The 72,089-nt window shown below is 34.4% G+C and overlaps 5 protein-coding genes across 8 annotated transcripts; 3 read left to right on the top strand and 2 right to left on the bottom strand.

The window, feature by feature from the left end:
- The first annotated feature begins 20,423 nt into the window (after positions 1 to 20,423).
- Positions 20,424 to 30,435, top strand: LOC134256645 (uncharacterized). The gene is made up of 2 exons (XM_062739327.1): positions 20,424 to 20,506; positions 29,334 to 30,435. Exons 1-2 carry the CDS (start codon positions 20,443 to 20,445, stop codon positions 30,398 to 30,400), a joined length of 1,131 nt encoding a protein of 376 aa, XP_062595311.1. The 5' UTR covers positions 20,424 to 20,442; the 3' UTR covers positions 30,401 to 30,435.
- Positions 30,436 to 34,693: 4,258 nt separating this feature from the next.
- LOC134256649 (uncharacterized protein MAL13P1.304-like) lies at positions 34,694 to 42,448 on the top strand. Its single transcript, XM_062739335.1, has 2 exons — positions 34,694 to 39,920; positions 40,521 to 42,448. Exons 1-2 carry the CDS (start codon positions 34,694 to 34,696, stop codon positions 42,446 to 42,448), a joined length of 7,155 nt encoding a protein of 2,384 aa, XP_062595319.1.
- A 1,654-nt stretch (positions 42,449 to 44,102) lies between these two features.
- On the bottom strand, positions 44,103 to 45,585 carry LOC134256648 (leucine-rich repeat and fibronectin type-III domain-containing protein 5-like). The gene is made up of 2 exons (XM_062739334.1): positions 45,576 to 45,585; positions 44,103 to 45,370 (listed from the first exon to the last, which is right to left on the bottom strand). The coding sequence occupies exons 1-2, from the start codon at positions 45,583 to 45,585 to the stop codon at positions 44,103 to 44,105; spliced, it is 1,278 nt and encodes a 425-aa protein (XP_062595318.1).
- A 14,309-nt stretch (positions 45,586 to 59,894) lies between these two features.
- On the top strand, positions 59,895 to 63,811 carry LOC134256646 (cobalamin trafficking protein CblD-like). 4 transcript variants are annotated; one of them, XM_062739332.1, is made up of 8 exons: positions 59,895 to 59,949; positions 60,723 to 60,846; positions 61,054 to 61,259; positions 61,439 to 61,495; positions 62,204 to 62,237; positions 62,422 to 62,558; positions 63,019 to 63,105; positions 63,297 to 63,811. In XM_062739332.1, exons 1-8 carry the CDS (start codon positions 59,938 to 59,940, stop codon positions 63,561 to 63,563), a joined length of 924 nt encoding a protein of 307 aa, XP_062595316.1. In that variant the 5' UTR covers positions 59,895 to 59,937; the 3' UTR covers positions 63,564 to 63,811. The 4 variants fall into 4 exon arrangements, with proteins under 4 accessions (XP_062595316.1, XP_062595314.1, XP_062595315.1 ...); XM_062739330.1 differs by lacking the exon at positions 62,204 to 62,237 and adding an exon at positions 62,137 to 62,170; XM_062739331.1 differs by lacking the exon at positions 62,204 to 62,237 and adding an exon at positions 61,530 to 61,563.
- A 916-nt stretch (positions 63,812 to 64,727) lies between these two features.
- On the bottom strand, positions 64,728 to 69,535 carry LOC134256647 (mitochondrial protein C2orf69 homolog). The gene is made up of 2 exons (XM_062739333.1): positions 69,345 to 69,535; positions 64,728 to 65,891 (listed from the first exon to the last, which is right to left on the bottom strand). Exons 1-2 carry the CDS (start codon positions 69,504 to 69,506, stop codon positions 65,187 to 65,189), a joined length of 867 nt encoding a protein of 288 aa, XP_062595317.1. The 5' UTR covers positions 69,507 to 69,535; the 3' UTR covers positions 64,728 to 65,186.
- Between the last annotated feature and the right edge of the window lie 2,554 nt (positions 69,536 to 72,089).

Here is a 72,089-nt window from a genome sequence, read left to right as displayed (position 1 = left end):
ATTTATTAATGTCAAGTTTGCATAGCATTGAGAAGACCTCGTCTTGTCTTATAGGAAGAAAGCTAAATACATTTTCATCATTAAGTTTTGACTTTGTGAATTCTTTCAACTTTTCTGGTTTAAAGTTACGCTTTGGTAATTCATTTAATAAATTGCTAGAAATTTTTGTAAAGTGTTCATTAAAAACATTGACAATACCTTGTGTATCGTTAATTTCTGATCCGTTGTCCTTAATATGAGTAGGAAAAAAATATTTTGGCTTTGAGGATAAATGGTTCAGATAGCTCCAGAGTTCTTTAGGATTAGAGCTCTCCTCAATAGCTGATTTATAATAAGTACATTTAGCATTATTAATCAAAAGCGTAACTTTATTCCTCCAATGTCGAAAATTTTCAAAGTCTTTGTGTTGATGATAGTAATCTCGTAATTGTCTAGCATCATTAATTTCTTGTGTTAACCATTTTGGACGAGACTCAGTTTTCACACGTTTAGTCTTTACTTTAGCGTGACTATTTAGAATAGTATTAAACATATTGTAAAAGTTCGCTAAGATATCGTTAGGATTGTCCAAATTCGTAAGGGCATCAAAATTGACACTTTTTAAATCGGAAAGAAATTTTTCTTCATTAAAATTCTTAAAGTCGCGTTATTGAATTTCAGTGTGTTTTCCCTTACGCTGCATGCTGTTAGATCTGCGTGTTGCACAAACAGGGTAATGGTCAGACATAGCTATGGGTGGTACTTGGATTTCACAGATGAGGTCAGGTTGGGTAGTGTAGAAATGATCAATAAGGGTAGATGAGGTGTTAGTAATTCTAGTAGGTGTGGTAATTAATTGAGTTAATCCAAATTCTTCTAGTGCAGATGTCCAGGATAGAGGGGGGTCTTTTAGTAGATCAATATTAAAGTCACCTGTAAGTATGATTTCTTGGTCATCACAGCAGGAGGCACGATTTATCTCCCTAGCTAGGTCCTCCACCCAGCAGGTCGGTGCAGATGGTGGGCGATATGCAGAACAATAGAGGATAGGCTTTGTGTTTTTTAAATTGATTTCTAACCATATTGTTTCTATGTTACTAATTTCTAAATCTTGTCGACGCTTATAGGTAAATTATTTGAGACATAAATAACTATTCCACCACCTCCCTTATTTTGTCGATCTTTTCTTTCAAGTACATAACCATCTATATTCAAATCTGCGTCACCAATTTGTTCATTTAAAAAAGATTCACAAAGCCCCAACACATCCATAGATCGTTCATTTTGTAAAATTAATTTCATTTCGTCTAATTTTGGTAGAAGATGACACACGTTAAAATTTCCGAAACGCAAACCTTTTTTAACTAGACCAAAACCAGAATTTGTCGGGGCACATTTATTAGAGATGTTTATTGCTTTGGTAGAATTTAGACTTTCAGGGCTAGGGCTTTTGTTTATCTCCTGTTTAGAATTAGATTTTTGCTTAGTTTTGAGATAATGTATATTTTTGGCAGCTGAAAATTCTATTTGAGAGTTTTTTAAGATACATTTACATGAATTTTTGTTACATTCTGAACATAAAGTTTCGAGAGGTAAAAAGTTATTTTGCAGACTTAATGAAATACTCTCTGTATATTCGGCCAGACATTCGTTGCCCCTGTTCTAGTACGGACAGAACTTTTGTTTGTGGCCAGGTTCCCCACACTGCCAACAGTCTACTTTGCTCCCATGTCTACAATTCCGGGATGAATGGCCTTGTTCTCCACAGAAGTAGCAGCACGTATATTTTATCGATGCAGAGGGAGCCGGTACTTGATGTTGCTTCAGAACTGGGACATGCTTATTGTATAGTTTCAACAGAGAGGCGGTTCCTTGGTCAGATAAATGTATACCGTCCTTCCAGTATAAAGGGGAATTCCAGGCTTTGAAAATTTGACTTGATTTAATCACTGTCGCACCATACTCTTCGCACACAAAACGGATAGCTTCATTCACATCAATGATCAATGCATCTTTTCGAGGCATGACTTCACAAATGAAAACATTAATATTTGAATTCCTCTTCTTCAGATCCATTATTATCTCGGAAAAGTCATTTTCTACTGCTTCCATATTCCGTTTATTTGAGGCATCATTTCCTCCAGCCTGAATTATGACATTTTCTAGAGAAGACACATCGTATTGCTGCAATTTCTTACGAATATAAGAAATGCTGGCTCCTCTGTTGGTACTCACACTAACATTTGAACATAACCCACGGGTTTTAATACGTTGCAGAATTGAACTTCCGATCAGGAGTGTAGTTTTCTGCTGGTTGCTAGATGTGGAATTACGTTGTTTCTGGACGGAATTGTTTCCTAGTTTCCGGTGCACAGGTTGTTGTGGTTCTGTGTTTGTAGAGCTTTCTTTCATAGATACTTCTGGTATAACTTCATTACACTGTACATGTCTAGAAGTGACATTGTTAGAAGCCTTTGGCAGATCATTTGTACAATTGCCTTTATGTTTGAGGACTGTACAGGTTGTCTGAGTACTTGAACTGGTTACACGTTTATTTGCATTTTCACTCAGTTCCTTTTTTAACGACTCGATTTCCTGCGTTAAGCGTTGAACAATTGATGAAAGTTCCTCCACGCGTAAGGCAGAATTACAGCACCTGCTGCATTCTTTAGTTTCATTACACGGAGCATAATTCGATAGGTTCCTCCTTGGCGTAGATGCCATTTGTGGCGGCGGTTGGGAAATAATGATATTTGTTTCATTTATGTCACATGCGTAAACACTTATTTCCTCAATGAATTTCTCGCACCATGATGATGCTGTACTCCCCTGAATATGGAGTACCGATGAACTCCTATGTGACTGTTGAGTCATTTGATTTTTATTTGCACGCATATTAATGCTTCTTATCTCAATATTAAGAATTTATACCTACACTTATATTGCACTACAATGTTTTGTTTTATGTCAATCAAAGATTAATAAGTGCAATTTTGTTTTACATTTTTTTTAAATTAAAAATATGGTTAAAAAAAAAACTTTTTAAATTTCATTTATCTTTTTGATTTTTTTTAAAGTCTAGCGAAACGAACTATTAAAATGCTCTAACATAAAAAATGGTGCACGGCAATGCATCTCATTGTGATTGCTTAAGGTACCGTCTACTTAAATCATACATGGTCTATTTTTATTAAATTCAACATTAAAAGAAATTCGACTTTTCCTGTTTGATAGATGAGTTAACAGTTTGAAACTCAATCAAACAAAGCGCCCAATTACTCCGTAGAACAATCAAAGGCGCTGTTCTGTATGGGTACTGCTTTGCCAGTTAGCAGTACTTGTTTAGTGAGATAAACTCACAAAGCATTGTAAGACCAAACTTAACATGCGACATTGCTAATGAGTGAGTTACTCTCTAGTCTTTTATAGTATACAAGCCTGTTATTCGTTAATTTTGCCTGAACATTTGCATAATCGTTTTGTCCACGTTGTTCAAAGGGGCATAATTTGATTATCGAACTTTGTTAGAAACTTACATTATGCAAATTTTGCCACTTAGAATCAGCCGCAAGAGAAAATTGTATATAAAGGGTAACTTTGGAGGGTGGATGGTGGGGAATGTTTCTAAAGCATTGACTAGTGAAATATTTGTGCTTGTTGAAATACAAGTATACCTGCACCATAATGCACTCTGCTGCAATGCAGTGCAACACATTGTGGTGCCTAGCAAGTTATCCAATCAAAATCAACTTAGTCAATTTGTTGTAATCGAATGAATTGAAAATATGATTATAAACTGTTTATTTAGTGTATTGAAAGGAAATTAAGAACAGTTGAATGAAATATTTCATTCAAATTTAACTAATATATGACTATTTCTCTTTCATGCAAATCAAGGAATTGTGTCGAAGAACTCTTTCGACAAAGTTATACGCATTGATAATTTTATTTTCAAATGACTAGTTTGGGAATGCGCAAAAAAAATTCCTTTAATATTTTTATTCAATTAGTGCTTTGAATTATTTAATCTTTTATAAAAAAAAAAAAAAAAGAACCAAACAAACTAGATGAAATAGTTTATTACCATTTAATTGATATGTGACTGTTATCTTTCATACAAATCTCAATAAACACTCCAGCACTTACGTATATGTCGAAGGACTCTTTTGATAAAGTTACATATATTGATAATTTTTTATCGAACGACTAGTTTGGGTATGTGCAAAAAAATCCTTAAATTTTCTTCTCAATTAGTGCTTTGAATATCTTTTTGAAAAACAAAACAAAACAAACAAACTGGATGAAATATTTTATTTATATTTAATTAGTATGTGACTGTTCTCTTTCATACAAATCTCAATAAACACTCCAGCACTTACGCGTATGTGGGAGGACTCTTTCGATAAAGCTATGTAGTGATAATTTTTTATCGAGCGACTAGTTTGGGTAAGCGAAAAATATCTGGAAGGAATGAACTCCTATGTGACTGTTGAGTCATTTGATTTTTATTTGCACGCATATTAATGCTTCTTATCTCAATATTAAGAATTTATACCTACACTTATATTGCACTACAATGTTTTTTTTTTTTATGTCAATCAAAGATTAATAAGTGCAATTTTGTTTTACATTTTTTTTAAATTAAAAATATGGTTGAAAAAAAAAACTTTTTAAAGAACTATATGCACTACAATGTATTTTTTTTTTTTATGCCCCCACAAAAGTAAATTTTGAAAACAAAATGTTTTTTTATTTTTCCATGTCAATTTCAAAGATTAATAAGTGCAATTTTGTTTTACATTTTTTTAAAATTAAAAATACATTTTTCTGGTTGAAAAAAAAAAATTATTCTTTTTAAATTTCATTTATCTTTTTTTTGATTTTTTTTATTTATCTTTTTGATTTTTTTTAAAGTCTAGCGAAACGAACTATTAAAATGCTCTAACATAAAAAATGGTGCACGGCAATGCATCTCATTGTGATTGCTTAAGGTACCGTCTACTTAAATCATACATGGTCTATTTTTATTAAATTCAACATTAAAAGAAATTCGACTTTTCCTGTTTGATAGATGAGTTAACAGTTTGAAACTCAATCAAACAAAGCGCCCAATTACTCCGTAGAACAATCAAAGGCGCTGTTCTGTATGGGTACTGCTTTGCCAGTTAGCAGTACTTGTTTAGTGAGATAAACTCACAAAGCATTGTAAGACCAAACTTAACATGCGACATTGCTAATGAGTGAGTTACTCTCTAGTCTTTTATAGTATACAAGCCTGTTATTCGTTAATTTTGCCTGAACATTTGCATAATCGTTTTGTCCACGTTGTTCAAAGGGGCATAATTTGATTATCGAACTTTGTTAGAAACTTACATTATGCAAATTTTGCCACTTAGAATCAGCCGCAAGAGAAAATTGTATATAAAGGGTAACTTTGGAGGGTGGATGGTGGGGAATGTTTCTAAAGCATTGACTAGTGAAATATTTGTGCTTGTTGAAATACAAGTATACCTGCACCATAATGCACTCTGCTGCAATGCAGTGCAACACATTGTGGTGCCTAGCAAGTTATCCAATCAAAATCAACTTAGTCAATTTGTTGTAATCGAATGAATTGAAAATATGATTATAAACTGTTTATTTAGTGTATTGAAAGGAAATTAAGAACAGTTGAATGAAATATTTCATTCAAATTTAACTAATATATGACTATTTCTCTTTCATGCAAATCAAGGAATTGTGTCGAAGAACTCTTTCGACAAAGTTATACGCATTGATAATTTTATTTTCAAATGACTAGTTTGGGAATGCGCAAAAAAAATTCCTTTAATATTCTTATTCAATTAGTGCTTTGAATTATTTAATCTTTTATAAAAAAAAAAAAAAAAAAAGAACCAAACAAACTAGATGAAATAGTTTATTACCATTTAATTGATATGTGACTGTTATCTTTCATACAAATCTCAATAAACACTCCAGCACTTACGTATATGTCGAAGGACTCTTTTGATAAAGTTACATATATTGATAATTTTTTATCGAACGACTAGTTTGGGTATGTGCAAAAAAATCCTTAAATTTTCTTCTCAATTAGTGCTTTGAATATCTTTTTGAAAAACAAAACAAAACAAACAAACTGGATGAAATATTTTATTTATATTTAATTAGTATGTGACTGTTCTCTTTCATACAAATCTCAATAAACACTCCAGCACTTACGCGTATGTGGGAGGACTCTTTCGATAAAGCTATGTAGTGATAATTTTTTATCGAGCGACTAGTTTGGGTAAGCGAAAAATATCTGGAAGGAATGAACTCCTATGTGACTGTTGAGTCATTTGATTTTTATTTGCACGCATATTAATGCTTCTTATCTCAATATTAAGAATTTATACCTACACTTATATTGCACTACAATGTTTTTTTTTTTTATGTCAATCAAAGATTAATAAGTGCAATTTTGTTTTACATTTTTTTAAAATTAAAAATATGGTTGAAAAAAAAAACTTTTTAAATTTCATTTATCTTTTTGATTTTTTTTAAAGTCTAGCGAAACGAACTATTAAAATGCTCTAACATAAAAAATGGTGCACGGCAATGCATCTCATTGTGATTGCTTAAGGTACCGTCTACTTAAATCATACATGGTCTATTTTTATTAAATTCAACATTAAAAGAAATTCGACTTTTCCTGTTTGATAGATGAGTTAACAGTTTGAAACTCAATCAAACAAAGCGCCCAATTACTCCGTAGAACAATCAAAGGCGCTGTTCTGTATGGGTACTGCTTTGCCAGTTAGCAGTACTTGTTTAGTGAGATAAACTCACAAAGCATTGTAAGACCAAACTTAACATGCGACATTGCTAATGAGTGAGTTACTCTCTAGTCTTTTATAGTATACAAGCCTGTTATTCGTTAATTTTGCCTGAACATTTGCATAATCGTTTTGTCCACGTTGTTCAAAGGGGCATAATTTGATTATCGAACTTTGTTAGAAACTTACATTATGCAAATTTTGCCACTTAGAATCAGCCGCAAGAGAAAATTGTATATAAAGGGTAACTTTGGAGGGTGGATGGTGGGGAATGTTTCTAAAGCATTGACTAGTGAAATATTTGTGCTTGTTGAAATACAAGTATACCTGCACCATAATGCACTCTGCTGCAATGCAGTGCAACACATTGTGGTGCCTAGCAAGTTATCCAATCAAAATCAACTTAGTCAATTTGTTGTAATCGAATGAATTGAAAATATGATTATAAACTGTTTATTTAGTGTATTGAAAGGAAATTAAGAACAGTTGAATGAAATATTTCATTCAAATTTAACTAATATATGACTATTTCTCTTTCATGCAAATCAAGGAATTGTGTCGAAGAACTCTTTCGACAAAGTTATACGCATTGATAATTTTATTTTCAAATGACTAGTTTGGGAATGCGCAAAAAAAATTCCTTTAATATTCTTATTCAATTAGTGCTTTGAATTATTTAATCTTTTATAAAAAAAAAAAAGAACCAAACAAACTAGATGAAATAGTTTATTACCATTTAATTGATATGTGACTGTTATCTTTCATACAAATCTCAATAAACACTCCAGCACTTACGTATATGTCGAAGGACTCTTTTGATAAAGTTACATATATTGATAATTTTTTATCGAACGACTAGTTTGGGTATGTGCAAAAAAATCCTTAAATTTTCTTCTCAATTAGTGCTTTGAATATCTTTTTGAAAAACAAAACAAAACAAACAAACTGGATGAAATATTTTATTTATATTTAATTAGTATGTGACTGTTCTCTTTCATACAAATCTCAATAAACACTCCAGCACTTACGCGTATGTGTGAGGACTCTTTCGATAAAGCTATGTAGTGATAATTTTTTATCGAGCGACTAGTTTGGGTAAGCGAAAAATATCTGGAAGGAATGAACTCCTATGTGACTGTTGAGTCATTTGATTTTTATTTGCACGCATATTAATGCTTCTTATCTCAATATTAAGAATTTATACCTACACTTATATTGCACTACAATGTTTTTTTTTTTTTATGTCAATCAAAGATTAATAAGTGCAATTTTGTTTTACATTTTTTTAAAATTAAAAATATGGTTGAAAAAAAAAACTTTTTAAATTTCATTTATCTTTTTGATTTTTTTTAAAGTCTAGCGAAACGAACTATTAAAATGCTCTAACATAAAAAATGGTGCACGGCAATGCATCTCATTGTGATTGCTTAAGGTACCGTCTACTTAAATCATACATGGTCTATTTTTATTAAATTCAACATTAAAAGAAATTCGACTTTTCCTGTTTGATAGATGAGTTAACAGTTTGAAACTCAATCAAACAAAGCGCCCAATTACTCCGTAGAACAATCAAAGGCGCTGTTCTGTATGGGTACTGCTTTGCCAGTTAGCAGTACTTGTTTAGTGAGATAAACTCACAAAGCATTGTAAGACCAAACTTAACATGCGACATTGCTAATGAGTGAGTTACTCTCTAGTCTTTTATAGTATACAAGCCTGTTATTCGTTAATTTTGCCTGAACATTTGCATAATCGTTTTGTCCACGTTGTTCAAAGGGGCATAATTTGATTATCGAACTTTGTTAGAAACTTACATTATGCAAATTTTGCCACTTAGAATCAGCCGCAAGAGAAAATTGTATATAAAGGGTAACTTTGGAGGGTGGATGGTGGGGAATGTTTCTAAAGCATTGACTAGTGAAATATTTGTGCTTGTTGAAATACAAGTATACCTGCACCATAATGCACTCTGCTGCAATGCAGTGCAACACATTGTGGTGCCTAGCAAGTTATCCAATCAAAATCAACTTAGTCAATTTGTTGTAATCGAATGAATTGAAAATATGATTATAAACTGTTTATTTAGTGTATTGAAAGGAAATTAAGAACAGTTGAATGAAATATTTCATTCAAATTTAACTAATATATGACTATTTCTCTTTCATGCAAATCAAGGAATTGTGTCGAAGAACTCTTTCGACAAAGTTATACGCATTGATAATTTTATTTTCAAATGACTAGTTTGGGTATGCGCAAAAAAAATTCCTTTAATATTCTTATTCAATTAGTGCTTTGAATTATTTAATCTTTTATAAAAAAAAAAAAAAGAACCAAACAAACTAGATGAAATAGTTTATTACCATTTAATTGATATGTGACTGTTATCTTTCATACAAATCTCAATAAACACTCCAGCACTTACGTATATGTCGAAGGACTCTTTTGATAAAGTTACATATATTGATAATTTTTTATCGAACGACTAGTTTGGGTATGTGCAAAAAAATCCTTAAATTTTCTTCTCAATTAGTGCTTTGAATATCTTTTTGAAAAACAAAACAAAACAAACAAACTGGATGAAATATTTTATTTATATTTAATTAGTATGTGACTGTTCTCTTTCATACAAATCTCAATAAACACTCCAGCACTTACGCGTATGTGGGAGGACTCTTTCGATAAAGCTATGTAGTGATAATTTTTTATCGAGCGACTAGTTTGGGTAAGCGAAAAATATCTGGAAGGAATGAACTCCTATGTGACTGTTGAGTCATTTGATTTTTATTTGCACGCATATTAATGCTTCTTATCTCAATATTAAGAATTTATACCTACACTTATATTGCACTACAATGTTTTTTTTTTTTATGTCAATCAAAGATTAATAAGTGCAATTTTGTTTTACATTTTTTTTAAATTAAAAATATGGTTGAAAAAAAAAACTTTTTAAATTTCATTTATCTTTTTGATTTTTTTTAAAGTCTAGCGAAACGAACTATTAAAATGCTCTAACATAAAAAATGGTGCACGGCAATGCATCTCATTGTGATTGCTTAAGGTACCGTCTACTTAAATCATACATGGTCTTTTTTTATTAAATTCAACATTAAAAGAAATTCGACTTTTCCTGTTTGATAGATGAGTTAACAGTTTGAAACTCAATCAAACAAAGCGCCCAATTACTCCGTAGAACAATCAAAGGCGCTGTTCTGTATGGGTACTGCTTTGCCAGTTAGCAGTACTTGTTTAGTGAGATAAACTCACAAAGCATTGTAAGACCAAACTTAACATGCGACATTGCTAATGAGTGAGTTACTCTCTAGTCTTTTATAGTATACAAGCCTGTTATTCGTTAATTTTGCCTGAACATTTGCATAATCGTTTTGTCCACGTTGTTCAAAGGGGCATAATTTGATTATCGAACTTTGTTAGAAACTTACATTATGCAAATTTTGCCACTTAGAATCAGCCGCAAGAGAAAATTGTATATAAAGGGTAACTTTGGAGGGTGGATGGTGGGGAATGTTTCTAAAGCATTGACTAGTGAAATATTTGTGCTTGTTGAAATACAAGTATACCTGCACCATAATGCACTCTGCTGCAATGCAGTGCAACACATTGTGGTGCCTAGCAAGTTATCCAATCAAAATCAACTTAGTCAATTTGTTGTAATCGAATGAATTGAAAATATGATTATAAACTGTTTATTTAGTGTATTGAAAGGAAATTAAGAACAGTTGAATGAAATATTTCATTCAAATTTAACTAATATATGACTATTTCTCTTTCATGCAAATCAAGGAATTGTGTCGAAGAACTCTTTCGACAAAGTTATACGCATTGATAATTTTATTTTCAAATGACTAGTTTGGGTATGCGCAAAAAGAAATTCCTTTAATATTCTTATTCAATTAGTGCTTTGAATTATTTAATCTTTTATAAAAAAAAAAAAAAAAGAACCAAACAAACTAGATGAAATAGTTTATTACCATTTAATTGATATGTGACTGTTATCTTTCATACAAATCTCAATAAACACTCCAGCACTTACGTATATGTCGAAGGACTCTTTTGATAAAGTTACATATATTGATAATTTTTTATCGAACAACTAGTTTGGGTATGTGCAAAAAAATCCTTAAATTTTCTTCTCAATTAGTGCTTTGAATATCTTTTTGAAAAACAAAACAAAACAAACAAACTGGATGAAATATTTTATTTATATTTAATTAGTATGTGACTGTTCTCTTTCATACAAATCTCAATAAACACTCCAGCACTTACGCGTATGTGGGAGGACTCTTTCGATAAAGCTATGTAGTGATAATTTTTTATCGAGCGACTAGTTTGGGTAAGCGAAAAATATCTGGAAGGAATGAACTCCTATGTGACTGTTGAGTCATTTGATTTTTATTTGCACGCATATTAATGCTTCTTATCTCAATATTAAGAATTTATACCTACACTTATATTGCACTACAATGTTTTTTTTTTTTTTATGTCAATCAAAGATTAATAAGTGCAATTTTGTTTTACATTTTTTTAAAATTAAAAATATGGTTGAAAAAAAAAACTTTTTAAATTTCATTTATCTTTTTGATTTTTTTTAAAGTCTAGCGAAACGAACTATTAAAATGCTCTAACATAAAAAATGGTGCACGGCAATGCATCTCATTGTGATTGCTTAAGGTACCGTCTACTTAAATCATACATGGTCTTTTTTTATTAAATTCAACATTAAAAGAAATTCGACTTTTCCTGTTTGATAGATGAGTTAACAGTTTGAAACTCAATCAAACAAAGCGCCCAATTACTCCGTAGAACAATCAAAGGCGCTGTTCTGTATGGGTACTGCTTTGCCAGTTAGCAGTACTTGTTTAGTGAGATAAACTCACAAAGCATTGTAAGACCAAACTTAACATGCGACATTGCTAATGAGTGAGTTACTCTCTAGTCTTTTATAGTATACAAGCCTGTTATTCGTTAATTTTGCCTGAACATTTGCATAATCGTTTTGTCCACGTTGTTCAAAGGGGCATAATTTGATTATCGAACTTTGTTAGAAACTTACATTATGCAAATTTTGCCACTTAGAATCAGCCGCAAGAGAAAATTGTATATAAAGGGTAACTTTGGAGGGTGGATGGTGGGGAATGTTTCTAAAGCATTGACTAGTGAAATATTTGTGCTTGTTGAAATACAAGTATACCTGCACCATAATGCACTCTGCTGCAATGCAGTGCAACACATTGTGGTGCCTAGCAAGTTATCCAATCAAAATCAACTTAGTCAATTTGTTGTAATCGAATGAATTGAAAATATGATTATAAACTGTTTATTTAGTGTATTGAAAGGAAATTAAGAACAGTTGAATGAAATATTTCATTCAAATTTAACTAATATATGACTATTTCTCTTTCATGCAAATCAAGGAATTGTGTCGAAGAACTCTTTCGACAAAGTTATACGCATTGATAATTTTATTTTCAAATGACTAGTTTGGGTATGCGCAAAAAAAAATTCCTTTAATATTCTTATTCAGTTAGTGCTTTGAATTATTTAATCTTTTATAAAAAAAAAAAAAAAAAGAACCAAACAAACTAGATGAAATAGTTTATTACCATTTAATTGATATGTGACTGTTATCTTTCATACAAATCTCAATAAACACTCCAGCACTTAGGTGTATGTCGAAGGACTCTTTTGATAAAGTTACATATTGATAATTTTTTATCGAGCGACTAGTTTGGGTATGCGCAAAAAAATCCTTAAATTTTCTTCTCAATTAGTGCTTTGAATATCTTTTTGAAAAACAAAACAAAACAAACAAACTGGATGAAATATTTTATTTATATTTAATTAGTATGTGACTGTTCTCTTTCATACAAATCTCAATAAACACTCCAGCACTTACGCGTATGTGGGAGGACTCTTTCGATAAAGCTATGTAGTGATAATTTTTTATCGAGCGACTAGTTTGGGTAAGCGAAAAATATCTGGAAGGAATGAACTCCTATGTGACTGTTGAGTCATTTGATTTTTATTTGCACGCATATTAATGCTTCTTATCTCAATATTAAGAATTTACCTACACTTATATTGCACTACAATGTATTTTTCATTTATGTCAATCAAAGATTAATAAGTGCAATTTTGTTTTACATTTTTTTTTAAATTAAAGATATGGTTGAAAAAAAACCTTTTTTAAATTCATTTTTTTTTTATATTTTTTTTTAAAGTCTAGGAAAACGAACTAAGGGACCAGGCAAAATTTATCACAATGATATGGGACCAGTACAAAACAAAATTTTCATTTCAAAAAAGTACGTGCCCCATGGCATTCGTATTAAAAAAAATTCTGTCCCATGCCTTAAGAAATATTAAAAGTTACGGTCCCATGGTTATATCTTAGTGTTAGTGAGATAACTGGAACAAAAGTAAGGATTCTTTCAGACTATAAATATTTCAAACATCGAAAAAAAATGCTTGTTTGTTTGTTTGTTTTTGTTTATTTTCATCTGTTGTAATTTTTTCCATTAAAAGATTTATATAGTCATTTGTATCCTTCACTTCAGTTTTAAAGATATGATTTTTTTTGGTTGATTTTTTTTAAAGTAAATGAATATTTCATTAGGGTTAAGTACTGTAAGTCATGTTTGGGTCCCATTGGTATACTTAATGCTAAAAATTGTTTTTGTCCAATGGTTTCCTTCGATGAAAAAACTCATTGTCCCATGCCTGTTTGTACCGGTCCCATCATTGTGATAAATTTTGCCTGGTCCCTTAGTGAGCTAATTTCTTACAATACCTCTAGTTTTACCTATGACGTCACATATAGAAGCTTCTGGATAACATTTGATAGGGCGAGTTATTCCCCTTTACACATTACCGTAAAACAATATATAGCAACACATGGACATTATGGGAGGCGGGGGGTATCATTTAGTGAGCTCATTGCTCACAATACCTCTAGTTTATACACTGAATTGACGACGGATTTTTCAGTTATTTCATGATCATGACAATGAGCACACGGCAGGTGTGACCGGTCGGCAGGGGAAGCTCACTCCTCCATGGCACCTGATCCCACCTCTGATGATTCGGAGGTCCGCGTGTTTGCTCTGCTCCTGTTTTGTATTGTTTCATGGACTTTCATATTGAATACTATTCGTTATCTCCTGATCCTTCTTCCACAGCTAATAAGTTGCTCTAGAGTGACCCCAAGGCGGAAGTCTCATTCTAGAACTATACTTTCTCTTCAGAGGCACACTAGCCTCACTTCAGAGCCTCACTTTCCCTTTAAGAATTGGTTCGAGGATACTAGAACATTACCCCCCTTGGATGTCTACTGAAAATTAGGCTCTAGATCGGTACTTCCCTGGTAGTTCTTCTGTTGTAAAGTCATTAATTCCCCAGGTTCATTCTGTAGTAAAACGTTCTGGGGAAGACTCGGTCTAGAGTAGAAGTCTGACTATAGGGGATGTCTCAATCTACAAGACCGAAAAGGCGACAATATTTGGGACAATTTTTTTTATTTCCTGTCATAATTAACATGATCAATAAACCATTAATGTCATAAATACAAATGACTTGCAAATTTGGACCTGCATGATTGCTTAGAGTTTTTTTTTTTGATGAAAAAACTGAAAGGAATTCATGGTAGGAATGTTCGAATATTGAACATAGTCTCCTATTATTGTATAGATTACATGTACGATCATACCAATTGATTGATCATACCGTGTCTGTACAATAAATATACTATTGTGTTTCACGGGACATTTGCCAGAATTGCGATATGAGTCAATAAAGATATCCCCCATTAATGCCACGATTCCAGCAACCATTTTTTAGGATCTTCAGACATTGTTCTGTCAAGGTCATTGTAAACATATAGAATGAAACTTTTCCTTACTTTTCCTTTCCAAATGCCTTTCGTGACCAAAAAATTGCCAGCTTTAACTGATGTTCTAGTATCATGCATATTATGAGCAGTGAAAATATTTTACAAATTGGAAGCCACTCAATGCTATGATATACATGTATGTACATGTAAACTGATCCCGGCATTATTTTACACTGGACGTTTTAACTCCAACACTAAATCTGTACGAACGACAATAGATTCCTCTTAATGTCAGTTGTGTGAAAACGGCTATAGACCACAATACATGATTACCTTTCGTCCTGTCGCATCGCACAGACTGGTCCTACTTATGTGCCTATTAGGCACAAATTACACAAATTTCATGCAATGACCCACTCTCGACTGTCTCTCTGACACACGGGATACTTAGCAATGACCACAGATACACCTGCGCAAGCATTAAATACCCCAACAGCACGCGTAATTAGACGGTCGTAATAGGGAAAGAATCTTGGTTAGTGTCTCAATCAGTATCAAAAAAGGACCTGAAATAATATCAGAGCATTAATTAACAATGTATGAATTAAAACTCGTTCTTGAAAAATAGTACATGTAAATAAACAACAGCTTTTGTTTCACAAAGCATAGATCACAAGTAAAGAGATCGAGAGGCGATTTTGAAAGGGAGCACGTATGTACTTTATCTGCCTGGTGATTGATTTTATGCTGTTTTACGTCCCACGCATTTAAGAATATTTCACTCAAACAGAAACGTCCTCGTATACCAAATAAGACCTTTACACAAGGTCTTTGAGTAGTGGGTGAGGATTCTTCGGAGCTTTTGTGACATCTTAAGGATTTCACTGTTCGTGACGTGCTGACGCTTTGCTCATCGAGAAGTTTAAATACTACGTCACATTGTCACCACATCAAAGGAATTAAGTAACCGAGATCAAATGCAATATACGAGGGCCGTTCAAAAATTACGCGGACTTGTTGCACAGAAAAAAATATTTGACGACATAATCGGGCAAAATGTCACACATAATACAAAATAATCTTTGCTTATATGGTCTTCAAAATTTGATATCAAAATTTGGTAAATTGGTTTCAGGACATATCACTAAGTCACGGAGCAGCAAAATCTTCGACGTCACAGGCATTATAAAAAATATGTGATTGAGCTTTCATTTTCTCAATATTTTCCCAAGAGTACCTGTACAGTTTTAGTTACCTTATCTACTCAACATCCAAACACCATTTCTTGTCAAGCTTAGAATCTATTAAACAAGTAAAGAATATTCTTTTTTTTGTTTTAAAACCAAACATTGCAGGTATTTATGAGATATAGTGTGATATTGGTGACTCTCAATCACGCGCTCTTTTACAGTCCGGATAAAGTTTTCGTTGAAAATCTTCCCGTCCCCCCGTATAGCCTTTTTACATAGATCTTACGATCTAAAATTTCAATTTGCTATTTGTGGACGAATGTCACGAATACCCTAGTTTGCTACATGTCTTATTATGGATATTTTGGGTCTATGTTGGCGATATCTCGAGCATTACACATAATTATGTTCCCCAAACGAAGTTGGGGAACATATTGTTTTTACTCTGTTTCTTATTATTATTATTATTTTTCTTCTTCTTCTTCTTCCTGGAACTTTTTTGTCCGGGAATGATCTTGTAAACTGTTCGTCCGATGTAGGTAAAACCTTTTTAGGGTTAGTAGACATGTTATGTAGATTTGCGGAATCAAGGTCATTTTGTGCGCACGTGCTTGCAAGAGCGTGCACGTGCAACACGTGAAATGACCAATATAATAGATATAGCCACAACTGTTCTATTTTTAAATGAAATGCTTTGAAACTCATAATGTGGGGATATATTAGTAGTATAGACATGACGACATGGTGAAAATAGCAAGATCTCACGCGCATGCACGTGCACTTCGCTCTGATTGGCTGCAACTAAAGTCTCAATATCTTTCTTGTTTTTTGACGAAATCCTTTGAAATTTTGAACATAGCCATGCATTAGGATATCCTACAACATGAAATAAAGCAATTATCATGAAAACACGTGCATGCACGTGCGCTGCAATCTGATTGGCTGAAACTTTAAACAGCTATAACTCCCTTGGTTTTCAACCAAACAGGATGAGATTTGGAACATAGATAGATATAATGGACTTCTACAAGTAGGTATGGTCACCATGCAAATGCATACACGTGCGTGTACATGTGCTGCAATCTGATTGGTTGAAACTTTAAACAGCTATAACTCCCTTAGTTTTCACCCAAACGGGGTGGAATTTAGAACATAGATAGATGTAATGGACTTCTACAAGAAGGTATGGTCACCATGCTCATGTATGCACGTGCGTGCACGTGAAATGAGTAAAATCAAACATACACTTGAATGAGCGTATTTTTTTTAAATAATTTTGGATTAAATACTTTAATATTCAGTATATTAAAAATATAGATTGTGTAGACAAGATGATATGGTCATGACGCAAATGCATTCACATGTGCACGCGTGCAATGCTAAAGTTTAAATGATTTTTGTACACTTCTTTGTTAATGTTGTTAAAATCTCAGATGCATAGGGGCTGTCTTATTTAATGAAGCTTACAGGGAATATGGCACCAAAAGGGAGTTGGGGAGCGTTTGGGGAACATCTGTAACGGTTCCCGTTACAATTAGCACTAGTTTAACAAAATGTGGTGCGCCGTCAAATCAGGAGACGTCATTTTCACAGTCGTTTTCACGGGAATCGCATCGGAGAAAAATCACTATATTTCTGTTAGTACTTCAAATATCACGTCAGAAATCTAAATTCATAATAATTAATAGAACAATTTAAAGATACATTTGAGAAAATTGTCGAAAAATATCGCGAATTATAGAATATTAATGAGTAAAATTTTGAATTCCGCATGCTTTTGCTTCAAGTTTTTTGTCGTGCTCCGTACCTCTCCATCAGCGATATCAACATACCGATAATTTTAGTAGAATTTAAAAAAAACAGAAATTTTGCCCTAAATTTATTGGAATCTTTAACATACAATTTTCTGTGAAATTTCATAACTATATGACGTCTGTAAGAGTAAATAATAGCACAGTCCGCGTAATTTTTGAACAGCCCTCGTACACATCATCGCCAACGTTACGCGGGTTCAAATTCATAAAAGAGGAAAGACAGTCCAGCCGTCCTTTTATCGAATATTTCCTGCATATATCTAAAACACATGAAAATTCAACATGATGCATTTTCTCTAGTCTATATCAAACTGAAGCTGAAGTGATTTATTCCAAAGCAAATATGCCATTTGTATATGATTACTGTATTGTATACATGCCACATGAAATGTTGTGCATGATCAAAAATAATTTGGGGATTTTTACGTATGCTAACGCACCACCAAACGAAAGTTATATTTTACTTTTCAAAACTTGTTTATGATGTATTTGATATATTATTATTCTACATAAACAAAAAATAAAGCATTTAAATGTCTTAATTGATAAATAACTACAATGTTAACCGAAGCGTGACCATTTCATAGAAAACGTGAAAATCGTATCCATACGAATTTGGAGGGATACACCGTGCAAGCGGTACCAGATAGCCTCGACCGAAATGGTCATAAATTTCTCATTTTTACTTTGCATTTTTGTTCTTTATGTTTCTACTAATTAGAAAATCAGAAAAAAAAATTAAAGACCTACAGTATGCTGCATTTGATCCCAAGAAGAGCGTGATAAAACAGATAGTAGGGTGGAATTAATCGAGAAACTTTTTTAGTGCGCAATAAATGTATAATACTTTTTTCAATGAGCGGCACTGTAGCCAAGGTTAGATATGAAATAAAAAGAGCCAAACTCCAAGGACAAGGGTCATACTTAATGGTGCCAAGTAAGGTAAAATATAAAAGCCCTAACACGAACTTTCCAAATACTATGGCCAAAATTAAAGTTTTTCAAAAGAAGGTCAAATTCCAAGATCAAGGTCCAAAGGTCAAAATTCCTTGTATCCAAACAAAGGTCTTGTCACATTCAATTGTAAGCGTTAGTTCTGACTGTTCAACGTTACGACCAAGGTTAAAGTTTGAAAAATTGGCCGAACTCAAAGGACAAGGTCAAAAGTTCAAAAATTTGTGTACCATTGGAAAAGTCATGTCACAATAAATACATATATTAAGTATGAAACTCCTAGTAAATCATACCTGTTCAAAAGGTTTTGTAATTCTTTGCAAAAATGAATCAAACTCCATGGTCAAGAGGTCAATATGGTTGGTACCCAAAAAAGGTCTTGTCACAAGGGATACGCATGTGAAATATAAAAGCCAGAGTACTAAACGTTAGGGTCAAGGTTAAGGTTTTTGAGGACAAACAGACATACGGACAGGGCAAAAACTATAAGTCATGTAGCCCCTAATCTTTGATTCATTGGGAGATCAGGTACTTGGTACATGTACCTTGATTTGAAAATAACTTTCAGGTAGATTTGACAAAATACCAATTGCAAAGAATCGATATTAAATCCAAAACCAGCTTTTTTTTTTGAGAATTGAGAAATTAGCATTTCATGCATTCGTTATTTTGAATGCTATTAATTTTTTTTGTTTATTTAATATTTTACATCATTAAACTGTGCCGTTTACAACTACTTGCCTTTTATTATTGATCAGTCATTGGTTTATTTTTATCCCCCTGATCTGGTTTTGTCCCGGTTTATGGTCCGTTGGCGTGTTATGGCCGTCAATCACTGATTGAGCCTAGTGATCTCTTTATTGTCCGAGGTTTTTCAGTGAACCCTTAAAGCGTCTCAATGTTTGATACTTACTGACTTAGCTTGGACATACTTGTAGCCGCAGAAAAAGGTAGGAATCTTAGTTTTGAAAAAAGAAAAAAAATCAGTTTATTTGGTTTGGATAATAAAAGCAAGTTTGTGATTAACGAGATAGTGTTTTGAAACCAAATTTTACGTGGCCCAAAACAGACGCAAAAATCAGGAAAATGACTGCTGATGTCTGGACCAGATATGACATATTTCATTGATCTGTCTATCAAAATAAAATCATAGAAAAATTTCTTTTTACTACACATCGTAACGTCGCCCGCGTGGCGCAGTGGTAAGAGCATCTGCGCTCGAGTCGCGGAGTAAGTTGGTGATTCTTAGGTCGCCGGTTCGAATCCCATTGTATAATATGGTGAGCTGTCCTTAGGATGGGACCGTATAAACTCATGTCACATGTCACAGTAGGTGCTGGCACGAAAAAGATCCCTCATTGCTTCATGGCCCTAAGTGACGAGTAAAGGACAAAATTTGAAGTTCTCCACCGGCAAATGGTGTATGAGTGAAAAAAAATTCTCGAGAAGGATTTAATAAACATTTTTTTGAAAGAAATTAATTTGAGAAGAAATGTTTTTACTGTTCTTTGACCACCAAACAATAATAAATGCATAATGTCAATGTAAATTTTCACTGTTAGAAATCCTTATACAGCTTTTCTGGCAAAGTTAGTAGGCGAAACTACGTCAAAAGCTACAATAGCAAAATCATTTCCATGTAGATGATATGTATCGTTCTTAAAAATTAGTATTAAAAAACATAACCTACACAATGACCAAACCTTAACAGCTGTATTTCTATTTCTAAGTGTAAAATGAAGCATTTTAGTTAAAGAAAATATAATTACTTGTAACTTGAGCTACAGATAGTCTTGTACATTGAATGCATTGTTTTCTCTTTTCCGTTTAGGTCCCCTGTCAACATGATGACACGAGGGCTTGTTCTGCTGCTATCAATTCTAGTCGCAGTAGACGCGGCTAAAAAAGGTAGGCCAAATGTGGATTTTATCGGTGAATGGAATTTCCCTAGTCTACCTTCATTATCCACGCAAATCAAGAACTTTATCTCAGGCAAAAGTAGTGCTAAGTTTTTACGCCCTATTTCGGATAAACCAAATGCTTCGTTGTCTGCTAAGCAACGTGGTAGACAATTTTCGGCGCATAAGCCTTTAGCCCCAAGTCCTGCCCCGTCCTTTAGTATCCATGGAAACAGTCAATACTTGAATTATCCCAAATCAAAGAATATTCAGATCGTTCCCCGAGTAAAGGCAAGAGACCGGATATTTATACGCAATCAACTCAATCTTTTACCGACAAGCAAAGTACCAAAACCTCAGTTTGTTCAAGTGAATCCAAAACCAAGCAACCCACCCCCTAAACCATGGGGAGCACCAGGCAGACGACGAAATAAGCCTCCTCCTAAAGCGACTCACCCAACATTCGTGTACCACACGGTACCACCCACACTTCAAGCCCAGGGACATCCGCCCCCTCAACATCTCCGTGCTGCCTTCTCGACAGATCAAGGTAAGAAGAAGCAGTATACACATAGTGACACTCTTGTAGATTAGAAATGTTCATGTATGTGATGTTGTTGATATTTTTCATTGATTTTTAATCAAAATGAAGACATTTCTAGCCATCCTTTAACAAGAACAATGAAAGGAATAAAGGATACGAGTATGGTGGCATAAATTACCAGTTTCCCTTTTTGAAAGGAGATGTTTGTTTTCTTTAAGGCAGAAATCCAATGCTTTCATTAAGTTTTGAGGATACGTGACTCTCTTTTTAAGTAATAAAATGCAAAAATTAAAGGACAAGATAACGTGTATCAAGGTACACAACATTACCCGCCATGATTGAAATGAAGAAGTGTGTAACATTACATGTATTAATTTTCATTCAAAGAAAAAATACACTTCTCACATAGCACAGAAAGTGTTGAAAATATGAACACCAATTCGTGTCCTTGATAGCTGCAGAAATGTAGCTCTCCGAAAAAAAGTATACCCGGGGGGGGGGGGGGGTATATTGACAGACCGGAGAGCTACAGTGCCACCCATTGAAAAAAACTGTATACTTATTGCGCACAAAAAAGTGCCCTCGGTTCTTGATTAATTCTTCCAAATTCTTACCTCAATTGCAAAGAAGCTAGATTTCAAAAAACGTCCTTACTCCTCCATCAATTACTCTCGTAGTTTAAATCTGTACGAAGCACGTTGGACCGATTTATCTAGCAAACCAAAATGGCAGTATAAATAGGCGAAATTTTCGATGGTCTCCATTTCAGGACCAGGAGGGCTATTAAAAAAACAATTATACAAAATGTTTTGTTGTGGAAACAATGAAAGAATATGTTAGGAACACACGAATAGTAATATTTTGAGATGACAGTTTTAAAAACATGGAGATAGAAAAATCAAGAACCGAGCGCGCACTTTTTTGTGCGCAATAAATATACGGTTTTTAATAGGTGGGACTGTAGCTCTCAGATCTGTCAATATACATGTTATCTTTTTTTCGAAGAGCTACAGTTCTGCAGCTTTGTCCTTGACAGATTTTCCTTCTAGGTGTAATATATATGCCAGTAGTGATTTTCAACTCTTTAACCCTCAAATACTGGATATTTAACACTATACAAGCACAAACGCAAAAACACATACTGATGAGTATCTTTGTCTTCTTTAGAATCGTTGACCTTTTAAATTTGTAATATAATTAATAAATTTGTTATATCAAAATTTGATTTTGAGCGCTAGCAACTTTCTGAGTATTTTTTGGAAAAGAACCTCGAACGTGTTACTTAGGCATCCATGAAAACCCGAATTTTCATGAACATTAAAATAAATAGAGGGATATTTAAGGAATTGTCTAGTTAGTAGAGTATGCGAGGGCATCAACGAAAGTTGGAAACGTGGGATAATTTGCATAAAGGGCGAACATATTTAACATACAAGAGTGTCTTTATGTTCAATACAATTCAAGAAACGTACTTAAAGTACTGTTGTGCGGTAATTTTCTCAATTTTGTAATCGAAGTTACATGTAAAACTTTAAGAAATCGGGGAAAACAATGAGAACTTTTTATGTTCTGAACATAAAAATAAACAAAAATAAATTAATATGATTAAATAAGGATTATATTCCATTCCATACAATTAATCCACGACCAAACAAGATGTTTTTGTAAAATTTTTATGCCCCGGATATGGCAGCGTATAGCGAAGATTTGTTTCTTTAATACAAGTCAAACTCAAAGGTCGAAGTCCAGAGACATGTTGTTACTATTAAATGCATCTCTATAGTTTGAAGTTTTGGGAACTAAACGTTCAAAAGATATGGCCATATTTATAATTGTTTTTGTTGATCCAACTCCTAGATTAAGGAAAAATGGTGAAACTTTATGTTCTCATGGGAAGGCCTTTTCATAAGAAAAATGCATGTTTAACATGTTTAAGATATGAAGTCCTTAGCTACAACTGTACAAATATACATGTATGGCCAAGTGAAACTTTTTTTTTTCAAAAGTAGGTTAAACTCCAAGGGGGTCAAGGTCTTGTAACAGTCATAGCTTACGCAAGTGAAAGATGAAATTCCTTGTGCTAACTATTTGAACGTTATGACCAAGGTTAAAGGTTTTCAAAGTAGGTCATAGGTAAAGGTGAAAACGTAAAAAATATTTATACCCAAGGGATGGTCCTGTCACAATGAGTACATATCTGAAGTGTGAAAATCCTAGCTTCGACTGTTCAGAAGTCAAGGCGAAGATAGGTAATTTTTGTTAAAGCTGGTCAAACTCCAAGGTCAGGAGATCAAATACGTTGGTATTTCCCAAGTAATACACATACGAGGGTTGTTCGAAAAGTTCGTGGACTCCTGTCATATCTTTTTTATGTCATATGCAAACCAATTTTGCAATAAATCCAAATGGTTTGTGTTTAAAAAAATTAATATATCTAATTAATTTCAAACCATACAAAAATTAAAAAAATTTAGAACTTCACAAACAACACATGTATATATGGCACTGCCACGTTTTTGCGTTAAATTGGTTCATATTCCAAATTATGGCAAATATTTTGATTCCTGAAAGCAAAAATGACAACACAGGACAAAAAATTTTGTGTTATACTCGGGAAAAAATCTATATACACTATTAAGTCGTGCATGTGTTTATAAACTGTACAGGCGGTTCGAATAAAGGGGCGGTTTATCTGAAAAATCTGATCAAGAACTTTAAAAATTTGACATCATTGTTGCTAATCTTGTAAAAGCACAGCTAAGTTGTAAAAGAAATTAAAACATTGACAAAGGAAATTATACAATGAAAGCAATTGTTATATGTATTGGGTTTTTTTGACGTTACATCGCCGTTAAGTACTCAGTTGAAAAATACTATTAAATCGTACTCAAATAAAAATGTTTTTAAATTGCATAAAATACAATTAGAACTTATAGTATTGTTTCTAAGCTTCCCTAACAATTGTTTAGATATGTTTCTAAGCTTCCCTAACAATTGTTTAGATATCTACTTCTGTGTATAATGCATTCACTAGAAATACCTACAACGCTAGCTCACCTTACATTTTTTAAAGGCACTCTACAATCTCGCAGAGGAATGTTTTTGGACTTTATTTATAGGGAATGCAAAACTTGCAATCTAATAATGTGACCTGCTGTTGACATTATTAAAATTAATTTCAGTTGCAGGTACTAATATTCAAATAAACACCATCGATTTCTGCTTGTTTAGGAAAACTTATTTAAGAAAGAAGTGTTATTTTTGTCAATGAAGCAATCTAAGCTTTTTAGATCATATTTCATAATCTAAGAGAGGTGCTTGCAAGGGGATACAATCTAAAGTTAAACTTTTCATAAATTTAAAACGACTAGATAACATGCTGTAGTTGCATTTTACATGTGATTAGTTATTTGAGGAGGAGACATTCATAAAGATACAATGATGAAATTTAAGACTATTTTATTACCATTTCACTATTTCAAATTTATCTCTTTGACCATGAAACTGACTTTTATATTTCCAAATGATTTTACTTGTGTTCTTTTTTCAGCTCAACACCCACGTGTACATCAAGCACAACCACAACAACTTTTCCATCCACCACCTCAACCGTCTTTCCAAGCCCCGCAAAATCAGCAACCCCCGCATCAGGTCTTTCCTCAGCAATTTCACCCACCACCTCAACCTCAATTCTCTCCCTCTCAAATAACATACCAACAACCACAATTCCAACAGCCTCCTTTGCCTCAAAGCAAAGTATCTCCGACACAGCAAATAAAAAATCAAAAGAAACGAAAAAGAAAACATAAAAAGCAGAAGACTACCAAACCATCCCCCCAGTCCCAACCGAAACAAACCCCTACCCGACCTCAATATGTTGCACCGCCGCAACATCCAATACCCCAGCCACAACCTCATTATGTTCCGCCATCACAACAACAGTTACAAATACCCCAAAATCAGCAAATACAACAATCTCAACCGCATTATGTTGCACCACAGCAGCCAATGATGCAACAGTTCCAGCAATACGTTGCACCACCACAGCATATGATGAGCCAATCCCATCCACAGTATGGATTACCCCAGCAATATCCTCCCCCTATGTATCATCCACAACCAATTCACTATCAGCCGATGTATCAAGCACCTGGACAACCACAGACGACTAAAGCCAAAACAACCACGACCACCACAACTACTACCACCACTGCACCAGAAATTGAAAGAGAAACAGAAATCAAATCAAAAGGTCGCACGACAACATCACAACCAAAGCAACAAAGTGTTCCAATGCCACAAATGCAGCAACAATACCCATATTATTACCCTGTACCACAAGCTCCAGTACATCCACAAACAGTGTATGTACAGCTACCTCCCGCTCAACAACAGCCACAGTTTCTGCCATCACAACAACCTCAGCCGCATCCACAATATATGCCAATCCCCAAGCCTCAGCAACCTCCAGCTCAAATACAGCAACAGTTTCTGCCATCACAACAACCTCATCCGCAACCACAGTATATTCCAATTCCCCAGGCTCAGCAGCCTCCAGCTCAAGTACATCAACAACCATATTTTCAGCCCTCACAACAACCCCCGGTGCATCCACAATATATGCGAATCCCCACGCCTCAGCAACCTCCAGCTCAAGTACATCAAAAACCACATTTTCTGCCATCACAACAACCTCCAACAGAACCACAGTATAGGCCGATCGCTCAGGTTCAGCAACAGTTCAGGCCTTCACAACAACCTCAGATACAACCACAGGCTCAACGAGAGCCGCCAATACAACAACAAACACACATGCACACTCAAACTACGTTACCACCGGCAAACCCTCAGTGCAATTACTTTACTGTAGATCGAGGGGTACTAAAATGGTTCCCCTGTGAGTTGCCAAAGACTGGTCCACCACCTACCGTCAAACAAGTGGTAACTACCACTCCACGAATCACTACGACCACGACTAAAACTACAACACCTGCTCCAATACAATACCATTCTCCAAATTGTGATTACTGGTATATAGAAAATGGAGTGTATAAGTGGTACGCATGTTCTACAACTCGGCCTCCAACGACAACCCATTCGGTAATGGGATTTTTCGACTACCTTTTCTTCGGTGCTCCTACACAACCGCCAATTCCGACTAAGCCACCTCTTCCACGTTTTAATTCACATACTAATCGCCATATTACTCAACATCTTGATCTGAGTTCTTTGTGGAAACCAGCACCTGTTAAAGTTGACATTACGTACAAAGAGGTGGAAAAGGCAAAGTAAAGAAAAACGTATTGTAGTCCTCTACCTTTTTGTCAAAGCCTTCATATTCCTTACTGTGTCAAGTGCTAGTGTCTGAAGAGAAACACGATTAAAATTTGAATCATTTATACCGCCATCTTTAATTCTGCCACTCAGTGTCTCTGTTTAACAATGAAGGATCTAAGTCTGAAACACTGAAACGGAGGTAGATCTCAATAAACTATTGTTAGTCATTGGGTGATATCTTCAATGGTGAAGGTTACGTCTCCAGAAGGACAAAAAGAACGCCAGTTATACATGTAGTTGTTTTTATACACATATATGTATTACTTCATTTATAATAAAAATCACTAAAGACCTGGTATTTCTTAGGTATGTTAGCAATTGCACAAGACATAAATATATAAATTGACGAAAATAATGAAATTGCAACTTAATTTTTGTTTTCATGGGTAAGAAGAAATAGCCGTATAAAATAATTTTTCAATTTCATTTTTCATTCCACGTTTTTTATATATATCCTATAAAGAGATAGAAGAACATTGTTTAGATCAGTACAGGCTATGACGAACAGGACGAAATTTCAAAATTTCACTATCATAGAAGGTTTACAATTTCTTAATTTTGAACATAATATATATGCATCATGTGAAACCAAAACAACTCCGAAAAATTATACCGATCCATACATTCATATTTTTTTTTGTCACGTGTCTTATTGTCAGTATTTTTTACTGGATTAGATAGCCGATTGTCGTGAATTAATTTGACAAAGGCGTAAAAAGAATTACTTGGCAAATGATGGGTCTTTGAAGATTCTGACATAAATTGCTGGGTTTTTTGGTTTATGCCTTTTATTCATGATAAACTGATCATATTGTACTAGTAACATGGTTGGAAAAACGTGTGGGAAAAGACGTTTAGCTTCGTGAGTAAAATGAATAAAGTATATGTATTTATGATGAAGTTCTTATCATTATCAGTCTTATGTCAAAACAATTTTCTACTAAACATAATTTTGCAAAAGCTGCGCTATGATTTTAAAAGACAAGTCTGGTGGGGATTGAATACTATTGCTATGAGGTTTTCCTTTGAGACTTACAGTGTACAAACCACACAAGTCGAAATCTTGTTGGTATATGACCCCTAAATAACTGGAATTCAATCATTTCTTGAAAGAAAAAAATCAAATTGTATTCTTTGAGATATTGTGGATGAAGTATTATGGTAGACAATTTTTTAAAACAATATATGCTTCTTTTAATATATATTTACTTTCAAAAACATTCTCTTCTATCAAAATCGTCTTATTAAATGGACAATGGTAAGTTTTACGCTTTATGGTTCGAGCATGCTAGTTGCATAAATTGGACAAATTGTCTTCATATCAGATCAAAAGCAAAAAGAGAAATTGTAACATACAGTATTTTACATTTATGTTAAATGTAACTGACGTACCAAAGAAACTTTTGTTAAGACTAAAACATTTTTTCGCTAAATTTTTGAACAGGGGCATTTTCCTCTCCTTATTTGACCCTATTCTTCGATTAAACTTTCCCTTTCTATATTTTTACAAGAGCCTCCTCGTGTCGCGGTTCACTTTTCTGGTAGTTGTAACAGTTGCTTTCTGAAAAGAGGATCCAGGATGAGCATTTAGTATTCTGTTTTTGTTCTTTCTTTTTCTGTATGAATATTCATTTAAGCGTTGAAAGGGAATTCATATTTTAATGTCGTCGGTCGAATAACAGCACCTGGCCCAATCGCATCATCTCGGGTCTTTCCGTCAAAGGTCGGAAAAACAACCTCGAATGTATTAACATCACCGGATGTAAAAAATTTATACATCTTCCTGTTTATTCAAATATAGGATAGACGGATTTAGAAGTCCCTTCTATAGTATATTCTAAGTGATATCATTGATTTACATTGAATAAAGTTAATCTCCATATTCCACAGATAAAAGGTCTCCATGCATTTATTTCAAAGATCGTGAAAAGGGAGGGTTGTCATGGCGTCTGCCACATACATTCGAGGTCGTTTTTCCGCTAGTCGGAAAGGCCCGAGAAGTTGCGATTGCACCTGGCCGTGACGACAAATAGAATACTGCCCATTGTCGGATCAGGTAGGCGCTCATTCCACCTACGATATGCAAAAACAATTCCATGTATGTGCATGTATTCCTAAGAACTGGTTTAATTAATAGTCGTAAGGATTTTTGACTTGGAAAGATAGATAGCTTGAATAATTATTGTGAAATGAAAAAATAAAAATTAATTCTAAACGTACAATTGTTATATTTCTGCAATTTTAAATACTATTATGTTAATTGTTATTTATTAAATTGAGCTAAAAACAATTCTTTAATTGCTGTCTTCCGCCGCTCCGTGGTTTTGAGTGTTACAGGGGTTGAATATCGGAAATTTCCAATGCATATCGAGTCAGCACTTTACCTGTGAAAGATCAGGATTTGGGCAAATGTACTTTGTGTTTTTCCTTATCATACATTACGAATTTACTTCACATTTGAAAGTCTTTCTCTTACCTCTTGAAAACAAAAAAAACAGGCAAACTATTTGCATGGGTATAATGATCATTAGCCTTTAACCAAAATTGTGGAATCTAGCACGTCCCTTGGTCCAAGTGCCCAGGGAAGTACATCTAGCAATAGGATGAACATTCAAAATCTGGCGACGAGAACACTTGATAACGAGAATATTTCTGTATGCTTCAAAGCTGAATGTTTTAAAAAGAAAATGATCCTATACAATTTCTCTCTTGTCTGGGGTTAAGTTTAAACGTTCAGATATGTTTTAAAACCAAATGAAAAAAAAAAAATCTCGTAATTTGAACAAACTTAATAATTTTACATTCAGCAAAACATATCAATTTATGCATTCTCGCATGTAGAACTAACTACATGTAGATAGATTAGATAAAGAAGAAAAGTTTTAAAAAGGTGGGATTGAACTATTATCAAACGTTACCTATCCATAAACAATATCATATATTTTTTTTGTTTTAGTGCAACCTAAGCGGGCGAATCAGCAACAACGACAACAACAAGGTCCCCAACCGCAACGCTGGTCACGGCAACCAAATCAGCAACACCAGCCGGTGTTACACGCACAACAGTTCCACCCTCCACAATTCCGCCAGGTGGCGCAGCCCCAGTACTTCCACCCTCCACCATACCAGTACCATCCACCACAACAAAGGCAGCGTCCTCAGCAACAGAAAACACCGCAACAGAATACCAAAAAGCAACCTTTAAAGAAGCAAGCACCAGAAGTGAAACCCATGCAACCTGCAATTCAGCCTCAAGTTGCAGTTGTACGTCCTCCATATCCACAGTTTCTCCACCCTTTTCCACACCCACCAATACAGTACCAGCCTCTTCCCTTGCAACAAAAGCAGCAAACCAAAACAAAGAAAACAAGTAATCAAACTTCTCAAAAACCGATTCAAAAACCAGCACCACAATCGCCGCCAAGGCAACTTCTCATGAAACCCCAATATCCCGTTGTACAACCTCAACCAAGGTATATGATGCCGCAAATGCATTACCCTCCTCAGTTTTACCAACCCCAGTACTATCCTCCGCCAGTTTATCAAATTCCTCTGCAGCCACAAACCACTAAACCAAAACCTACCACCACCACCACCACAACCACTACAACCACACCGGAACCACCGGAAATGGAATCTGAAGGTAAATCTGGAATGCCAGCACCGCAAGTTCCTTGTAACTCCTGGTACATTGATCGCGGGGGCGTATACAGATGGTTACCATGTCCTTTACCACCCCAACCTGTGACAAGACCCACTCGGCGACCAACCACCAAGCCACCACGAACCACCACCGCCAGCCCCGGTCCCTTTATCACCCAGGAGTGTGACTACTGGTACATTCAGAAGGGGGTGTACAAGTGGTACGCGTGCCCGACCCTTCCGCCACCAGCAACTACGCAGGGACTTTTCGATTTCTTATTCAACCCTCCCACTACCCTTGCGCCTGTAAATATATTTCCAGTAGTGAAGCAGGGTCCCGTGAAAGTTAAGATTTATCATAAGGAAGTAGAGAGAAGCTGAATAACCATGTGTTACATATAAAGCATCTCCCTGGTGTTGGGATACTTCATGTGCTTTTAAGTATCCTCATATTGTGTTATTCCATAAGTATAGGCCAAGAAAGCAATAATCGTTAATTATATTTCACTACATCTATATTTCATGTACATCAAAAAGTGAAAGAAAAATATTTATTTTTAAAGTAGTTGGAGTTTAAAATGCATGTCTGTCTTCATTTTCTTCAAATATCATGTTTTATCAAATTAATATACATGAATTCTACATCAATAATTTTGCACAATGTATGTTTTCTCTATTTCTTGAATAATGAATTAGATTGTCAAACGGACATAATCAAGAATTTGATCGCGAGTCTAAATACATGTATACCAGAAACCTTTATTCTTTACACAGTGGGAGTTTGAAGGCTGTCGAAGAAAAATTGGCAATTAAACAGTTTTTATCATATTTTTATCGAAAGATCACAAAAGATACAGAAAACACTTGAAGATGTGTTTGTGAAACACTGATGCCCCCGTATGGCAGCTTATGATTAGGATTGAAATTTCTAAGTTGCAAGTTTAACTCCAAGGTCTAGGTCAAAATTGCTGGTACCCAAAGGAAGGTCTGACACAAGGAATACACCTGTAAAATATGAAAACCCTAGTACTACCTGTTAAAAAGTTTTGGTCAAGCTTAAAATTTATTAAAAGCTGGCCAAACTATAAAGAGTCAAGGTCAAAAGGTCAAATATTTCTATACCCGATGAAAGGTTTTGTCAAAGTAAATACACAAATGAAGTATGGCAGCCCTAGCATCAACTATTCAAAAGTTATGGCTATGGGTAAAGCTTGGAAACTTTTCATGAAGTGGGTCAAACTCCAAGGTCAAGCGGTCAAATTTGGTGGTACCAAAAGAAAAGTCTTGTCACATGGGATACATATGTGAAATAAGAAAGCCGTAGTTCGGACAATTCAAAAGTAATAGACAATGTTAAAGTTTCTGCGGACAGATACATGGACGGACAAGGCAAAAACTATATTAGGTTCACATATACCATAGACAGGTTAAAAAAAATCATTAGGAAAAATTAAGGTCAACAAATCAGGACTGTGGAGAAAAACAACAAATATTTTCCTCAATTACGAGTATCATGATAATAAAAGCACAATACAAGGAGACATTAACGAGATCTTGCATCAAATACAAGTGAAGGCGTTTGCTTTGTCGAAAGGTTACGTTGACATAAATCTGTTTTACATCTAATCCACATGAATATAAATAGAGAGAGAGAGAAAGAGAGAGAATCTTTGAAAAGTTAGACAACTCGTATTTTATTTTCCAAACTTTAAAAAAAACACAGTCTGTACATAGAGTTGGCAAGTATGGCAAATGCGTTGGGAAGAAAGTAAAAATTTGAATTTTTTTTTAAATTTTGTATTTATTCAATTTGATTAGGATAATTATATTTTATTCTGTTCGGTATTGGTTCAAGGAACTTACATGTAATAAACAATTTCGGTTTTCCGTTAATTTCGGGGGGGGGGGGGGGGGGGGGGGCAATATTCCATCGATTTTGCCGACTTACGGGAGAGCAACCTTGTCCAGAACAATAGTCACTCATTGTTAAGGAATAATTTTCCAAACTGATTCCTGGTTTGTTTGTTTTTTTTCGATCAAGAACAGGAACACGCGGCGGGTGTAACCGATCAACAGGGAACGCTTACTCCTCCATGGTACCTGATCTCACCTCTGCTGTAGATCGAAGTCACTGTTTGCTCTGCTCCCAATTTGTCATGTTATAATAGACATTTGAGTTTGACTTTTCGTGGCCTTCATATTTCATTTATTTAGGATTCTTATGAGCGGTATCATTTTTATACTTTCATTAGGATTGTAATTACACATTGGTTTTGTAATGAAATATGGATAAATAAGCCCAAAGAAAACATATCGAACAGGTTTCAACATTTCATTCTAAAAGACCTAAAAAAGCCAATAAATATGTCAGCTGAAAGTGTGCTTAGATTACAATAAAAACAGGTTGCTTGACCTCGACAAAAATATTATGTAAATTTCTTTGGAAAGCGTTTCTTTATGGATAGGGTCCTCCTTCCATGTAAGTTACATGTATCTACCATACGGAATTGATAATAAAGTCATCATATAGGGTCGCTAAGCATGATTTACCTTTATACATTCAACACAAGAAATGATGGGAGGCAGAATCACATAACTTAAAATACCTTATTAGTGATTAGAAGTATGCCCTTTCTATCTCACCTATGAAGGAATTAAATGAGGAAGGAAAAAAGATTTCTGGAAAGAAAACTAGGCATAATATGGTCAAGGCGGGAAGAGGGGGGGGGGGGGTGTTGAGGATAGGGTGGTTGCCGATCACTTCCTATACAATGTAATATGGACATTGAAATGACCCATTATAATCTTGTTAATGAACTCTATATGTTATAATATGTATATTGCAAAAAAGCTTGCTTATATAAATTATATTTTGTGCGCTTCTTGCAAAAGAAGAAACGATATTCAACTCATTACTCTGAAATTCTCCTTAAGGATCCTTTGTACACTACACACTAAAGAGTTCCAATTCAATGATATATATGTATTTTAATGCAGTTAGAGGGATCTGCTCTTATATCTAAAACTAAATAAATTGAAATCTACAGTATGTTACTCTTCTTGTAATCAATTCAAATATTTCTAACATTTTGTTAGGCGAAATATATAAAAAGTGAAATTTCATTTGAATGTATTTTATCCTATTTAAAAAATCAACTTACAGTGATTTATGTTCGATCATTAATCAATACCGTGTTTTTATTATTATTTATTTTCTTTTTTAGAATTTTTTTCTGAGGGTAATTTGCAGGTTTGAAATATATTGAAAATGAAATAATGGACTCAGCATTTACATTTTTTTGTTGTATGAAATAATCTTTTTATAATAAAAAAAAAATTATTCGTATATATAGAGGGTCCTTTAATAGATTTCTTCAAGCAGTAAACGGCTATTAATAGTTTTCTAAAGAAAATTATAAGGATGTGCACTGTAAAAAAAAAAAAAAACCCATTAAATTTATTTCTCTTACAAATCTTCACGGAAAGCTTAAAATCATTAACCTTTGGACCAGATATTGTTGACTTCATTAGCTGTACATTTTACTTTCACTATCAACAAAGGAAACGCAATTCCTCATTAAAGCAAACTCTTGATTATTTCACCGAAGAAAGGTACAGTGTGCAATAGCTGTTCAAAACATTAAACAACAATATTTAATATATTCAAACGCCAGTGTTGTATTCCTTTATTTCTGATGAATCTAAATTAAATCTCCCCAAACTACAAAATATTTCAATGTAAATCCATAGCAAATTTTAAAATTCTGGAAATTCTATAAGAAATTCTATAAGAATGTTTGCTGTGGTCTGCTCTTGTTTACGTGTATCACTCCGCGCCCCGAGCGGACATGTTTACAGGTCCGTTAACACATGTTTTTACTTAGTTCAGTGTTGTACGTGACAACTATATTCTTATTATAATTAATTTTGTTAATTATTTCGCTCTTTCCTCCCCCTAAGTAAGCTCATTAAATATATCACTTAATGTGTAAACTATCGGAAGGACAAAAGAGAGATATAGTTGGCGCGATTTCTTATTAATCATGTCAATCTTTAAAGAAATGCATTGCAAATTGATTTCGTAAGGATCGGATTTTTTTATGCTTGTAATTATCCAAAAATGATATTTTATCATTTAAAGTTACGAGGTAAGGCATTTGCATACTAGTATTTTGAACTTAAATATCATTTTAATATATCGAAAATAGATCAATATTTTGACTCAGTGTTTTTGTTGTTGTTGTTTGTTTTTCGTGATTGTTAATAATATCTTGTTTACTATTGTAAGTTTTCAAATTTAAGACTTTAAAAGAAAAATAAAAGAATCCCATTTGATCTTCTGAAATGAAAAAAATGAAGTAAAAATATTTCATAATTATTAATGTGCAATGCAGTGAAAAAAATAACACAAACATGTTAAGCATATAATTCATGAACGTGATGAAAACGGTCAAATTCACTGTATATATACTTAAAATTATTGACACAAGAATGTTCCGGGGAATAAAAATGCTCCATAATAAATAAATTTAGTTGAAGATTGATGTACATTACTGACAACACTTTCTTAGATTCTACACCATCATTATCCCCCCTTAACTTTCATCGGAATAAGTTTGATTCTATTTATAATTATGGAACTGGATTGATTTATATTTCAGAACCCTCTTAGTCATGGACATGCGGATACGAAAGCTATATTGTCAACTCCTTTGGCTGGGAATCTTTTCGCTTGCTTTGTCCGCGCCACAAAAGTTTGATGTGTATGTTGCTTCCGATCGGGGCATTTCTCAGGCCAAACTTTCTTATCTCGTCAAGCAGACTGAAAAACCTCCACTTGTCTACTCTACTAAGGAGAATCATGGTCCTAAATTTTTACTTGCAAACACTGCTGCGAATAATAGAATTGTGCCTTCCGGTGCTGAAAACTCCAAAAACTTTCGTCAATATATCAACAGTAGGCATTATTCTGCAAACAAACAAAGATTTGCAAGCAGACCAATTACAGAAAATATACAACAAAGTATTTCATCTGGATTTAAGTACAACACCCAACCAAGTGTAAGAACGGGCGACTTTTCAAATGGACAGAAATCCTTAACAAATCAATTGGACCAATCTTCAAGCATAACGAAAGATTCCATAAACAGTGCGTCGCTTCTATCCCCATCCAAACGCAACACGCGTAGCAACAAGTCTCCCAGTATTTTATCGAGTATGTTCAGGAATATGAAAGGGTTCCGTGATATTGTTCCCCCGACCAATCAGCTCCAGAGACCTCGTGACATTTCGTCCTATTGGCCCGATATAGCCAACGATAGACTTCAGCCCATCATTAATGATGTCATGTTTCAGGAGGAAGATGACCGGGTATTGAAAAGAAGTGGCCATGTCTTTCTTCCTCCCTTGTCAACAACAGAAGTCTCGACAGAGAATCAAAACTCAATGTCTGCTACAATTACATCAGTCTACAGAACAGAACAAAACAGTAATGTGGATTTGCAGCAAAGTAGTTCCTCATTAGATATTCAGCCGAAGCACAAAATTGAAAGCCATCCAAATTCCAGTGATGACGTTTATCAACTTCCCATTCATTATAATATCTTAAATCCAAAAATAGAAATCCGTGAGGACAGAAACCAGCAAACAACTTTTTCTGTGAATCTAGACAAAAACATCGACACAGGAAAAATTATGATCTCTTATACAGATTCAAAAACACCCAATTATAGTTTTGGAGAAAAAGATTTACATAAAGTTGTAAAAAATGCAGACATAAAAGGCACGATTGGCGAAACACTTAAAGGAATGGCGCATGAAACAAAGAAAGATTTGGTACACCTCCTTCTTCACAAATTTCCTTACAACACGAGAGAAATTTCATCAAAACCGAAAAATATCCGGGAAAGAGGCAAAAATTTTATTGATAATGGAAAAATGTATCAAACTTTATATCGACTTGCGAAAGCCATTCCTTTAAATAAGGTATCAAATGAGATTGCGATAAATCAAACAGCAATAGAATCGGACACATTCAGTAATAACATTGGGGTTGTAAATAACACAATGATCCAACAACATGAAAGCCCGAAGAAATCTAGTGAAGGAAAAAATGATCGCTTTGTGACCAATGAAAACACAACGAAAACAACGACTCCGTCTATACCAGGAAATTCTATTATTTCTCAATCTAGTTCTTCTCCTGCGGTTCAATCTTCAACTGCTTTAATTGCCACAAAAAATAAAAACACAAAGCAATCGAACGTTGAACAACAAAATAAATATTACAACAAATTTCCTCCAAAAAGCAATTCAGTGTTATCAGTGACGTCAAATGCCACAAAGGAAACACTGGTCCGTAAAAATAACACAAGAATTCACAGCTCCACATCGGCCTCCCCTTCCTTTGTCTTAGCAAATCTGCAAAGCAACTTGGAAGTTAAAGTAAAACAGATGGATATGGCTACAGTGAGGACATTGGATGATTCTGGGGCTCATGTATTTGGTTTTCAAACTACAGAAAAGAATCCATATTCATTTACCCAAATAATTACTTCAGGAACATTGAAGGGCAATCCATTTAAATCAACCTCCACCCAAAGCAAATCTTATCCTTCCACTACAGTAACAGCTGGTGAAATTCAAAATACTGGAACTGATGTCACCAGTACGAATACTTCATTGGTGTCGGAAACTACGGGATATTTAAACAATAGTACAGACCGTTTGCCTACAATTGCCACACCAAATACAACCAATTTAACTAATTTATTGCCGACATTCATCTCTGAAATAACAAAATCTTCTGAAAATATTACTGAGGTATCGACGATGAAAACAATACAATATATGAAAGACATCTCCAATGTTGAAAGCCTAAGTGGAACAACTTTACCCCCAAATATTTTAGGAAGTCAGTATCTGGAAAATCTTGATGAAAACAAAAACAACTTTGTGACATCAGCTCAAAAAGTGGCGCCAAATGAACTTTCAATTGATCTTGAAGAAATCAGTGATTATATTGAGCAATTCATAAATATCAAAAACAAGTCCAAGCGTCTTGAAAAAATACAAAAAGACACGACAATCGTCAGCACCATCAAAGATCATGAGAACAAGGATGCCAAAGATATTGAAAACCGGGATATCAAAGGCTTTGAAAACAAGACTGTCAGAGGAGACAAAAACAAGATTTTCAAAGGTAGTGAACTCAAAAGTATTGAAAACAAGGATATCAAAGCCAATCAAAACAATGATAGTGAAAACAAGGATGGTAAAGTGAGTAAAAACAAGGATGTCAGAGTGAGTAAAAACAAGGATGTCAAAAGAAGTAAAACCAAGGATTTCAAAAGCATTAAAAACAAGAGTGTGGAACATAAAGAAAACAAAGATGTCAAAAGCAATAAAAACAAGGATGTAAAAAGCAGAAAAAACAAGGATGCTGAAAGCAGTAAAACCAAAGGTGTGAAACGTAGTGAAAAGAAGGATGTCAAAAGCAGTAAAATCAAGGATACGAAACGTAGTGAAAAGAAGGATGACAAAGGAAGTAAAAAGACGGATGTAAAAGGAAGTAAAAACAAGGATGTGGAAGGAAGTGAAAACAGGGATATAAAAGGAAGTGATCATAAGAATGTCAAAGATAGTGAAATCAATTATGTCAAAGGAGGTGAAACCAAAGATGTCAGCAAAGATGGAATAGGAAGTAAAAATAAAGGTGTAAAAGGAAGTGAAAAGGAGGATGTAAAAGGAAGTGGGAAAAGAGATGACAAAAGTAGTAAAAGCAAGGATGTTGAACGTAGTAAAAACAAAGATATCAAACGTAGTGGAAACAAGGATGTCAAACGTAGTGAAAACAAAGATGTCACAGTTAGTGAAAACAAGGATGTCAGAGGAAGTGAAAACAAAGATACCAAAGGTAGTAAAAACAAAGATGTCATTATACAGATTCATTCTACCGCTCAAAATTACTCCAATAATCAAGAAAATAAAGATAGTTCAATACTTTATACAAATGGTCACCAACCTTTCCCTGTGAAAGCTTCTGAGGTAGATATTAAAGTCAATATCAGACAAGACGGTAAAGAAATTGAGGATTTGGTTTCCATTGATACAAGTAAAGGTAAATACGAACAGAATACACCTATTGTCGATACATCAAATACTACAGTCGAATTTAGAGACGGGAAAACACTTTATGACTCGGTCTTAACAGCAACAGAAAATTCTACAGGCAATGGAAAAGCAGATTTGTCTTCAAAAAGTAAAACATTACAAAGAATGAATGTATCATCAGGGAGCACAAGAGGTGACATTATAGGAGCTTCGGACTTTGAAAAGTTTGATTCAGTTGCCAATCCTAATTTGAGAAGAGAAGAGGTAAATTTTACATTGAACATTACCATTCCAACAGTTACTAAAAGGAACATTGAACAAAATAAATCTAAGAATATTTATAGAGCAGAAGCAGACATAAATAAGATCACAGCCATTGCATTGGACAACAATATAACTGGTACAAATGAAAAAGAAGATGGTTCTCATGCAGAAAAAGTCATTAATGAAAACATTGCAAAGGAAACTCAGAATCCTAAAAAACTGGGAACAATTAAAAGAAGAAAAAGCAAAAACAATTTTAGAAACGGGGAGAATAAAAGTCAAGCAGATTTGAGAAGCGGCATTACAATAACAGAGCACAATGCAGAAAATGCCACGATGAAACACAGTGACAAAATAAAAATCTCCATTACCAAGAAGAGAAAGGTTAAAAAAGATAGCAAGAAATCGAGCAAAAGAAGGACTGGGAAAAACCAAAATTCCTCAGATACAAAGAAGAAAACTCCTACAGAAAGATATGTCGTGTCAACTGAAACGGTCTCCAGCGGAAAGGGAAATAAATTCAAAACATTGAAAAACGTTTCAGGTAAAGAAAAGAAAGAGAAAGAAAAGAAAGAAGTGAAACAAGAAACTGCATGGCTGAACAAGACTGTAGAAACTCGTACCAATGAAAGAAATGAGTTGACAGAGGAAAAGAAAAAATTAAAACAAAAAGTGTCCAAACTGAAAACCGACGTTATAAAAAGAGATAGAGAGAAAACCCATTTTACTACAATTAAAAAGAAAAGGAAGAAAGTAAATGAGAAAGCGAAAAAGAAAAGGACCTCATCCCACAAATCAAGTGATATAAAGAAAAACAATACGATTGAAACAGAGGCTTTATTTAAACAGAAAGGATTCCAACCAGCCAAAAAGTCTCACAAAGATGAAGGGGGAAATGTTTCAATAAAAGAGACAACAACAAAAGAGAAAAATGATACGGAACAAATGAAACAAAGGAACGATCTGTTCAAGAAAATCAGCCCAAGAAAAGAGCAAAATGTGTTGAATAAACAAGAAAATAAAAGACAAAATCCAAGAAGTAATATACAGAAAAGTAATCAAACAGAGGCTAAAAGCGTCAAAAAGAAAATAGAGGATAAAAGTTATCCTACAAATACTACAATGAAGCTGGTACCTGTATCTAATAAAAAAGAAAGGGATAATGCGTCACAAACCAGGGACACAAGGAATCCAGTATTTGTAGAGTCAAACAAAACTGCAATGGCTAGAGAAAGAAAAGGTATAAAAGTTACAACTATAAACGATAGTAAAAGTCAAAATATATCGACAAACACGACTATGGAAAAAAAGATTGCGAAGAAAACGGTTTTGAAGAATAGGGAAAAGAAACAGAGTAACATTACGCAACAGAAGAGTAATAGAAAAAACAAACAAACAAAAGAAATCAAAACTTCGAATGAAAATCTTATTGAAAATATGAAGAAATCCGAGGTAGGAAGAAATGCTACAAAAGAAGAAGATGTAGCAGGAGGCAACTTAAATAAAACAGTATTATCAACTGAGGGTAAATTGAAAAATACACTACCAATGCCACGTATACCGAGATTTAAAATGAATTTGATTCAGGGTGCAAATATTTCTAAGGATTTCTCCGTCAAAGGAAATGATATGGATTTGAGCGAAAATCAAAGAAAAGACAAATTGAATGTCACAAAAAAATTATTGAACAGAAAGTATGACACTTTGGTTGACAAAAACATAGCTAAATCTCCCAAAAACAAAGAACTGTCTGCTAAGTTTTCACCTCCAAAGAGAAATAAAGACGGTTTAAAACCCAATGAAATATCACATAAAAAAGATACTGAACATATGCATAAAAGAAAAATTTCAGAGACCAGCTCCCGCATTTCAAAAGAAATTGAAAAGTTGCCAAAGATATCAAAAAAGACATTACTCAGTAAGAATAACCAAAACAAGCTTTTACAGCACAGGCCAGCAAAATCCATTATAAGCACTATCGTCACTCGTCCTACAATTGTTACACAGAAAATTAAAACAATAACTCCCATAAAGGAAGAAAAAATAAAAGATAATGGAGGATTTACGAAGTCGAACAAACCGCAGGATGGACGAAAATTAATTCCAGATACTAAAAATATTTTAGTTCCCGTAAATGTCCGAGAGGAATTGAAAAAGATTGTTAGTCATAAAGCGGAGACTCAGGTAAATAAAGTAGCATTGATAAGACAAGAAGCCCCCTCAATAACAGCTAGAACATCAACAGAAGTAATCCCACTACAGACTGTTATGACAACTTTACCTTCGCCAATACCAATGACAGGTGGAGGTTCTGTAGTGAATTCTTTGTTTCCTAGAATTACAAAATCCTCGTCTGGTCAAGTAAAACAAACCATGTCTAACCGAATTAGTGATTCCAAAATACCGTACGGTTTGGTGTCTTCGGTAGAAGGATCCGTAGACACGCTACCGACGGCTAAAGCATCACTTATTCAGACATCTAACAATGAAGAGACGATGAACACGTTGTTCGACTACAATACTTTAAATCAAAATGCATCTGAAAGAATGGTTCAGCCACAAACTACAAAGACAGATAACAATACAGCTTTACCGTTAGGGGAAAGAGATTATTCGTTTCCTTTACAAACAAACAGGATACTAAATGAGCGCAAAAGAGACGGATCGCAAAACGCAAAGGACGTTGACTCGGTGTTAAAGTCACCTGTATCTGGAAATCAGCTGGAGTCACTAATGCCCCCGCCTCCTATTATTCCAACATCAACGGCCAGAACAGCAACAGAACAAATCATTCGATTCATCGGGAAAGCGTCTGACCTTGTAGAAAAACTGAATGAGAAAAAGAAGAGAGTGTCGAATATGATGGTAAATATTGAGCATGAGAAAGGAAATACTCTACAACCTACCTCAGAAGCAGTAAAAATATATTACAATTCATCTACAGAAAGAGCAAAGAATTTAACAGAAAATATTCCAAATGATTATCAAAAACCAGATCCTCTAAACAAGAATCACAACAAAGTTAACACCAAGCAATATGATGCGGACAAAGATCTTGGCAAAGGACAACGAATTTTAGAAGATTATAGAAAACTTTTGATTGATAACAGAAAGAGTATTAAAACTTCCGCTTTTGATTCCGACGTAAATAGCTTACATCAAAATGTTCTTAATGGAGTTAATTCTAAATCAATATTTAATGGGGTTAAAAGAAATGGAGAACAACCATTTGTTGAATGGTTAGCTCGTCGGGATAATCTTCATTTGAATAAAGGTATTCCTCCACAAATTCCCACGATTCAAGATGGGTCAGAAAATGTGAAATCTGAAGTTCGCTCAGGTAATACTATTCCAGATATCCTCAAATCAAACCTTAATACTAGAGGATTCATAAAACCTCTACTTCCGTCAGTAAACAGGACCTTGGGACAAAGAACGAATTCGGCCCCATGTAACTCCTCGTTGGGAAAGGAAGAAATCATGTCTCTTGCCGTGAATGTACTTCGTCTCCTTGTATCTAATTTGAAATTGCAGCAAGCTTTGCAACGTTCACATGAGAATATCGTGTCGACAAATCTCCTCAGTCGAAAGTACCTTCTGATACCATTACCGCAGGGAAACGCACAAACTAACCACTCAGATCGACACGCAAATAAGCTTGATAAACAGATAATTCGAAAAGGGAGTTATTCATCTGCAAGTTTTTTACAAAATCAGATAGAATCTTTTCTCAAGAAAAGTCCTATGCAAGCCAACATGGATCAAACACCTCAAGTTAAACAAAGGTTAATTCGAAAAAGGCCATCTGCTGGTCCATTGAGCCATAAGGTGTCTTCTGTGGTAGACAAGAAAATAAAAAGAAAAGTCATTCATAAACACGGAAAAGGAATTCTTCAAAATACATTGTATAACAATTTGTCTACTAGAAGCAAGCAACACAAAGAAAAGGCAACATACCGGGAAAATGAAATGAAAGATGACAATGTTGAAAATCATTTACCAAAACTAGAAACACGGATAAAATTTCATACAACAAAATCGAAAAAAAATTAAGATGTCTTAATGAGTTGCGGTGCTTTACAATTTATTCAAACCATACATTTGGGAAACGTTTTTGATACAGTAGTTAAAGCAGTTGCATTTTTATATAATTGTTTTTTACTGAGCTGCAAAATTACTTTAACTATAAGCTGGTTACTCAAGCGCCTTCAAGAGTAAATGGGAATAATGGAAGACTTCCTCACTGAATTTTGCAGAACTCTGGGATCATTGAACATTTTATGTCATAACATGCCTAGTATATTATTCATAAGAAAGGTTTACCCATATGTTTGTGTCTCGTTAGTTTTAGTGCTTTTATTGTGACTTAGTGCTTACATTGTGATGCATTCATAAACAACTTGGAAGTAGATCTCAGATTTCAAACTTAATGTAGAATGGTCTCATTTAAGATATATGAAGTGTGACATGCAAATTAATTTTGATTTTAAAACTTTATACGTATAAAATTGTCTTTACATCGATCCTTTGTTGGGTTGTGTTATACCTAATATCCTTTAAAAAGCATTGGTTTTTTATTAAAAGATATCACTCACTTTTAAGATCTATCGCAGTAATTGCATACAAATTAGTTTCTTAATATAGTAAATACCGATAACGCACTGTTAGGAAAATAAGATGAAAACTTTATTCATAATACCCATACTGAACATCTTTTCAGTTTATGATATTAGAAATTTGAGAAACACCCAACTCTGCGACTCTAAGAAACGAACTAACCACTTTACCCTTTTACACTGTTTCTCAAACATGTGAGGAAGCAAAGAAAAATGATCGTCATATCCGACATATTGATTGTTATATCATTCAAAGGGGATTTTATATGTCAGATATCTAAGATCTCATTGCAGTCACATTCGCTCATGTTTTGCCATAATCCAAAGTATACGTCTTTCTTTTACATGTACCTTTAGAAAAAGAAATAATTTTTTAAACACCGTGATAACTTCACAAATGTTTGTCTTTTGTAATGGCTTGAACCTACCTAACGTAGCATCACGAATAACCTTTGGAATTGAAAACGAGGGGAGTGACCATGTTCTGATAACAGGAAAAACTAGATTTTTCAAGACATTTTTCTAAAATGAGCGAGACTGATACGAGTGTTTTGCTCTTTGATCCTCTATGTATATACCTTTAACCTTTGATCCTCTATGTATATACCTTTAACCTTTGATCCTCTATGTATATACCTTTAACCTTTGATCCTCTATGTATATACCATGCCTCGCTCGTAATTTATTGAGATGTGTGCGAGATTAAATCTCAACATTGCTTGTCTTCAGAAAGGTGCTTAAATTTTTATTCATTCATCGGTTTTCACTTAAATGCTTTCAGCAAATCAAAAATTAAAATACGTCAAAATAAAAATTCAAATAAGCACATGTTTCTTACAGCATTATGCACACAAAATGTTATTTTTACACTATGAAGCGCAAACAGAATCATATTTCTCCTCCTATACAAGTTTTTAAAAGTTGGTCTAATGTTTTGAAGTGACATCCGATTTTGTTCAGGTCTGTATTACTATGACATTAATTGAAACATAACAAAATTAAGGTGAATATAAATGTAACGAGAAAACTATTTCCTAAATAAAGCATAGCAAAGGCCAGAAAGATGTCTTTACCACAGTTGAGTGGCAAAATTAGTCAACATTGTTCAAAACACAAATAAACAGACAAGTTATTAGCGTCACAAGAATTCCTGTTTTGACTTTGAGGCTGTCCCCGAGAGTGCCTGGAGACCCAGATCTAGGTGTCGCAGGGGGAGATTGACTTTCAGTTGTTTTAGATGCTTCTTCCACATGGGAGGAACTCAGTTTTACATCAGTTGTAGAGAAAGTTGATGTTTTTGTGGTTGTTGAGAGATCTACGATTCCAGTTGTCTTTAAATGTGTTCTTTGCGATGTGGCCTTGACATGAACAGATGCAGTCGTAAATTTCTCTTTGGACGAAGATAACTCAGCACGCAGTGACGTAATCAACAATGTCTGATTCGGGGATGATGACGTTGGATGACGTTCCTTAGTTGTAGATGTCGGTGAGGTCGATTCCTGTAGGATTCTTTTCGTAGTTGTTGGCCTACACATGGTTAGGTAGCTTTGATACCAGTCAGACAGAGGAATTTTCTCAGAGTTTTTCGTCCTTACATCACAGTAATTGTAATCTATGAAGTTCTTATAGAAGGGGTTATCAAAAATCCAGTTTATTTCACAATTGCACTTAATACTGTTACTGAACATTATAAATATTGTACTTATTTTTGTATCATATAATTGTGGTTCAACACTTAAGAAATGATTATTTGAAAAGTCAAATGACCTAATAGATGAGAAGTTCGTAAAACAATTTTCTCTTACAATTTCAATGGTATTGTTTTGAAACTGGAATAATTTCGTTTTCTTTACGTCACTGAATGACGCAGTTTGGAGTTCGCCAATAAAGTTGTTAGAACATACGATTTGATCGTCTGCTTTAATTATTGCGAGAGCATGTGATTCAATAATATCGACATTGTTGTACATAATTGAGATCGACGAAACATTCATATTTGAAAATGCAAACGATTCAAATCTAGTTATATTATTTCTTTGGAATTCTATGTCGCTGAGATTAAGCAGACTCGTGAACGCAAGACTGCTAATGATCCCTACGTTAGAAAATCTGACGTAGACACTTTTGATCTCAGGTGACTGAGAGAAAGCATTTTGTGGAATAGAGCTCAAGTTCGAGTACAGAATTTGAAGTTGCGCTGTTCTTTTCGGAAAATATGATGGAAAATTTTGAAGACGTTCGCAGATTACGTCAGTTTGCTTTGTGTCGTCATTTTCAATGCATCGACAGCCACCAGGGCAAAGCGTCGTGGTGCTCACAAAGGATATTCCCAAGGAAATAACCAGATAGAAATATGGCACTGAAAAATAGAATTCATGTAAATTGTTATATATTTTACTTTTCATGTTACATGAAGGGTTAACATATGAAATAATTTGAAGGATAATTAAAGGTGAATTTGTCGAAATTGTGGAATTTGGAGATTATTGTTATGAGGGAGAATTATAAATCTTCCTTGATATGAAACCATTCATTTTTTAATATCATGACAAATACAATCTCACTCTCTACCATCGGCTCATACATTCACCGCTGTCGTTGGCTCCCGTATATCACAGTGATAAACATGAGAAATATTGCGTTTGTTTTAATTCAGTTTCTATGCTTTTGTATGAGTTTTGAGAAAGATATTTACTAAATCAATCCAGAGTCATTAATTAAATTTGAAACAATCCAGCAAATATCACGTTTTATAAGTTATGTCAAAAATCTTGATGTGAGTCCATTGCTGAGAGGGGAACGAACAACAACTCTGCATGGGAGATTGATATAATCTATGTATGTGAGAAATATTTGCTAACTTTTTCGAAGGGAAAAAGAAGCTTTTCTGATCGAAAATTTGTCCTTTGTCTCGTCGTTGTTAGCGTTGTCGTAGACTTTTCACACTTTTATCTTCTTTTAAAGAACCTCTTGGTCAATTTTAACCAAACTTGCCATAAAGTAAACTTGGCTGAAGGGGATTCAAGCTTGTTCAAATGAAGGGTCACGCCCTTTTTCAAGGGCAGATAGTTATGAATTAGTGAAAAATTAATGTTATCTTTTTAAAATCTTCTCAACAACCACTGGACCAGGAAAGATGAAACTCAAGTGGAATCATTCTCAGGTAGTGTAGATTCAAATTGTTCAAGTCAAATCGATCAAGACCTCCCGAGGGTAGGGTGTGGTCACAATGGACGATCAGAGTTTTACAAAGAAATATATAGGAAAAACCTTTAAAAATCTTCCTCTCAAGAACCACTTGGCAAGTAACATGAAACTCGTGTGGAATCATCATCAGGTAATGTAGATTCAAGTTTATTCAAATCATGACCCCCGGGGTTGGATGGGGCCAAAATGGTCGATTAAGTTTTACGTAGGAGTATATGGCACGCCAAATTCACAAAAATGAGCTAATCATAGTTTCACAATCGATAAACTAGGTTTATCGGTTGTAAACTATAGTTTACGGACTGTAAACTATAGTTAACAACGTTAATCTATATTTTACATCTGTAAACCATAGTTAACGCGATAATCTATATTTCACAACCGTAAACTATACTTAACACCGAAAACAATCATTTGCGATTGCAAAACATAGATTATCTGATAAATACAGTTTCACGATTTGTAAACTATAGTTTACAACTCTTAACTATAGTTAACTGTTAACTGATAAATATAGTTTCGATTTGTGTTAACTGTTAACTAATAAATATAGTTTCGATTTGTGAAACTATGATTAACAACTCTTAACTATAGTTTACGATTGTAAATTATAGTTTACAAACTTGAATCTATGTTTATCAACAAAATCTATTGTTAACGCTTTATTACAGACAGATAACCTTAGATTAGCATTCGTAAACTATAGTTAACAACCGTTAAATATAGTTTTACAGATGAAAACTATAGTTAACGAATTGTTAATTATAGTTTACGGTTTGTAAACTATATAGTTTACAGTCGATAAACCTGGTTTATCAACTGTGAAACTATGTTTAGCTCATTTTTGTGAATTTGGCGTGCCATAGGGTATACAGGGAAACTTTATTTTCCTCAAACAGTAAAGCCATATTGGTATATCAATTTTAAACATCCTCAATTAGTATAAATTTTAAATCCGCCCCCCCCCCAAGTAAACTTTTCAATACTGAGCTGATTTGTGTTTTTACCTAATCCATATGCTCAGATGAGCGATGTGGCCCATGGGCCTCTTGTTTAGTTTTTATTTTTATTTATTTTTTTTTAAATAAAATTCATTATCGTTTCAGTGAATTCAAATGTTTAGATAAAAAAAAAACAGAATTGTGATAATTAAATTATTTTTAATTTTCGTTATTAGTATTACTGTATACAATGTACACTGTACATTATATCAGTATTATTACGTATGGACATCTGAGATAATTTAATCAAAATACAGTGTTACATGTATTAATTACTAATTAGATATATAAAGAAGCTTCATTATACCTCATTTTCAAATGAAATTGAAGATGTACATTTGTGGAAAAATAATCAAATTAATTAATTTACTCTTAGGTTAATAATAATGTATTAGAAATGATATAGAATCATGGAAGAAAATGAAATCAAACTTACTTTTTAGAGCGCTATGGTCTTGATTCTGAACTTTTTACAATGTTCCCAGGCAATGATAAAGTTCAGTTTTTCTGACTCTTAAGATAATTATTTAGAAATACAGGTGTTATCGTGGATGTTTGACCATTTGTTTTCCTCCTCAGTTTTCCTGATGACTGCTATCTTTACGGGATGTGTATAGAGTATGCATAGGATGGCAGTTTACGGCGTAAAGGAAAACATGCACAAACAGACAGACAAACAGGCTGATAAACAGCGATATGCTAAATCAATAGCCCTATCTATAAGTACATTTTGACTTTAATGCATGAGAAAAATCGGATGCATAAATTATATTCTCCAAATTTTGAAATGCGAATAGAGACGTACAATTGAAAATTCAGATAAAATAGCTTAATTATTTTGCTTTTAAGTTTTATTAGATATTAAATTATATGATAATGACATTTAATAATCAGTTCACTGGTTCCTCTTCATCGATAACAAGTGAATCTATCTAAGACAAGAAGACGGGATAGGTGGGGTACTACATATAATATTTACGATTTGCTTTAAACAAGTAATTGAATCTTCGATCTGTCGCAGTAGGTGCTGGCAAGAAAAAGATCCCTCCCTGCTCAATGGCCCCAAGTACCGAGTATAGGACAAAATCTGCAGCTCTCCATCGGCAAGCGGTGGCGTCTCCATATGAGTGAAAAACTCTCGAGAGGGACGTTAAACAGTATATATAATCAATCAATAAATCCAATTCTTTGATCAACAAACACATTTTAGAAATAAATATCATAGGTTATCCATGCTTTCGAAGAAATTGCATGTAATTTTAAAACATATATTGGAAGTTCTGTTGTCATCGTCAGATACCCACGGGTGAACTCGTCTTACTACAAGTAAAAGACGATATCACCCGTGGGTATCCGACGATGGTTCCTTGGTTTCTTTCATTTAAATAATTACTTGGCCGGATCATTTTACATAGCATAGTACGTGTATAAATCATTGCAAAATACCACGAATCACTTTTAATTTCATATCATGTTAATAAACATGGGTATCTATGTTTAGATTTATTTTTAAGAACCTAAATTTCTTTAAATATATAATTTTTTACATACCTTTATTGGGTAAAAATTTCGAGACTTTTTATAGGACCTTTCTGAGAACTTCAAAGAACATTGAAGCACATTGAGATGTATTAAATAAAAATTGTTGTATGAAAAGATTTAATTTTCAAGCTTTATTTTGAAACTTTTTAAGGGGGTCGACATATGGTAAACTCAAGCTCTCAAAGAAAGACGTAATAAAAATGTTATAAAAAATAATTTTAAAAAATACGCTCTTGAAATTTAAAACAGAAATTTAAGAATATCTCCATTATTTTTATTATGGTTTCATATAAATCCTTTGCGTCCGTGATATTTTGTAGTACTCTTTAAAAACAGGAAAATTCGTTAATTTTTGGTATTTTGAGATGCCCCCTCTGGTATTATGATGTGGAATATAGTATTAGTCATCAAATATTATAATTTGAACTAAAAGTCTATTGTAGTATTTGTATAATTTGCTTTAAAGTGCTAAAAATTGGCATTTTCCTACACAAAGCAGTACATCATACAGTCTTAATGCACTTTCTGGCAATTAGTAAAATCGCTCAACCAAACCTCGATTTCACCACGAAGTTTTATTTACATTTTAAAGGTTTGTTCAGATAAGTCAGTTTGATATTAACATTATAAGCCTCGAGTTTCTGATTATTTTATTATAAGGATTTAACAGCCAAGAGACATACCTATTGTTTGAGATCCCTTATTATTGCTTTTGTTTATAAACCCGAATTTCCTCGCAATTAGTCTTTCTACGCATTTTCACGATTTTCTCCAATGCAAATTAAAATAGGCAAATAATGGAGAAGTCAATACTTTTGAAATATCAATTTTTATGTAAATCTTCCTTGAATTGTATGTCTAAGTAGTCTTTAGTTTATTAATTATGTCAACATGGTCATTTGGGTGGTCCAGACACTCAATATCGGGTGCTAGTCACTGCGCCCCAAAACCTGAACGCCCCATGCATGAACGCCCCAAAATTTTTTACCTTCGCCCAAGTACAAATATGAGCGCCCAAAATCTTAATCACGAGCGCCCCAAACGTATTTCACCAGCGCCCCAAATTAGCATTTCGGGCGCCCCAAGGCTTAAATTAACTAGTAAAGAACCAATCTGTTGTCTTTGATGCGTGTTTTATTACAATTTATTAGATTTAAAAAATATATTATTATTCACGAGCGTCCCGAATGATATTTATCAGTTGTTTATCACGAGTGCTTCAAGTTTTGCGATAAAAACGCCCCAAGAATTGTAAACTAGCTTATATGAAGATAAATGTAAACGTACTAAACAAATGGAATTCATATTTATACGTGCATTCACGAACCGTAATTTATTTTGATTTTTTAATTTTTTTGATTTATTCAGTGCTAATAAGGATCTTACAGAGAGGAAATACACTGTACGAATAGAATAAACTTAAACACCGATGTGTATTTCTGCAGTAACTATGTAATAATAACCAGAAAAGTTTTTAGACTAGCTGTCATATTCATTGTAGAAACATGTGGTCTTATACCTTATATCTCCTGTAAATCGGTAAATTAAACTATTCGAGATACCAAGTACCTACTTTTTTTAAAATCATCTACGTAGGTTGCAATTTTTTTTTATAAGAGTTACGAAATTTATTTAGAATCTGTCAGTAATAAATATACAACAAAAATTATAAGAATACAAAAAATTATACATCATTTAACATACCCAAAGTCATCTATCTATTAATATTTTTTTTTTTAACTAATTTTAATGATGTAGATTAGGTTCAAAATCGCATTTTATCCTTAGTATAGTGCACGTGCCGTGCACTTTCGTTGCTTCTTGTGTACCTGATTATGTAATGCTACATAATATTACACACCTGTCATATATGTTTATTCCCCGAATGGCTACTGGAATAAAACAACAAGTAATTATCACACTCAATTAAGGGGCCTTCTAAGGGGTACAGGTAGACTTACCGGTATGAATAATCTACCATAATTGAAACAAAATAAAATGGAAATTCATCTCATTTTATTTTGATTTGAGCACTATATAAATATTTTGTATGCATATTTTTTAAATAAATAATTTTACAAGCACAAATCATATTAAAAACTATAAATTATCTTGAAGTCCTATTGATTAGCAGCACTGATTTTCACATTATATATGAGATAACACTGTTTCACTTTCATATAACACATATTTACAATTTATTTAGTCCATCTCCGTATATTTCTTTGCAACTAAAGGATTGCTATGAAAGGTGAAGATCCCCATACCGAAAAAAGTTATAACTTAGTTATAACTTTTGTAACTAAAAAAAGTTACAAAAAAGTTATAACTAAGTTATCGGAGTTTGGAATGGCATGTTTTAAGTGAGGTATAATTTAGTTATAACTTAGTTACAAAAAAGTTATAACTTTTTCATAACTTTTCACCTTTTATTGAACATAAATACAGCAAGTACATAAAAGTTATAAAAAAGTTATAACTACAAAAAGTTATACTTATTAAAAGTTACACAAAAAGTTATAAAATAGTTACAAAGTTATACTTTAGTTATACCCAAATAAACAGTGGAAAAGTTACAAAAAAGTTATACCCAAAAAAAGTTATGAAAAAGTTACAAAAAAGTTATACCCGGAAAAAGTTATACCCAGGAAAAGTTATAACTAAAAAAAGTTATACCTATTATAAAGTTATGAAAAAGTTACAAAAAAGTTATACCCCAAGAAAGTTATGAAAAAGTTATAGAAAAGTTATACCTAAAAAAAAGTTATAACTGCAAAAAGTTATAACTATAAAAAGTTATACCTATTAATAAAAAATTTCGTAAAAGTTCCAGTGAAATTATACACTGTATGTTAACCTGTTGTGGATTTACTCAGTTATAAGCTTTTAAAAAGCTACTCATTAAAATTTAAAAAAAAAAAAAGATTTTTGAAATTTATACAAAAAAGATTATTTAAAACATATTAAAGGCAATAACAATTTTACCTAACAAACACGATAAAGATAGCTTGGTTTATTGTCAAATACAACTAAATGAATGCACATGCAATGGTTTTAAAAATTCAAGTGTACCTTATTTTACATCATGTCATCTACAACAGATTGAAATTTCTCTGGTTGTTTTAAAGAATAATTTTTAGCATATAGCAATTAGGGCCTTTGTAAAATTACCTAGCAAACTGCATTCTACTCTTGCTAATTGTATAAACAGACATCACTAATTTTTAAATATTAACACCCTATTTATTTTTGATCTAGCTGTATTTCAAAAAAAAAAGAAAGGTTCTATAAACAGTGATTTCAGTCACAGTTTCTAGCTGCATACCACCCTCCTTGCACAGGTATCCTTGCAGGTGTACAGTTGTTTATCTTTATTATTTGAAGATAGGCTGCACTGAAAGTTGGCTGAGTTAGATGACAGACTTAGCCATCGTTTGACAGGCCGCACTGGTAGTAGACCAAGTTAGTTGAAGGACTTGGCCATCGTTTGACAGGCCGCACTGGTAGTAGACCAAGTTAGTTGAAGAACTTGGCCATCGTTTGACTGGCCGCACTGGTAGTAGACCAAGTTAGTTGAAGGACTTGGCCATCGTTTGACAGGCCGCACTGGTAGTAGACCAAGTTAGCTGACAGACTTAGCCATCGTTTGACAGGCCACACTGATAGTAGGCCAAGTTAGTTGAAGGACTTGGCCATCGTTTGACAGGCCGCACTGGTAGTAGACCAAGTTAGCTGACAGACTTAGCCATCGTTTGACAGGCCACACTGGTAGTAGGCCAAGTTAGTTGAAGGACTTGGCCATCGTTTGACAGGCCGCACTGGTAGTTGGTCAAGATAGTTGACGGACTTGGCCATCCCTTGACAGGTCGCATCTGTAGTTGGTCAAGTTAGTTGACGGACTTAACCGTCCCTTGACAAGCTGCACTGGTAAAAGGCAAAGTTAGTCAACGGTCTTAACCGTCCCTATATTGACAGGCCGTACTGGTAGTAAGCCGAGCTAGTTGACGAACTTGGCCATCTCTTGACATGCGGCACTGGTAGTAGGTTAAGTTAGTTGACGGACTTGACCATCCCTTGAAAAGCCGCTCTGGTAGTAAGCCAATCTAGTTGATGGACTCGGTCATCCCTTGACAGGCCGCACTGGGTCAGCCGAGCTGGCCGTGGGACTTGGCTGGTGGTATGCGTCCCTCATTTTAGCTGGTCAGACGTCTTGGCTGGTGGGCAGTGTGACTGGTAGTCGGCTAAGTTTTCGTTGAAATATTCTTGCAATTTTAACCTTTTCTTCAATTCTGCAAAAAATTGTAAAGGTTCAAAATTTAGATTATAGATATTTAGATAGTATTTTTCCAGCACTCATTTGCATATCAAATTGAAAACACTCTTCCATATCAATTAATTCAAATTCATTAATTCATCCAAAACATGGAAAATACAAGACTAATTTAAGATCTATACTTACAGGAATCAGTTTTAGATTGAAAGATTTATTGAATTTTGAAATGAAAAAAAAATTTACTTTACCTTAAACAAGTAATATTGTGAAGAATTTCATGTACTCCAGGTCAGGACAGATTCAGCTCATGGAAACATCATGTACCAATATTCTGCTTTATAAAAAAAAAAAGAAAATTAATGTTAAATTACTCATTTCATTGCATTTATTAACATTGCAGCTAGATCATGTTATGATCATGCTGATGCGTATAAGGCTTCACAATATTTTAACAGTTCAGGGAATCTTTCAATGAAATAATTCATTATTAATTTATTTTAAATGCAAATAAACCTAATTGTGTAATTTCAACCTTAAATTAAAAATATAAATACCAGTTGGTTTTAAAATTTTGAATTTATCTTAGTATCAACAAAACGGACATCGGAGGCCGGCGGCCGCCATATTTGCCGCCATTTTGAATTTAATATATGTTTATTTGTGAAAATAACTATTATAACTGGGTTATTTAATTATGCAAACAATAAAATCTACATGTACTAGTCATCTGCTTAAATCTTAATATAACTGGCAGTCTTTATTCACAACATCGTAAAATCTGTTCAACATGAACATGCACATACTCTATGCTGTTGTTTATCTTTTTAGCCACTGATTTAGCGACTGATTTTCTTCAGATTTCAAACAACCTGTGTAGAATTGTATCATTCAGAGATTGTGTAATACCCAAGCTGAAATATTTACGATGTGTTGGCCACAAAGGTCACCTAGTACAAACACCTGTCTCACAGAAAACAATAGGGAAATTTACACAGTTTTGCACACGAAGACTTCATGAGATTACATTTCATACTGTTTATATCTCTTGCAGTACATTTATATTTCCCCAGAATTATGAAATATATTCATTCCCAACTTCAGATGTAAGTGCATTATTATAATTTACAAGACAAATATTATGTCTCATCAGGGTCTCAATAAATACGTATTTTCTGAGAGAGAGAGAAGGAGAGAGAAAGAAATTAATTATTCTCAACTTTAGTTGAAACTTGCTTGACAAATATCAATTTAAATAGACAATAATATTTATTACACACACATGACATGTACTGTGTACACACCCTCAAACACCACAGAGAGAGAGAGAGAGAGAGAGAGAGAGAGAGAGAGAGAGTTTCTCATTTATAGATGTAATTAACAAGATTTTATTTCACTGTTGAACTTGACATGGCTGTGGACAGCATATTTACCGGTATTATGAATGAGAAGTCGATCACTGGTAGTAAACAATATTATTGTTCGGGAATTGACAAAGTTTTCTGCTGCAGTGTTTGAAGAAAAAAAACATTTTGAAAACGATCAAAATTCATTCAAATTAACACTTAGTTTATATGTTATTTTTGAAAAAAAAAAAAAAGTTGGTGTCAAGTAGTATCCATTAAATAACCCCCAAAACTTGTAAATTTATACTGGTAATGCTTGAAAATGGCTAAGTTCAGAAAAGTTATGTTTTAGTTATACATGAAAATGACAAAGTCCAGAAAAGTTATGTTTTAGTTATACATGAAAATGGCTAAGTCCAAAAAGTTACATTTTAGTTATACATGAAAATGACAAAGTCCAGAAAAGTTATGTTTTAGTTACACATGAAAATGGCTAAGTCCAAAAAGTTACATTTTAGTTATACATGAAAATGACAAAGTCCAAAAAAGTTACATTTTAGTTATAACTTTTTTGTACCTCACAGGCTAGGTATAACTAAGTTATACTTTAGTTATAACTTAGTTATAACTTTTTTCGGTATGGGGAAGTTCATAAAATTCATCTGGATTTTATGATTATTTAATAGAATATGTTTTGATAATTCAAAATGATAGATAAATAAAATAAATTAAACAAAACTTTATAGAAACACTTTATTTATCATACATATATATCTACCGGTATATTATTTAAAAAAAAACCACTTGTGTTAATTTATCTAAAAGAGTTTGAAAATGTAGCACAAAAAGGGATAATAATTTTTAAGTTCTCAATCAATAATATTAATAATTTGGGGAAAAAATTAAATTAAAGGTACAATAAAAATATCACTTTTCTTAAATCTTAATTTTATCTACTTATATTTATATATATTTTTATTCAGTATATTTCGGAAAATAGAAAACCCTCTGAATTAAAATATAATTGAATGAATATATCTGATTTACAAAATATTGCTTATCCAGGTAAACACAGGTAAGTCTACCTGTACCCCTTAGAGGGCCCCTTAATTGAGTGTGATAATTACTTGTTGTTTTATTCCAGTAGCCATTCGGGGAACACACCCACTAGATCATTGGGATTTGTAGTCTGTGTATACACAGTAATCATAATTTCAGATACCCAGTTCAACAAACATACACTGTAATTCTGGTCCTTCGACGACTTATACCACCTTTCCATGTGAATTATATAACAAACATGCACAGACGGACCATGCGTGTAAATTAAAATGAATACATCTAGAAATTAATTACAAAAATAAATTACACATAAACGCATTTTAGGCACTTATCTGCATTTCCGCAAAGGAAAAAAATACTGTATTTCAAAGACTTCATGACGCAGATTTGGTCAAGCAACTATCACAATTTGTAAGACTTTATTTAAAATGTTTTATTTCCCCCCCCAATATTATCATGCTTTATCGCCAAATTAATTCAAATCACTTCATATAGCCGGTATTTGATAAAATATGGGGGGGGGGGGGGGTTCTCCTTTTATTTGGGATTACGGTCGTGCTCTGACTGTAATACAAATGACTGTACTATTACCTTTAATTACACGAATAAAACTTGATAATTTAAAAGAATATTTCACCAGATTTCTTTGAAGAAGGAAAAGTAAACAAATTGATATTTAGACGAGCACCTGCATGTGTATCTGTGACCAAATTATTTGGGGCGCTCGAAATGCTAATTTGGGGCGTTCGTGAAATACGTTTGGGGCGCTCGTTATTAATATTTGGGGCGCTCATATTTGTACTTGGGCGCCGGTAAAAATTTTTGGGGCGCTCATGCATGGTGCATTCAGGTTTTAGGGCGATACGACAGTAACCCCTCAATATCAGGTCTGGTACAAACACTAGATTTAGCTACGTAGCTTGATTTACCTACATAGCTTTATTTACCTACCTGAGGTAGCTTTATTTAGCTACCAAATTGATCTATTTCTATTAAAAAGCATTTTTCTCAGGGTGTGCAGACAATATCATTTTGATGCAGTGATCATTTTCAACTTTGAACTCATCTGAAAACAACTCATGAAAAAATCCCTCTTGAAAAAATATCTTTTTCTGCGCAATTGCAATCAAAGTTCTGAAAGTTTTGGGGCTATGTATAACAGTTAGAACATTTACTCCTTGAATGAAATGACAAAGAAGTCCAGTTCCGGTTAACACGATAATAGGTCGGTAATTATCTAGCACAATGTGAAGTAATCATACTCAGTCATGCCTCACCGCACCTCACAATATGGTCAGATAACCAAACAATGGAATTACATGTTTTGCTCTAAATTGTCCAAACGCAGCAATGTATAAACTATCTCTGCTTTGAATTGTTTTTTAAAGCCTCCCAATTAAAAATATCAATAGTCATTTAATTGCGACTTTTTGTCTCTTTTTAATAAATGGAAAACTTTTGAAAACTTACCTTGAAATAGCTAAATAAAGCTACCTGAGGTAGGTAAATAAAGCTACGTAGGTAATTCTACCTACGTAGCTAAATCTAGTGATTGTACTGGACCTGAATATATCTTGAACATGTTGAATGTATCATGAGTGCATTGATATTAGTATATTGAGGCCTATTCAGCAGAGCGAATGTTCACAAGCGCTCTTGAACATTTCTATTGGATGTATTAGGAATTTTGGCGAGCCCTCGCGAATGTTCGCTCTGCTGAACAGGCCTCAGGTCCAGTACAATCACTAGATTTATAGCTACATAGGTAGAATTACCTACCTAGCTTTATTTACCTACCTAAGGTAGCTTTATTTAGCTATTTTAATGCAACTTTTCAAAATTTCTCTTTTTTATTAAACAGAGACAAAAAATCGCAATTAATTGACTATTAATATTTATACTAGGGAGGTTTTAAAAAAACAATCCAAAGCAGAGATAGTTTATACATTGCTGCATTTGGACAATTTAGAGCAAAACATGTAATGCCATTGTTTGGTTAACTGTCCTCTCTCTTGCATGGGGTGAGGCATGGCGGAGTATGATTACTTCACATTGTGCTGAATAATGTATTATCATGTTAACCGGAACTGGACTTCTTTGTCATTTCATTCAAGAAGTAACTGTTCTATTAACTGTCATACATAGCCCCAAAACTTTCAGAACTTTGATTGCAGTTGCGCAGAAAAAGACATTTCTTCAAGAGTGATTTTTTAGCTCACCTGAGCAGAAGGCTCAAGTGAGCTTTTCTGATCAAAATTTGTCCGTCGTCTGTCGTTGTCATTGTCGTTGTTGTTGTCGTCGTTGTAAACTTTTCACATTTTCATCTTCTCCTCAAGAACCACTGGGCCAATTTCAACCAAACTTGGCACAGAGTATCCTTGGGTGAAGGGGATTCAAGTTTGTTCAAATGAAGGGTCGCACCCTTTTCCAAGGGGAGATAATCATGAATTTGTTAAAAATTAATGGCATTTTTAAAAAATCTTCTTCTCCAGAACCGCTGGGCCAGGAAAGATGAAACTCATGTGGAATCATCCTCAGGTAGTGTAGATTCAAGTTTGTTCATATCATGACCCCTGGGGCAAGGGTGGGGCCAAAATGGCCGACCCAAGTTTTACATAGGAATATATAGGAAAAATCTTTAAAAATCTTCTTCTCAAGAACCACTGGGCCAGGAAAGATGAAACTCATGTGGAATCATCCTCAGGTAGTGTAGATTCAAGTTTGTTCATATCATGACCCCCGGGGCAAGGGTGGGGCCAAAATGGCCAACCAAGTTTTACATAGGAATATATAGGAAAAATCTTTAAAAATCTTCTTCTCGAGAACCACTGGGCCAGGAAAGATGAAACTCATGTGGAATCATCCTCAGGTAGTGTAGATTCAAGTTTGTTCATATCATGACCCCCGGGGCAAGGGTGGGGCCAAAATGGCCGACCCAAGATTTACATAGGAATATATAGGAAAAATCTTTAAAAATCTTCTTCTAGAGAACCACTGGGCCAGGAAAGATGAAACTCATGTGGAATCATCCTCAGGTAGTGTAGATTCAAGTTTGTTCAAATCATGACCCCCGGGGCAAGGGTGGGGCCAAAATGGCCGACCCAAGTTTTACATAGGAATATATTAGAAAAATCTTTAAAAATCTTCTTCTCCAGAACCACTAGGCCAGGAAAGATGAAACTCATGTGGAATCATCCTCAGGTAGTGTAGATTCAAGTTTGTTCAAATCATGACCCCCGGGGCAAGGGTGGGGCCAAAATGGCCGACCCTTGTTTTACATAGGAATATATTAGAAAAATCTTTAAAAATCTTCTTCTCGAGAACCACTGGGCCAGGAAATGAAACTCATGTGGAATCATCCTCAGGTAGTGTAGATTCAAGTTTGTTCAAATCATGACCCCCGGGGCTAGGGTGGGGCCAAAATGGCCGACCCTTGTTTTACATAGGAATATATAGGAAAAAGCTTTAAAAATCTTCTTCTCGAGAACCACTGGGCCAGGAAAGATGAAACTCATGTGGAATCATCCTCAGGTAGTGTAGATTCAAGTTTGTTCAAATCATGACCCCCGGGGCTAGGGTGGGGCCAAAATGGCCGACCCAAGTTTTACATAGGGATATATAGGGAAACTTTTTAGAATCTTCTTTTCAAGTACTTCAAAGCTATGATTAGTGATATTTATATGGAATCATCCTCAGGTAGTGTAGATTCTAATTTGTTCAAATGATGAACGCCTGGAGGGGGGGGATAAATTCAAGCCCGATGTGCTCAGGTGAGCGCTGTGGCCCCTGGGCCTCTTGTTCATGAATTGTTTTCAGATGAGTTCAAAGTTGAAAATGATGACTGCATTAAAATGAGATTTTCTGCACACCCAGAGAAAAATGCTTTTTTATAGAAATAAATTGATTTGGTAGCTAAAAGCTACCTCAGGTAGGTAAATAAGCTAAGTAGGTAAATCAAGCTACGTAGCTAAATCTAGTGATTGTACCAGACCTGTTGACATAATTGATTCATCACATCACCAAAGTCAATAAAGAGATCAGATGAAGAAATTTCCTCTATATTTCCTTGCTAATTTTTTGATATCTAAACCTTGACAAATGCTGTCAATATTAAGAATTTTATTTTAAATTATAATTTAATTTATAAAAAAAATACCTGTAGTAATCAATATGATACTTTCTATATAAAATATACATTGTTATCTAATGTTTGAAATAATGCTGTCCTATATTCATATCACTGCTGTATCAATTTTCAGTTTGGAACTGGTCAAACAACTAAACTAACCTGGAAACAGTTAAATTTACAAATTAAATCATTTAAATAACATATATTTTGCTGATCACTTATATACCAATTTTGTACCATACAGTATACAATTATGTTAATTTCAAAGATATAAGTCTTTGAGTAACCTTAAATTTCTTTTCTATAATTTGAAAAATTCATTTCAGGTGGATCAGAGGCAGTAACAGAAAAGGGATCTTCCTAGCCATAATGGCGACCAGGGTATTTATATAGAATTCTGAAAATTTGTAGAATAATCAATTCTGAAAATTTGTCATACTGATAGAATTGGTGAGAGCATGTATTATGATTAAGATTAATAAGTTAATCAACAGGGTGGTAGATAACTTTACAACTGTAGGGGCTATGTCATTGTATATGGACCCTATGTACTTTACAAGTTCAATACATAATGATTGTATATTACCCACCCGGATTGACTGTTTGGGGAACCCATAGTCCTACATTTATTTCCAATTACATGTGATATGAAAAAAACTGATCATTTGATTTTGTATCACATTTTATAAAGTGTAAACTGCCCCAACCCAGGTTATACAGTATAACTTGGGTAGCTATAAGTTTCTTTCCTTAATATACAATTCTCAAAAGAGCCTGAAATTAATTTCCCGTATATTTACAGTTGTTCACCTCACCTGGTAGAGTGACGGCCAACCTTCTGTATTTACAGTTAATCTCCCGTATATTTTCAGTTGTTCACCTCGCCTGGTAGAGTGACGGCCTACCTTCTGTATTTACAGTTAATTTCCCCGTATATTTTCAGTTGTTCACTTCGCCTGGTAGAGTGACGACGTACCTTCTGTATTCACAGTTAATTTCCTGTATATTTACAGTTGTTCACCTCGCCTGGTAGAGTGACGGCCTACCTTCTGTATTTACAGTTAATTTCCCCGTATATTTTCAGTTGTTCACTTCGCCTGGTGGAGTGACGGCGTACCTTCTGTATTCACAGTTAATTTCCCATATATTTACAGTTGTTCACCTCGCCTGGTAGAGTGACGGCCTACCTTCCTAACTTCAGGGCTGCTGTTCAACATTTCCGAAACTTTTCTTCATACGACAAACTACCAAACATCGAAATTGAAGACATTGACCCAGGTAATTATCATCTAAAATTGAAAGTTATAAAGTAATGTTTTAATAATGTAAGTCAAGTTCTTAATCCAGTGCTGTCACTTAAATTTCCATTATGTGGGGAAAGTTTATGATCTCAAATGAAATGTTATATCTATTGTAATTAATTTTCATTTTTATAGTTTTCAAAACATTTTTGAATTTTACACTCTTAAGTTTTTTTTTATATAGAAAAACATACAAAGAACTTAGGAGTGTTTGGACCTGGGGACAAACGATTCCCCCTGCCGGGGAAGATTGGGGTAAATGTTAGTAAGCCCAAAGTCCGCCCCACCCCCCTCAGTCCCAGCAGCTGCCCACAGGAACTCTTAAAAAATCACCTCCCCGAAGAGAGGCATTCAGAAGTGATGGAACAGATAATCAGTCAAATGGAGGAGGTATGTACACTTTTGTGAGGATTTTCACACTCATCAGATAGATTTTCTCACATCATAAACCCTTCACACCATGCACACGTATCTGTGATTGATTGTTGCAGTATCTCAAACTTGGACATGTTGCAATTACACTCAAATCAAATTGACAATAGAAGAAGAAATTTCTTCTTTTGTTGTAGTATGATGAAGAATTTTTAAGTGAAGCAGATAACAGTCCTATGGAGATGCTGGAATGTGTTGCTCAACCGTGTCCACAAATTCTTAGACGAGGTAAGTCAACCATGTCCACAGATCCTTAGATGGGGTAAGTCAACCATGACCACAGATCCCAGACAAGGTAAGTCAACCATGACCACAGATCCTCCAACAGGGTAAGTCAACCATGACCACAGATCCTCAAACAGGGTAAGCCAACCATGACCACAGATCCTCAAAAAGTGTAAGTCAACCGTGTCCACAAATCTTCAGATGAGGTAAATCAACCATGTTCACAAATCCCAGACAAGGTAAGTCAACCATGTCCACAGATCCTCAGACAGGGTAAGTCAACCATGTCCACAGATCCTCAAACAGGGTAAGTCAACCATGTCCACAAATCCTCAGACAAGATAAGTCAACCATGACCACAGATCCTCAGACAAGGTAAGTCAACCATGACCACAGATCCCAGACAAGGTAAGTCAACCATGTCCACAGATCTTCAAACAGGGTAAGTCAACCATGTCTACAGATCCTCAAACAGGGTAAGTCAACCATGTCCACAGATCCTCAGACAAGATAAGTCAACCATGACCACAGATCCCAGACAAGGTAAGTCAACCATGTCCACAGATCCTCAGACAGGGTAAGTCAACCATGACCACAGATCCCAGACAAGGTAAGTCAACCATGTCCACAGATCCTCAGACAGGGTAAGTCAACCATGACCACAGATCCCAGACAAGGTAAGTCAACCATGTCCACAGATCCTCAAACAGGGTAAGTCAACCATGTCTACAGATCCTTCAGATGGGGTAAGTAAACTATATCTACAGATCCTCAGACTGGGTAAAGTAAAGAATGTGTCTGATGTCAAATCCGATTTATCTGATATCTTTACATGTATCATTTGTGTTACTGTTGGACTGTTTTACTTACTATTGGATTCCTTCGATTGACACAGATATCCAGGAATTATTCCCAAGCCGGAACCTCTCCAGAGACACCCTTACCGTGATAACAATAAGCCACAGGACGTCACATGACATGAGTGGGTGGAGCGAGGGGGTGGAGGAGGAGAGGGAATTGTTGTTAGCCGCTGTAAGTCACAGACAGACAGACCCTCGTAGTTAACCATTTCTGATCCACTCTATCTTTGTGAGGCTATAGCCCATTGTGTTATCAAAAGATTTTTTCTGGAGGTTTGATGGGAGTTTATTGATATTCATTGAGTGAATTTTGAAGGTAGTCAATTAAAGTGACTCAGCTTGATTTTTTTTGGGGGGGGGGGGTAGGCTTTGTTATTTAGGGAATGAATAACTTCTGATAAAAATTGTTATCTATAATAAGTGACTGACGAACACACACACGTACATAATTCTCTGTTCAGAATTATTGATAGATATCATATGTTATAGACATAAACATTTGCGTGCTTCATAATGTTTTGAACTTTTCAGGGATATCTTAAATCATTTAGAGACATGCATACTTAATCATTTAAATTCCATTTGCTTCTCTAACTATGAAATGAGTTCGGAATTTGTTTCCTTATTTTCAGTTCATTAAAGGAGCTAGTGACATTTGTGAGGCATTAACCAATTGTGGATTCTGGGCTGATTTTATTGATCCTTCCTGTGGGAAACCGGTAAGTTTGTCACACTCTTTGGAGCTGATTTTGAAGCCAGCTGTTTGGACTCTTGATCACATCCTTGTTTGTGTCTTTTGAATTTTCTTATAAGGCAGTCCTTCAGTTACTGCATGAATGTTCCTTACTATTCTCATGTATTTTATTGATGAAATGAAGTTTTTAACTCATTTCATGCTTTGCATTTGTAGTATCTTAGTGAACATACAAACTCCACATTCTTTGAAACCGATGAAAGATACAGAAAACTAGGCTTTGAGATAGAAGACCTTGGGTGCTGTAAAGTTATCTCTCATCATCTGTGGGGGACACATGCTTATGTGGGAAGTCTGTTTACCACCGCACCCACAGATCATCCACTTATTGCATGCATGATACAGATTAAAGACCAGTCAGTCAAATCGAAAAAGGGAGGTAATTCAGCCTGTAAGGAAGACAACCAATCACAGCACTGTTAAACAGTGGAGCAGGAGAAATAGTGACCTTTGAACTTATTATTGTTTTGTGTTGATTACTCCAGGGAAAAGGAATGTGAAGGCTAAGCCTTATTATTGCTTTCTGTTTAAACAAGTGCTTGCTTTTGCATTTTTCCCTCTAATAAAAAAAAATCACTCAGGCCTCTTTTTTTTGTCAGTATCCAGTACCGGAGTCCTTATTGAATAAGCAGAATAAATTTACATGTACTGTAATAAATGTTTTAAATTGTTCCTGGTGGGTTTTTATATCAAACAAATATATCTCTTTAAACTAGGCTACAGGATTGGAAATTAAAAAAATCTGAGCTGAAACGTTTTAAAGAATCCTTCGACTTTTCAAATGAATAAAAGCACTAATAGTATTTTTAAAATCTACTGTATTAGATTCTACATTTGAAATTTACAATATAATTATTATTCTCGGATTTATTGAGATGGGGACTTTGCCCTTTGATAAAAAAAATCTTAATCAGCCCTTTGTCTGAAACATAACTTGACACAACTGAGAAGGTGATTGAAGCTGGTTATGGCATAGAGTGAATATTGGCAAAAGAATTTAGGTACAGATTTATTGTAGAGTTGAGAAAATAAATTTACCCCTTCATCTGTTTACACAGTACCTGGAGGAGTAGTCTGATTATGGTTATGACATCACACTGGTTTCCGTATACAGTGACTTATTGTAGATTTACATATACATGATAAAATAATGCATAGCGAGCTGCAGAACTGTAGCTTGAAAAAAAATCGAACAGATAAAGTAGATATACAGATACAAGCGTTTTAAAAACCTTCGATTTTTGCCGCCGCTTATTTGTAGCTCTCTCGGGATGTTTATGCTTTCCCCAGCTAAATAAGGTATCACATACATGTAATAAACCTTAGATTTAACTATTACATTTCCTAAACTGACATTCCAAACTCATAATCTAAGGGACTTTTGGACCGTTGAGAAGTTGCTTTCCCTTGCATTTAGAAAGTAATCCGATAATTAATCATATACTTTAATCATATAATTGATATTTATTTACCCCTCAACGGTCCGAAACAGTCCTGTATATTATAGTTTTAGAATGTCGATTTAAAAGTTCCTAATTTCGATGTCCGTAACCACAAATGGCCTTTTGAAACCTTTGAAAGGTAAGACTTACAGTTCTGCAGCTAAACATGAAATAACTATTTGTAAAACGCGATGAAAAGAAACTCGTGATTTGTGGTTGGGATATGATTTTATTCACACTGGTGTTCTTTTATTCCAAAAGGGATAAAATCGTACAGCTCATTGGAGAAAAAAATATCTATAGAACCACAACCATGGAAGATCTTATATACATCATGTACACTGTACATTTTTTCTTTTTTAGATCTATATGATCATGCCTTTGACATTTTTTCGGTATTATTGCTCAGTGTTAAGGAAAACTGTTCTGTGATCAATTACATTTATATCAATCTTATATTAATTCAAAACAGATGTACATCATATTAAAAAGTAACAGTTCCTTTAAATTTACATTTAATTAACTTACAACTAAATTCTAATTTCATATCTCAATAATTATACATACAGAATGTGATAAATTTTCTTTTTAAGTATTGGTGACATTAAAACACTTTAAGTATCTTAAAATGATTCTCAATACTTCCAGGCTCATCAAAAAAATGTCTGCCTTCCGTAATATTCCCATTTAATTTTTTTATTTTCTCCACAAACTTTTTTTCCTCTTTGCCAATCCATTTCCTAAGAGAATCGCGCACTTGATAAGGCGTTACATGTGCATAGATTTGAAGACCTTTGTGTACCATTGCTGATAAAACTGCGTCATCTGTTAACCACGCGTCCCTTTCACCCACGTGACCACTATCCAACCAATAAACAGAGGTTAGTCTGTCTACAATGTCCTTCACCTTGATGTCCTCAATTTTTGCACAAGAAAACATTTCAAACATTATTTGATTCAACACCACACAACCTTTGCTGAATCCAACCAATGAAATTGGAGGAGAATTGCTAGGAAGGGAATGATCCTGCGTCATTTGACGCATTGCATTGTGATAAAGATGAACAAGATGAGTCAAACCTTCTATTCCACTTTTACTTTCTGGATGATTACCAATGTACGGAATTCCGTCTTCGGTGAAACTTAAGAAATTCTTATAAATGCTAAATGTATAAAAAATCATTTTGGATGGTTTGACAATGAAAATGACGCTATCGGGAAATCGACGTGCAAGAATCCGTGCTGTGTTCTCCAAATTGTATTCCAAGTACTCTTGATTTCTGCTGGACGCCATGTCTTCTGGATATGTCTAAAAGTATAAAATATTATCAACATGTATATTTATTAGGTCACCTGAGTAAACTCAGGTGACCTATTGCTATCTGTTTTCGTCCGTCGTCGTTCGTCGTACGTTGTACGTCGTACGTCGTTCGTAAACTTTTGAACATTTTCAGCTTCTTCTCTGCAACCACTGAACCAATTTCAACCAAATTTGGCACAAAGCATCTATGGGTGAAGAGGAACAAAAATTGTGAATTTCATCCCTGCCCCCCTGGGGCCTGAGGGGTGGGGCCAAAACCACTACAATTAATGCAATCTTTAAAAATCTTCTTCTTTACTCCTTGACATCAAGCAGTCAAACTGTTTGCATGATTGTAATCAGCATTGAGTCCTCTACCAAAATTGTGAAATTCATGGCCCTGGGGTCAGGGGTTTTAGTGCTAGGGCAGGGCTTTAAGTAGGTAGTGATAATGCATTATTTCATTGAAAATCTTCTTCTCTGCTCCTGGGTATTAAATAAACCAACTAAGTAGTTAGTTATGATGAGCAAGAGTGCTTCTACCAAAATTGTGAATTTTATGGCCCCAGGGTCAGGGGTTCTGGTGTTAGGGTGGGGCTCTATTGATTATATACAGTGAAAATACATGATTTCTTTGAAAATCTTCTTCTCTGCCCCTGGGTATCAAATAAACTAACTAAGTGCATAGTTATGATGAGCAAGAGTGCCTCTAACAAAATTGTGAATTTTATGGTCCCAGGGTCAGGGGTTCTGGTAGGGGTTTATAGATTATATAGTAAAAATACATGAATTCTTTGAAAATCTTCTTCTCTGCTCCTAGATATTTATAAATAAATTAACTAAGTGCATAGTTATGATGAGCATGAGTGCCTCTATCAAAATTGTGAATTTTATGGCCCTAAAGAGTTCTGGTGTTAGGGGGGGGGCTCTATTGATTGTATAGTGAAAATACACGATTTCTTTGAAAAAATCTTCTTCTATGCTCCTCGTTATTATATAAACTAACTAATTGAATTGTTATGATGAGCAAGAGTGCCTCTACCAAAATTGTGAATAATTTTATGGTCCCTGGGTCAAGGCTTCTGGTGTTGGGGGGGGGGGGGGGTTTATAGATTATATAGTAAAAATACATGAATTCTTTGAAAATCTTCTTCTCTGCTCCTAGATATTAAATAAACTAACAAAGTGCATAGTTAAGATGAGCAAGAGTGCCTCTACCAAAATTGTGAATTTTATGGTCCCAGGGTCAGGGGTTCTGGTGTTAGGGCGGGGCTCTATTGATTATATAGTAAAAATACATGAATTTTTTTAAATCTTCTTCTCTGCTCCTAGGTATTAAATAAACTAACTAAGTACATAGTTATGATGAGCAAGAGTGCCTCTACCAAAACTGTGAATTTTATGGTCCCAGGGTCAGGGGTTTGGGGGGGGGGGGGGGGGGGGCTCTATTGATTATATAGTGAATATACATTATATCTTTGAAATATTTTCTTCTCTGTCACTGGGTATGAAGCAGATGAACTACCTAAATAGTTATGGTGAGCAAGGGCCCTAATCTTGCAAAATTTTGAATTTCACGGCCCCAGGGTGTGGGGGGGGGGTGGGCCTCTACTTATATACTGAAAATGAATTAATTGTTTGAAATCTGCTCCCTTGTATTTATAAAACATTTATTTATTTTTTGATAAACAATTTTAACGGTGCCTTTTTAAAATTTGTGCAATGTGTGGACCTAGGGTCAGGGGTTTATTTCACAGTGTTAGGGGCATTACTGATTATTGCTGAATATTACAGATCAGTTGGAATGCATTTTTTCCCCCTACCTTGCGTATGGGTATCAGTACCCTTGCGAGGTGATTATGAATAATTCATGAATTTCCTTGAATTTTTCATGCATTTTATTCATGAAATGTTCATGAAACGTTCATGAAGATCCTATGAACTTATTATTGGGCATATTTAAATCAATAAACCAACCTAAGCAACTGCTAAGTGTATTTCTATGATGATCAATGGTGCCTCTTTCAAAATTGTGAATGCCATATAGCATCTGGCTTAAAACATGAATCAAATTCAATAACTGGAAAGTTGTTGCAGAATGCTCAGGTGACCTATAAGGCCCGTGGGCCTCTTGTTTTATAAAATTCCTACCACTATTTCTAGATTAAAGACTTACTTTCTGACCGCTGATGATAGAAATAAAAATCGTGGCCACAACTGTATTTAGAGTACACAAATGTATAATCATATTTGGTACATTACAAGATCTAAATCAGGTTTATAACTACACTTGTACATTTATTTTACCCTTTGTGTATATGTGTGTGGGGTGGGGGGGGGGGGTTAAAATGTTTACTGAATTACTTTAGTATTTGAAAGAATTGAACAAACATTTAAATTCAGAATTCAGTTGTAAAAAGTATCAAACAGACACATTTTCAAAATTATTTAGATACATAGCATACTTGTATTTTGCCTGCAAAACAAATTACTGTGAATATCAGTAACATTTTATAGTAAACATTTTTTATACATGCATTGATTTACCCAAAAAAAATTTTTAAGTTTGCATAATATTGCTCTTTTTTTGTTAACACAAAACAATGGAGCAAAGAGTATGATTTTAAATTGTTTGGATAAATATGATACTGTACTAGTTCTCATAAAAATAAATATTGTGTTGAAAGCTAGGTTTTAAGTAAGCAAGAGCTGAAATTTAAACAAAATTCCCCACGGTCACCCCTTGCACCACCTAACTCAACTGGCTCCACCCCTCACAACACCTGACTCGATCAACTGGCTTCACCTCTTACACCACCTGACTCAACTGGCTCCACCCCTTACACCACCTGACTCAACTGGCTCTATCCTATCACCTGACTCAACTGGCTCCACCCCTTACACCACCTGACTCAACTGGCTCTATCCTATCACCCGACTCAACTGGCTCCATCCCTTACACCACCTGACTCAACTGGCTCCACCCCCTACACCACCTTACTCAACTGGCTCCGCCAATTCACCTTTAATATATGAAACTCCATTTTGGAGACTTGACATACTCCGCATTTTACATCATGCCAGCATAGGAGTCGGCAATTTTATCAATAAATAGAAAATAAATGGTAAACAGGCATAAAAAATCCTACCAGTGAGCTTCGCGAGCGTAGCGAGCTACGCTCGCGAAGCTCATTGGTAGGATTTACGCCTGTTTACCATTTATTTTCTACTTATTGACAAAATTGCCGACTCCTGTGATGCCAGCCTATAAATTGTAACCCCGTACCGTTGACAAGGAGAAGACCACCCCTCCCAGAAACTTCCCCAGTTCCGCGCTAGTGCATCATTGAAACCAACGATCAGTTTTACATCTTGTTACGCCTTTTTATTCATTTTTTAAAATTTATTTTAAAGTAACATTTCTCTAGAAAATTCGAGCCTTAGCATACCCACTCAGCTTACCTGCACATCTCCTCCAAAAAATAAAACGTGTTGTTTCTCTTGACCTGTGATTTCTGAGGATGGACATACAATGACGTCATTCTGTTTCCACTCCAGTCCTGGAACATCAATCAGTCTACGTACCTCTTTTCGCCGACTCGAGTCTGCTTGATTGGTTGCCATTACAGACGGGAATATATTTTCGTGTAGTACTGTAGGAAGCGGTCAGACTAAATACCGATATATACCACGCAAACAGCCATTTGTTTCCCAATGGTGACACTTTCACTGAATCGCTAAAATTATCCTTTTTTTTTTACTTTGACAAATAACTTCTATAATATAAACAATAATTTACCTTTTTACATTTCATTGAGAAATGAGAAATGACAGATTATTTTAAGAAGGTAATGGCTCACAGGCACCAAACTCGCTTGATTTTTTTACCCCCTAGTATACTCTTTAATATAATATACTAGGGGATCAAAAATTCAGGCGAGTTTGGTGCCTGTGTAATGACTCTCCTCAGTTCAGCGAATTTACTTTGACCCATTGGAGGATTTGTTCTTCCTTTGTTGTTGTTGTTTTGTTTTGTTTTGTTTTTTTGTTTTTAGCTCTTCTGAGCCAAAGGCTCAAAGAGCTAATGCTATGGCCATTTGTGCGGTGTGCGTCGTGCGGTGTGCGGTGTGCGTTAACTTTTTAGAATATGGGCCATAACTCAAGAACCTCTTTGCCAATCATTGTCAAATTTGTCACAGGGTATCCTTGGCCCAAGGGCTACCATTTTTACTTAATAAACTAGGGGTGGGACCCTAAAACAAGGGGGAGATAATCAGGATATTAATATCAAAATTACTGGTTGCTAAAAAATCTCCTCCTCCAGAACCACAAGGCAGATTTTCACCAAACTTACATACAAGGGTCGGGATATGTTGAAGATTAAAAATTGTTCAAGGCATCACCCTGAAAGGGCGTGGTCTCAAGGTCACTTCAAAGTTGACCAAAATTTACATCTATTAAAAACGTTGATATTTTGCTGACTATAAGGACTAGGATCATCAAATCTTGTAAGTTGATGCATCTCAGGACTTCACATTAATACAAAAGTAGGTCACGGTGACCTACTTTTTAAATTTTACGGGCTTTTGTTTTCAAATTGATTTTGAGGCATATTTTGGCACTTTAAGGCCTATGATCATAAAACTTTGTCAGTTGGTGCATCTTGGGTCCACAAACAACGTCAACATAAAAGTAGGTCACCTTGACCTTTTTTTGAATTTTATGACTAATCCTTTTTAAAACATTTAATCATATTATTTCAGACACTGAAAGGTTTAGAATCATCAAATTTTGTAAGTTGATGCATCTTGAAATCTTAAACCATATCTATTAAAAAAAAGTCACAATGACATACTTTTTGAACTTTGCAGGCATTTGTTTCCTAATTGTTTAAAAGGCATATTTTGATTACCTTGAGACCTACGATCATCAAATTTTGTCAGTTGACGCATCTTTTGTCTTCAGAAAATTTTGACTAAAAAGTAGGTCACAGTGACCTGCTTTTGACATTTTATGGCTATATTTACTGTGTATCTTACTTATTGGCTTAGAATCATCAAACTTTGTCAGTTGATGCATCTTAGGTTTTCAAAATTCTATTAGGTCACGGTGACCTATTTTTGAATTTTATGGCTAGATTTATGTATCAAAGGTACTTATTGGCTTAGAATCACCAAACTTTGTCAGTAGATGCATCTTAGGTTTTCGGAGCAATTTTGCCAAAAAGTAGGTCACAGTGACCTACTTTTGAATATCTCAGGTACTGATTGGCTTAGAATCATCAAACTTTGTCAGTAGATACATCTTGGGTTTTCTGAGAATGTCAACCAAAAAGAAGGTCACAGTGACCTACTTTTGACATTTTATGGCTATATTTAGGTATCTCGGGTACTTATTGGTTAAGAATCATCAAACTTTGTTATGTGAAGCATCTTGGGTTCTTAGAATGATCATGAAAAAGGTCAAACCTAATTGTGACATTTATGGCTATATTTAAGTATTCTAGGGTACATTGGCTTAGAATTGTCAGACTTTGTCAGTTGATGCACCTTGGGTTTTCAGAGAATGTTGACCAATAAGTAGGTCACTGTGACCCACTTTTGGATATCTCAAGTACTTATTGACTTAGAATCATCAATCTTTGTCAATTAATGCATCTTGTGTCCTCAGGAAATTTCAATCCAAAAGTAGGTCACCATGACCTACTTATAGTATTTTACAGTTACATTTAAATATCTTCAGCCCTAACTGGCTAAGAATCATCAAACTTTGTCAGTTGATGCATCTTGGGTCTTCGGATAGATTGTATCATTTATCAGAAGAGCAATTCAAGGCCCTTGGGCCTCTTGTTGTTTTTCTTTGTTACAGTCGGGAATTCAACGTCATCATTTTTGAAAAGGGTAGCCCAGAGAAAATAACTTGACACTTGCCTGAACAAACTCGAAAATCCTATTCGTGTGTTGGGGAGGTTGAGTTCCACCTAACTTTTAAAATATTTTTTTTAATTAAATAGACTACTACAATTGGGGATGGGCTGGGGTGGGGTGATTTAACAGAATTTGTCTAGAGAGAGGGGTGGGTGGGTTAGAGGGATGGAATTTTGACTCCCCCCCCCCACCACCACCACCCCAAAAAATAAGGACTACATGCGTGCAATCACGTAGATTTATTTAGAAAATTTTACAACACTTCTAAAAAAAATGTATT

Source organism: Saccostrea cucullata, unplaced genomic scaffold (assembly GCF_032062105.1).
Source record: "Saccostrea cucullata isolate Sc308-1 unplaced genomic scaffold, CSIRO_AGI_Scuc_v1 ctg1729, whole genome shotgun sequence".
NCBI lineage: Eukaryota > Metazoa > Mollusca > Bivalvia > Ostreida > Ostreidae > Saccostrea > Saccostrea cuccullata.
Note: the sequence above shows the minus strand (reverse complement) of the source record. Positions and strands in the feature narration are given on the sequence as shown.

Bases quoted from the DNA above. Each gene is read 5' to 3' on its own strand.
- LOC134256646 (XM_062739332.1), top strand. The intron at 61,260-61,438 runs GTATGTACACTT...CTTTTGTTGTAG, and splicing joins TAATCAGTCAAATGGAGGAG to TATGATGAAGAATTTTTAAG. The intron at 61,496-62,203 runs GTTGCTCAACCG...ATCCCAGACAAG, and splicing joins CTATGGAGATGCTGGAATGT to GTAAGTCAACCATGTCCACA.
- LOC134256645 (XM_062739327.1), top strand. From the start codon at position 20,443: ATGATGACACGAGGGCTTGTTCTGCTGCTATCAATTCTAGTCGCAGTA. The intron at 20,507-29,333 runs GTAGGCCAAATG...TTTTTGTTTTAG, and splicing joins AGTAGACGCGGCTAAAAAAG to TGCAACCTAAGCGGGCGAAT.
- LOC134256647 (XM_062739333.1), bottom strand. From the start codon at position 69,506: ATGGCAACCAATCAAGCAGACTCGAGTCGGCGAAAAGAGGTACGTAGA. The intron at 65,892-69,344 runs GTAAGCTGAGTG...TTATACTTTTAG, and splicing joins TTTTTGGAGGAGATGTGCAG to ACATATCCAGAAGACATGGC.
- LOC134256649 (XM_062739335.1), top strand. From the start codon at position 34,694: ATGGACATGCGGATACGAAAGCTATATTGTCAACTCCTTTGGCTGGGA. The intron at 39,921-40,520 runs GTAAATTGAAAA...AAAATATTTTAG, and splicing joins AACAGTATTATCAACTGAGG to TTCCCGTAAATGTCCGAGAG.